Source organism: Gorilla gorilla, chromosome 11 (assembly GCF_029281585.2).
Source record: "Gorilla gorilla gorilla isolate KB3781 chromosome 11, NHGRI_mGorGor1-v2.1_pri, whole genome shotgun sequence".
Classification (NCBI taxonomy): domain Eukaryota; kingdom Metazoa; phylum Chordata; class Mammalia; order Primates; family Hominidae; genus Gorilla; species Gorilla gorilla.
This window is the reverse complement of record NC_073235.2, coordinates 101,548,138-101,620,226: the sequence shown is the minus strand read 5'-3', so window position 1 is coordinate 101,620,226 and position 72,089 is coordinate 101,548,138.

Sequence of the window (72,089 nt, the reverse complement as noted above, 5' to 3'; positions counted from 1 at the left end):
CATGCAGCTGTCATCTCCTGTGATAGCAATGATTTCTTCTGGAATGCCTCCTGAAAGACCTTCCTGAGGCTGTTTCACAGTTAACTTTTTTAAAAAAGTATTAGACGTATAATTGTTTTTAAAAAAATTATTTTTATTTCAATAGCTTTGGGGTACAGGTGGTTTTGGTTACATGGATAAGTTCTTTAGTGGCGATTTCTGAGATTTTGGTGCAAACATTCACCTGAGCAGTATACATGCAATATGTAGTCTTTTATCCCTCACTCCCCTCTGACTGTTATTCTCCTCAGTTCCCAAAGTCCATATCATTCTTATGTCTTTGCATCCTCATAATTTAGCTCCCGCTTTTAAGTGAGAACATAGGGTATTTGGTTTTCCATTCCTGAGTTACTTAGAATAATGGCTTGAGCTCCATTCAAGTTGCTGCAAAAGACATTTCATTCCTTTTTATGGCCAAATAGTATTCCATAGTGAATATGTACTACATTTTCTTTATCCACTCCTTGGTTGATGGGCACTTAGGCTGGTTCCATATCCTTACAACTGTGAATTGTGATGCTATAAACGTGTGTGCGTATCTCTTTTTCATATAATGACTTTTCCTTTGGGTAGGTGCCCAGTGGGATTGCTGAATGGAATGGTAATTCTACTTGTAGTTGTTTAAGGAATTTCCATACTGTTTTCCAAAGTGGTTGTACTAGTGGAGTGTACTCTAAAATAAGGATTAATAGTATAGTAAATACATAAACTAGTAGCATAGTCATTTATTACCATTATCAAGTATTATGTACTATACATAATTGTATGTGCTATACTTTAATATGACTGGCAGCACAGTAGGTTTGTTTACACCAGCATCACCACAAACATGCGAGTAATGCACTGGGCTACAAGGTTACCATGGCTAAGAAATCATTAGGTGACAGAAATTTTTCAGCTCCATAATAACTTTACAGGGACCACCATAGTATGTGTGGTCCATTGTTGACTGAAATGTCATTATGTGGGACATGATAGTGTTTATGTTTATATTTAACTATATGTCATTTAATAATTTCCAGGGTATATGAATGAACTCTTTATCATGACACCATAAAGAGGAGTTCCTCATTTGTCCTTGCAGATTTGGATTTATTAAGATTGTGATAAAATGTCTCTCTTGGTTTTATCTAAAGCTGAGTTTATTATTTCTTTCCAAAACATGGTTTTTCTCTCATGTTTCTTATTTCAGTAATTAGTACCCAGTCACTTAACCCAGAAACCAGAGATTCATCCTTATATTTTCTCCTTTCTTTAATCCTAACATCCGAGAGGCAGTAAGAGCAAGAACTTAGAGCATAGGCTATGCCTGGCTTTCATCCCTGCTCTTTCTAGTACCAGTTGCATGGTCTTGTATTAACTCACATAAAATGCTTAGAATAATTCCTGGTATGTAACAAGTGCTAAATAAATGTCCTATTTATTACCACAAATAAAAAATAAATCAATAAGTCAATCATAAATCAATCATTACTTATCAGCATTTGAATCTTTCAATTTCTTTGCCACCTTCCAGTCTAAATTCCTACTCCCACCTAAATTGCTGTAACAAGCATCTAATTATTCTTCTCCATTTCTACTCCTCAACTTCAGTTCATTTCCCATCCTACTGCCAGACTGAGCTTTTCAAAATGAACTTATCATGTTACTCTGCTATGTAATACCCTTTAGTGGCTTCCATTTGCTTTCAGTATAAATTCCTATGTAAATCCTTACCGTATAATCCTTACCATATATAACAGTGTCGTATAGCCTCTGTTTTCCTACCAGGCCTCGTATTGCAACAGTCTCCTCTCTTGTTTCCACACTCCACCCACATTGTTGTTGTTGTTGCTTTCTTTCTTTTTTTAAATAATTGTTCCTAGAACTCCCTGATTTCTTATTCATTTTAGGACACTTGCACTCATTGCCTCTCTCAAGTTTCAGCTTCATTGTTCCCTCATCAGAGTAAGCTATTTCTAACCCTCCCTTTGAATACAACCTGGTTCAACTAATCTAAAACTTTGGTTTTTGAGAAGGTTAATAAAATTGATGCCTTTAACCAGACTGACCAAAGAAAAAGAGAAAAGATGGCAAACCACCAATATAGAAATGAAAGAGAGAACTGCAGACCATGAAGTCAGTAAAAAGATAATAAATAAATTTTATAAGAAACTTTATGGCAATACATTTGACAAATTGGATGAAATGAACAAATTTCTTTACAAATTTCTTTTTAAATTAATCTTCTTTAAAAAAAATTTTTTTTTAATTTCGATAGGTTTTTGGGGAATAGGCAGTATTTAGCGATTTGTGAGATTTTGGTGCACCCATCACCCGAGTAGTGCAGGCTGAACCCAATTTGTAGTCTGTTATCCCTCACCCACTTCTCACCCTTTCCCCTGTCCTCAGAGTCCATTGTGTACAGATACAAATTCTGAAGGCTTAAGAATTTTCTCAAGAAAAACAACATGAATAGTCCGACATCTATTTTTAAAATCAAGTTCATAGTAAAACTTTTTCAACAAAGAATTCTCCCATTCCAGACAGTGTCACTGTCAAGTATTTAAAGAAGTAATATTATTCTTCTACCAACTTTTCCATAAAATACAAGAGCTGAGAATACTTTCCAACTCATCCTATGAGGTTTGCATAGTTTCAGAAAGGAAATATGCTGTAATTATTATCTTCATTCTTCCTCATGTAATACGTGTTTTTTTCTGACTGCCTTCAAGATTTTCACTTTATCTTTGTTTTTCAGTGGTTTGAATATGATGTGTCCAAGTGAAGAGTTTTTAAGTGGTGGTAGGATGGTGATTTGTAGTGTTCTCTGAGTTTCTTGAATCTGTAGTCTGATTTCTTTTATTATTTTTGGAAAATGTTGGCCATTATTTCTTCAAATATTTCTCATTCCCTATTCTTTCTTGTGTACACTGGGATTCCAATTACACATGTGTTAGACCTCTTGATATTGTTTCATAGCTCTTAGATGTTCTGCTCTGTATTTTTAATTATTTTTTCCTTTAATATTTCAGATAGGGTGACTTGTATTTACTCATCTTTAAGTTCATTAATTTTTTTTTCCTCCATGGGCTTGGCAATGTTGAATCTACTGAGGAACCTGTCAAAAAAATTCTTCATCACTTATGATTTTTCGTTGTTGCATTTCTATTTGGGTCTTTCTATTAGTTTTCATCACTCTGCTAAAATTTCCCATTTATCCATGCATGTTGTCCACATTTTCCACTAGAACTTTTAATACAATAATTTATTTTAAATTCTTTGTCTGACTGTTTCAACAATTGGGTCATATCTCCTTTGCTTCTTAACAGTGGGTTTTTTTTTAATAGTCTTATAATTTTTGGTTGATTGAAACCAGGCATTGTGTTTAGGACAATAGAGATGCTGGTAAATTGTATTTATGCCTGAGTAATGGGCATGCCTCTCTATTGTTGTGGTGGGGTACATTAAGTCAGTGTAGGCAGAAGTTGAAATGGGTTTGTTTGTTTTGCTGTGGTTACCTTCATTGTACTACAGTCTTCAAATTTCCTCCAGGGCTATCTTGTAGTTAAGTTGGGGGTTGAATCTTTCGGATATTTCTCAATGATCATGTTCTGCCTCAACTTTTGGTCTTCCCTAGGAGCCCATAACTTTGAGTAGGTTTTCTCTCTGTCCTTGCCCCTCCTTCAGTGGTAGACTACTTTTACTTGATACTTCATGCTAGCTAGCCTGGTGTTGGGGCTGAGGTAAAAGGGCCTTTCCAGTTGTCCTTTTTTTATTCCTAGTCTTAGGCAGGCCCTGTGAACCTGGGTCTCAAGAGTGGAATTTTCCAAATGATTCTGCCCCTCTTTCATATGATATCCATACTCCCTGCTATCCGTATGATAGCCTTATACCTTTGGTAGATCTTGTGGGGAAAAAGTTTTCTGCCTTTCCCTCAGTTGTAAGAGATCTTGAATGGTCAGAGCCCAGGATGGTTCCTTCCTCCTTTCCCAGTGGTACGAGTTTTTGGTTTTGTTTTCCTGTCTGCTTCTCCTAGCTGCAGTTGGGCCCTACCTGTGCCCTGACTTTTCCCCATGCTCTTAAGGCATTTATTCGGTAAGAGAGATAGGGGGAAAGGATCTAGATGGGGCTTTTTGCCTCTCCGGCAGTGGAGGCTACCCCTCCCCTCTCCCAAGCACATAGGCCAAGGGAAGTTTTCTGTGATCTCTCGCCCTACCCCTTTGGCATTATACTCTCTCATTAGTTAGTACGTGGTGATGGTGGTGGAGAAGAGCCTGTGAAGTGGTACAAACACTCTATGTCTGTGGCTCCCAGGGACTCCTATACTTTCAGGTAAGTTCACACTGAGCTGTTAGCAATTCATCATAAACTTTAAGCTAAAATCTTTTTATCCCTTTGTGTGGCATCCTATTTTCCTCCCATACTCTACTCCACCTGGCCAGGGCTTATGTTTGACTCTCCTCAGAGGCATTTGTCTTTTTTAAACTTTGAGGCTGGTTTGTTACCTTGAGAACTTAGCTCTCTTATGTTCAAGAAAAGTTAAATGATTTTTCTGAAAGATTTAAAGGGCAGCTATAGTCCTCCTCATCAGTCTGTTTTTTAGGTATTATGCAATGAAAAGAACATGTTTTTATGTCCATGGAACTTTCAAGTTTTCATATTTTCCCCAATTTTTTCCATTTCCTTTCTTATTTTCCCCTTTGATTCTTTTTCATTATTTTCCACATTTCTTCCCCCACCAAATGTCCTTGACTTGTCCTTTTATTTCCTAGCCATTTCATCTGTGTAGTTTTCTTAATACCAGTGGCTCTTTTCTTTGAGTCTATGCCTTTGTCATTATTCTTTTTCAATTTTCTTTAAATACTCTTCCTGTCTTTTTTTTTTTTTCTCATATGTTGTGTCTTTCCTATTGTGGGGAAAGAATTTATAAAAGGGAACTTAGAATTTACCTGGTAGATATTTAAAATTGCATTTTAATCTTTAATGTAAAATATCTCTAATTATTGAGTGCCTGATATGACTTCATGAACTTTAAGTGTCTCCAAATACCCTCCATCTGTTTTGAGCCCTGCTGCATTTGTTGGGTTGTATTTCCAGAAGGCTGCTAGGCTTTTGAACTTGGAATTTCAAGTACCTCAAGTCTCATATGTCCAAAACGACGTTGATCTCATTCTCTCTAAGTTTGTTCTATCATTCTAGTCACCACGTTAGAATCTGCAAGGTCATTATCATCTCTTCACTCAAATTCCTTATCATAGCAATTCTTATCTTTTAAATTTCCTTTGCATCTGCCTATACTGCTATTACCTCACTCCCCAAATGTATTAGTCCATTTTCACACTGCTGATAAAGACACACCTGAGACTGGGTAATTTATAAAGAAAAAGAGGTTGAATGGACTCACAGTTCCATGCAGCTGGGGAGGCCTCACAATCACGGTGGAAGACAAAGGCACATCTTACGTGGCAGCAGACAAGAGAGAATGAGAACCAAGCAAAAGGGGCTTCCTCTTATAAAACCATCAGATCTCGTGAGACTTAGTCACTACCACGAGAATAGCATGGGAGAAACTGCCCCTGTGATTCAATTATCTCCCACCAGGTCCCTCCAACAACTCGTGGGAATTATGGGAGCTACAATTCAAGATGAGATTTGGGTGGGGACATAGCCAAACCATATCACCAAATTAATCATTTCTTGTTAATATTATTCATATCTCCCTACTGAGATTTCTGTAACAGAATTAAGGTCACTGGAGTTTCTGCATTGCCAGATCTACTGGTTCACAGTCTTCATTCACTTTAAGCATTGGTCAGCGTTTGGCATTATTCTTCATGACAAGCACTTGAACAGTCAAATAATATTATGTAAAAAATATTTACTGTGACTTACACCATTGTCTCCCCCAGCTACAAGATCTTACCATGTACTGTCCCCTGTGTTTACAATATTCTTCCCACTCCCCACCTTTGCCCCTCCCCACTATTCTCCCTTTCTGAATTCCCAGTAATTAGTAGAGTTCTTTGCATATAGTTGGTGTTTAATAATGCTTATTAAATAAATGGATAACTAATATTCCAGTCAAACTGCAGTAGTTTTAAAATTTTGTATGTAGAAGCAAAAACATCTTTATGAAAGAAATCTTACTTGGAACCCTAACACATAAATAAGAAAAAGCAGATCATTCTAGTTACAGCTTGCAGAGAGGGTTTTGGGGACAGGGTTAGCACACGAGTGGGGAGTGGCGGGCACACAGGAAGCTTGAGTCTCAGAAGCCTGCTGAATCCTTGGTTAAGCTCCAAGGTTTCTCCTTTCCCTGGACCCCAAGACAGCTTGGAAGAATCAGGGAGCTCCCTAGAATGCAGCTGGAACACCTCTGCTTCAGGCAATTATTCTGAAAAAAATAGAGGTGGGAGATTGTGTGTGTGTGTGTCTGTGTGTGTGTGTGTGTGTGTGTGTGAGATATATCCCTGTTGACCCAATAGTGAATTCAGGAAGCTTTAATCAAAGTGAGGGCAGTCACCATTCTCAGGCATATTTCTATGTTGGCTCTTAAATACATAAATTGCTTATCTAGTCAATAGAGAAAATCCTTTCCCTTTTGCCAGCTCTTGTTTTATACCTCCTTGGTCAGAAGCACTTAAAGAGCAAATGCATAAATGATTATTGAGAGTAATGTGCTATTCTGCATGCAAAACAAAGCAAATACCTTGTGAAATGGCATTGTTTTGGGGCAGTAATATATATATAGTAGCATTTCATTAATTCCTTTTCATTTATGCGCTTCACTCTGTGCAGGTTACTGACAGTTGATTTAAAATATGTATTGCTTTAGCTGGTAAGCGTACATAAAATCACTAAATCAAATTTGCCGTGAACATCAACTCAGAAAAATTAAACATGTGGACAGTCACCAAGGACAAAAGGCCAGCACACTTCCATATATTTTATCTTCTTGAGTTTTTGCTAAGCTATGAATTCTTCCAACTTTAAACACAACTGTGAAGTTTCTGTTGGAATCAGCTCTCATTTTTAGTGGCTGCTTCTTTGTGCATCAGAGGAACCAAAGTAAATTTTTATAGGAAAAGAAGTGTTTAAAAATCTCTTTTAAAAAGGTACACGGAAATCAACAGTGTATTTTATAGCAAAAATAATCAATAGGCTTCTTGTGTTTTTTTGTGTATCTTGCCTGAGCCACCACATTTTACTTCTGACAAGACTCTTTGGCAGGACTTTGTTCTGTCAAAAAGGGAGTGCCAGTATTCACATATTAACAAATTGTGAAATGTCCTTTTCATCCCTAGTTTTCTTGCAATGTCACTGCCTCTCTTTTTTACCTTTGTAAAGTTACAACTTCTGAAACTTCGTTGCATAGAATGTGAAGTTAGGTGAATAAACGTGTTTGTAAAAATCAGCAAAAAGAAAAGATGATTTATCCTCTCTACTTCTTAGCTATACTTTGTGGTAGCCCAGGTCTGAATAAGATTCTAAGTACACTAGGGCTTGCAAACCTGTTCTTAGCGAATGAACCAGTGGGGATGAGAATGTTAATTTAATTTGAGTTACTGTGGATCAACATCACTCTGTTAAACAAGTACTGGACATACTGATTTTGCAGTAAAGCACAAGCTCTATTTAACTTCCCATGCTCTAGACACTGTGCTAGGTTCTGGAGTTATAGAAATGAAAGAACAGCCACTGCCTTTCGAGCACTCATAATTCACTGCTGGGAGAGAGGGGTGGGCAGATAAGCTTTTACAGGGCAGCGTGGCAGGTACTATGCCAGAGATCATGCACAGGATACTACTGGTTAGGATCATTCCAGGATGTGCAGGCCTCCAGGGATATATTTGTTTAGAGACCAGTCTACATAAGCAATTTGATTTAAAAGTATATTATAAAATCTCAGGCCCAGATAAGGTATATTGACTTACTGATGAAAACTTAGAATATTGGGTAGAGAAGTACTTAGATATTTGTTTTTGGTCTAATCAGTATACTTGAGGATTCTTTGTAGTGGCCAGGCACCATTGCTTCATGTTCTCTATTGTCTAATGTACCATTTCTGGAGAATTTGATATTCTCACCATGAAGAAAAGATTGCTACATTGTTATTGCTCACAGTGCCATGGCTCTTAGGGACCTTTTCATATTAAAATAAAATAAAATAAAGTAGATCTTTTGTCCTCTGTAGGTCCCTAATATCAATTATTTAATGACACCTTCAGTAGGACTCAGGATGCTGTATCAACTTTCAGGCCACTTGTGAAGACTGACTTCCCAAAAGTTATTATTGTGATTCACAGATGATGATCACAAATTTAAGTCTTACCCACAATTTGCAGGAAAATGTGAATGATAATTCATCTTCTGATCATGTAAATTTTACTGCTCTGAATGTCATAGTATAAACAGAACAACACATCTTCCAAACATATGTTCTCTTTAGGCTACAATCACTGCATTTTTAGAATATGCTCTCTCTTCAATGTTGATTACATCTATGCCCTCTGTACATCTTTATTAGTGAGGCAAAGAGGAGCAACAGCCCACTGGCGGAATGAGAAGAGTGATCCTGTTAGGGCAAGGGATGCCCATTCCTCATGTTCCTTATTCAGCATGCTTAAGAGGACTCAAAAGACCGTGATATCAACACATTGATCGGAAGCAAGAGAGGATGTCAATGAGAAGAACTTGTTAACTTTCTTCTGCAAAATGATGAAAGCCCTCAGAGGAGATAGGTTCAGCCACTCTTGCAGAAGTATCTGACACAGGTTATGAAAATTTGGAGATGGAGTGACCTCCTTCGGTCCAGGAGTTGGGGGAGGAGGGCACATTGAATAAAGGATTCCTGCTGCCATCTCTACCACCTTCAGGTGGTATGGACTATAGGCAGCACCACGGTTAGAAGAGAGATGAGTGAGAACAGAAACAAGAGTCCACACAGAGGGCTCTAGTGCAAGGGTTGGTGGTGGACAGTCAGAATCTCAGAGACCTGAACTTGTCCTGGGTCCTGAGTGACAGTCATCTCCAATCAGCATGTCAGTAACATCTGGTTGTGAGAGCTCATGCTATCCTGTGGAAAAAAATATTGCACTGGTGAGTAAAAACAATTTGTTCAGTAGGCCACCCTCCTGCAAACAGAACTCAGCCATGGGGTCCCACAGAATTCCTCAGGGCATGTGGTCTATCCTCTCCATGGGATAGTGGATGAGACAGTGCCCTTAAGAAAAACAGTGGGGACCAGGGCACACCCACATTCAACTTCCTGCTTGAGACTTTGCACCCAAAGGGTATTGCTGGCCCTAGCTCATCCCAGGTCCTGGAAGGTAATTTAGAAAATCTCAAAGAAGGCAGACTTACTTTTACAAAGCACAGGATCCCCTGAGGCATAGGGCCTGGAATGTAACTCTGATTGCCTAAATTTAGTGTCATGTTGATTGATACAAAGACAAAGAGGTAGGCATTCAATCATCCTGGAGAAAAAGGAGACAACCTTTCTGAAGAGGTCCTCTTTTAGTTGTCTCTTGAAGGGTGGTATTGCATTAGGTAGCTAGACAAGGGAGAAAAAGTATTGCAAGCAAAGAGGACAAGAGGTATAAAGCATAGAGACTGTGAAGCCACATGCTACATTTGGGAAGCTGTAAGTAAATCATTGTAGCTGTAGTGAAGAGGTCATGTAGGGCTTTGTTATTCCAGGTGTGATCTGCAGTAGCTCACCAGTAGCATCAATATCATTTGGGAGCTTACTGAAATGCAGAATTTCGGGTCCCACCCTAGGCTTATGAGCCAGATCCAGGATTTGCATTTTAACAAGATCCTACTCCCCTTCATTCATATGAAATTTGATGCTTGAGAAGCTTTGCAGTTCCCTAAAATGGAAATGCAATAGTGAACTGGAGCCAGATGCTAGAGTTTGGATTTTACTCTGTAGCTAAGAACAGCTCATTGTATTTCAAGCAAAGCATTAAGATGATCATATTCTGCTTTTAGAAGAGTTGAGTAGCAACAGTGTGAAGAGAACTGCAGAAGGGTAGGCTGTGGGAGTGAGATGATGGAGAAAACTACTGCCATGGCCTAGGCAAGGCAAGAGGAGAGGATGAATTACGGCAGTGAGATGGAAAGTGGGAATGCTATTTAGCAAATAGAATTGCAAAACACGCTGGCATGTGGGTGAGGTAGATTGAAGAGACTAGGATGATATGCAAGAATCTTAGTAACTGGGCAGATAACCATGAGAAAGTGTATGTAAGATGAACAGATTTTTGTGGAAGAAGATGAAGACCTTGAGGTGTGTGAGGTACATTTAAGAAGAAATGTTCAGAAGACATTATGTGTATGGGGACAGGGCTCAGAGAAGAGTGTAGGCTGAAGGTTCAAATTCGGGAGTCATCAGCATACAGGTAATAATTAATATCAAGGCAGAGGATGAGGTCACCAGAAAGAAGAGAATGGTAGTTTAGAGCGAAGCATCAGACAATACTAAGATTTAGTGATAAATAAAAAACAAATCTGCCGGAAAGAGTTCAGAAAACTAGGAGGAAAACTAGAAAAGACTGGACACAGGAACTAGGGGAAAGTTTTCAAAGAGGTTTCAATATAATCAAACACTGCAGCAAGGTCAATAAGTAAGAACTAAAGGGGTCTTGAAATTGGTTCATGGAGACACTGGAGAGCATCGTTCCAGTGTCGTACTAGGAATGGAAAGTGGTATGTATGGATTAAGAGAAATGAGAAGGCTGTGAGAGCCAATATAGATTAACTCGAAAACAGTGGCCTTCAAAATGTGGTTCCTCAATCAGTAGCATCAGCATCCTCATGTTCCAGGAAATGCAAACTGCAGAATGGCAAAGAAAAAACCTTTAGAATTGCAAAATTTTTGTATTTTTAAAAGGAAAGATTTTTATTCACAGAAGCCTGGACTTCTTTTAGCATATAATTTTGTTGAAATATAAATAAAATTATATTTTATTTATATTTTCATATGTATATATGAATATATGAATATATAATATGAAAACATACAAATCAAAAGTTTACAGCTGCATGAATTTTCATGAAGAAAGCACACCTCCGTAAGTGCACCAGGATCAAGAAGGAGAATATTATTGGCACCTGCAGAAGCAACCTTCATCTCTCTCATTCTCGAGGATACAGTACAATGACTTCTAATACCATGGATTAGTTTTGCCTGTAGAATAGGCAACATGTAGAACATACTTGTTTGTTACTAGTTCAATATTACATTTGTTAGAGTTATTCTTGTTGTATTTGGTTTTAGTTTGTTCATTTTCTTTGGTGTATAGTATGCCATCATATGCATATACTATAACATTTGAATGGACATTTGAATGCTGTCCAGTTTGGAGCTATTACAAATATTAGGTTGGTGCAAAATTAATTGTGGTTTTTGCCATTAAAAGTAATTTGCACCAATCTAATAGTGCTGCTATTAACATTCCTCTGAAGGTCTTTTGCTAAATATATGTCTATATTCTAGAGAGATAAATAGAATTCTGGAATTCTAGGTCATAGGGTAATGTATATCTGCTCAGCTTAGTAGATACTATCAATTTTCAAAGTGGTTGTATCAATTTACACTACTACCAGCAGAATATAGGACTTCTAGTTTCTGTATATCCTCACAAACACTTAGAACTGTTTATTTTTCTTAAATGGCCCTGCTGGTTAGAATGCAGTGGCATTGGATTTCCCCAATGACTTGTGAAGTTGATCCTGCTTTTCTATTTTAATTGACCATTTGTATATCTTCTTTGAAGTTTCTGTTTAAAGTGTTTGCCCACTGTTCTATTGGATTGTCTGCCTCTTTTCTTACAGGGCCTGGGTTTTTGAATTTCTAAAATCTTAACTTTCTATACCTTAGAGCATGTACTTTATTGCTAAGCAAAATGTGTCAACAAATAGCACACAAGATAAGCTACCTGACTGAGGTTTAGTCCCCTTAAGCAAAGGCTAACTGATAATCTAAAATACAGCAGCAGCAACAACAGTGACAACAGCAGCAACAACAACAATAATGCTAATAAATGGTGGAAGCTACAATTTAATATATTCTTACACTATATGAAACACTGCTATTTTCTGAGAGAAACATCCTAATATGATAAGAAAAAAATGTAGGGGGAACGTTGACGGTTAGAAGAGACAAAAACAACCACATTTATTCCTAGAAAAACTGAAAACCACATATGGACACACACAGAAAGAATATGGGATTATTTAAATCTCAATGTCAATTTTTAAAATGTCATTATTATAGGAAATCAGATAAACAGCATTATTTAAGTTTTCAAGTAATGAATGAAACCATGTTGTCCCCAATTTACTAATTATCTTCTTGCATCATAGCTTAATTGTTCCCTAATGAATGCCTTGCCATTTTCAAATATTGATTAATTACATTTAAAAATTCATAATTTTCTGACTTCTTTGTGTAGATTGGTTTAGATACACAGACTCCAGTTACACATTCTGGGTGGGGCACCCCCAAATCTAATAAGGACATTGTTAATAAAACTATTACACAACCCATGCTAATTCTGGAAAGAGATGCAGGAAAGAATTACAAACTCAGTGAATGAAAAACAATCTCCTACATTTACATGTTTATCCTTGTATTTTTTATGTTAAAGGCCAACAAAAAAGAGACAAAAAATCTGGCTTGGTAATTGCTTTCAGCTCCCCTAATACCAATATGTTTAACTCCTTGCACTGGGGTGTCATCAACTTCTGAAGGGCCATACTATTTTAGATTTGCAGCTCTATTTTCTCCTAGTTGTGTAAAGGCATTGTTTTTAATTTAAAAAAAAAAACATTTCATTTTAGGGACTTAGATTCCTGTCCTTTAATCTGTCTGAGTTGTCTAGGTCTAGTTTGCATGGAACCCACTTACACTTGCTTATTTTTAGGCCATTAGTGGGTACCATTTTCTATATTAGATTACCAGCACTCTGAAGGGTAAAGACCATCCAATCCACGTTCTCCATGATTTCGAAACGGGCTGAGCACATCTGCCTCTGTGGGTTAAGCACACATTCTGAACTTGGCCTTGACCTCATTAGCACATAGTCCAGATCACTGAATTCCCATTAATGACTGACCAGTTGATTCATTGATGACTAATTTATCCAGTATTTCCTTCTTTGCTGGCCTCAGGTTGGAATTCATAAGCCCTCTGGAGAGAAAAAACAATTATTGAAACTAGATTCTCTCTTTCTTTCTTTTCAACATCATTATCAATTCTTCCCAGAGAGCATTCCTGAGTACCACTTTTGAGTTCAGCAGACACTGATTTGAATCCTTCCTTTGCCATACATTTAGCAGCAGTGTGACCTGGGATAGGTTAGTCAAAGAAATTGAGCCTGAAGAAGGCTCTGCATATGGGGGAAGAGTGTAAATTTGTTAATATGTACAGAACACTTGGTGCAATGTCTTTCACGTGGTAAACACTAAAAAAAGGTGGATAGCAATGCTGTTATTATGATTATACTCACAATAACCTTGGAATAAAATTACAGCCCTTTAAAAATGGAAGAGAGTAGAAAGATAATGTGAAGAAAGGATCTGAGGTCCAGAGACATAAAGTGACTTTTTCAAGGTTACATAGTTTATGAATAGCAGAACTGAGACTGAAACCAAAATTTTCTGATTCCTGGACCAAAGCCCTTCCCATCTCGGCAGATGGCTTTCCTACGTAATACGACTGAGGTCTCCCATAGTTAGAAGCAACACCCAAAGCTTATGCTATTAAATAAAGAAGATATAACAGACAAGTTGAATGCTATGTTAAAATACAGCTTCCTGCAAGGGATCTGAGAGACAAGGCTAGATTACACGAAAGGTCAAAGAGATGCCTGTTTTGTGGGGCCTCAAGCACAAGAGAGCCTAATAATAGAGACAGGGTGATTTAAAACCCTGCTTATGGAAGTAATTAATTAATTTCAGGAAAATGTCCATATCACTGCCAATGGCCACCATCTGATCACAACTAATTATCTTTCATAAAATATAGATATTCTTTCTGTGGGTTTTTGTTTGTTTGTTTTCAAAAATTTTGCTGGAGACATGCCACTGTACTCATTTCTACTTTGGTTTGCTCCCTGGGAACAACTGAGTTGAATCTCCAATCCCTGGTAAAACAAAATTGACATTTTTCTTCCAGTTTCTAATTTCCCACCACAATAGTAGACGCAAATATATGCATTTAGCCTGGAATTAAACCCTGAGAGACTCTAACTAGCACCCTAACTTGGGAAATTGTCTCATGGATGCTGAGTGGCAAAGGGTCAGAGATAGAGTATAAGACTGTGGATGGGTTTATTATGTAATAGCAATGTGATGCACAGTTAATACTTTACTGGTATTTCTTAGATCATCAGTATACATATTTTAGATAGTTGATGTTTGTGGAAATGTATACTTGCTGAGTATACTGAATTATTTTATTGGCACACACATTCTTTAATAGGTGGTTGCATATGAAATTTAAAGTAGTTTTTTCTAATTCTGTGAAGAAAGTCAATGGTAGTTTGATGGGAATAACATTGAATTTGTAAATTACTTTGGGCAGTATGGCAATTTTCACGATTTTGATTATTCCTATCCATGAGGATGGAATGTTTCTACATTTGTTTGTGTCCTCTCTTATTTCTTTGAGTAGCGGTTTGTAGTTCTCCTTGAAAATGTCTTTCACATCCCTTGTTAGCTGTATTCCTAGGTATTTTATTCTCTTTGTAGCAATTGTGCATGAGAGTTCATTCATGATTTGGCTCTCTGCTTGCCTATTGTTGGTGTAAAGGAATGCTTCTGATTTTTACACATTGATTTTGTATCCTGAGACTTTGTTGAAGTTGCTTCTCAGTTCAAGAAGTTTTCTGGCTGAGATGATGGGGTTTTCTAAATATAAAATCATGTCATCTGCAAACAGAGACAACTTGACTTCCTCTCTTCTTATTTGAATACCATTTATTTCTTTCTCTTGCCTGATTGCCCTGACCAGAACTTCTAATACCATGTTCAATACGAGTGGTGAGAGAGGGCAGCCTTGTCTTGTAACAGTTTTGAAAGGGAATGCTTCCAGCTCTTGCCCATTCAATATGATATTGGCTGTGGGTTTGTCATAAATAGCTCTTATTATTTTGAGATATGTTTCATCAATACCTATTTTACTGAGAGTTTTTAACATAAAGGGATGTTAAATTTTTTCTGCATCTATTGAAATAATCATGTGGTTTTTGTCTTTGATTCTGTTCATGTGATGGATTACATTTATTGATCTGTGTATGTTGAACCAGCCTTGTATCCCAGGGATGAAGCCAACTTGATCATGGTGGATAGGTTTTTTGATGTGCTGCTGGATTAAGTTTGCCAGTATTTTATTGAGGATTTTTGCATCGATGTTCATCAGGGATATTGGCCTGAAGTCTTCCTTTTTTTGTTGTGTCTCTTCCTGGTTTTGGTATCAGGATGATGCTGGCTTCATAAAATTAGTTAGGGAGGAGTCCCTACTTTTCAATTGTTTGGAATAGTTTCAGAAGGAATGGTACCAGCTCCTTTTAGTATTTCTGGTAGAATTCAGCTGTGAATCCATCTGGTCCTGGGCTTTTTTTGGTTGGTAGGCTATTAATTACTGCCTTAATTTTAGAGTTTGTTATTGATCTATTCAAGGATTCAACTTCTTCCTGGTTTAGTCTCGGTAGGCTGTATATGTCCAGAAATTTATTCGTTTCTTCTAGATTTTCTAGTTTATCTGTGTAGAGGTGTTTATAGTATTCTCTGATGGTAGTTTGTATTTCCATGGGGTCTGTGGTGCTATCCCCTTTATCATTTTGTATTGTGTCTATTTGATTCTTCTCTCTCTTCTTCTTTAATTAGTCTAGCTAGTGGTCTATTTTGTTATTTTTTTCAAAAAAACAGCTCCTGGATTCATTGATTTTTTGGAGGGTTTTTCCTGTCTCTATCTCCTTCAATTCTTCTCTGATCTTAGTTATTTCTTGTCTTCTGCTAGCTTTTGTATTAGTTTGCTCTTGCCTCTCTAGCTCTTTTTATTGTGATGATAGGGTGTTGATTTGAGATCTTTCTAGCTTTCTGATGTGGACAATTATTGCTATAAATTTCCCTCTTAACACTGCTTTAGTTATGCTCCAGAGATTCTGGTACACTGTCTCTTTATTTTCGTTGGTTTCAAAGAACTTCTTGATTCTGCTTTAATTTGATTTTTTAACCAGGAGTCATTCAGGGGCAGGTTGTTTAATTTCCATAAAAGTGTGTAGTTTTGAGTGAATTCTTAATCCTGAGTTCTAATTTGATTGCACTGTGATCGGAGAGACTGTTTGTTATGATTTCAGTTCTTTTGCATTTGCTGAGGAGTGTTTTACTTCCAATTATGTGGTCAGTTTTAGAATAAGTGTCATGTGGCACTGAGAAGATTGTATATTCTTTGATTTGGGATAGAGAGTTCTGTAGATGTCTGCTAGGTCCACTTGACCCAGAGCTGAGTTCAAGTCCTGAATATCCTTGTTAATTTTCTGTCTTGTTGATCTAATACTGACAGTGGGGTGTTAAAGTCTCCCACTATTATTGTGTGGGAGTCTAAGTCTCTTTGTAAGTCTCTAAGAACTTGTTTCATGCATCTGGGTGCTCCTGTATTGGGTGCATATATATTTATAATAGTTAGCTCTTCTTGTTGAATTGTTCCCTTTACCATTAGGTAATGACCTTCTTTATCTGTTTTGATCTTTGTTGGTTTAAAGTCTATTTTGTCAGAAACTAGGATTGCAACCCCTGCTCTTTTTTTGCTTTCTATTTGCTTGGTAAATTTTCCTCCATCCCTTTATTTTAAGCCTAAGTGTGTCTTTGCATGTAAGATGGGTCTCCTGAATACAGCACACCAATGGGTCTTGACTCCTTATCCAATTTGCCAGTCTGTGTCTTTTAATTGGAGAATTTAGCCCATTTACATTTAGGGTTAGTATTGTTATGTGTGAATTTGATCCTGTCATCATGATGCTATTTGGTTATTTTGCACAGCAGTTGATGCAGTTTGTTCATAGTGTCACTGGTCTTTATATTTTGGTGTGTTTTTGCCGTGACTAGTACTGGTTTTACCTTTCCAAATTTACTGTTTCTTTCAGGAGCTCTTGCAGGGCACATCTGGTGGTAATGAAATCACTCAACATTTGCTCGTCTGGAAAAGATTTTATTTCTCCTAAACTTATGAAGCTTAGTTTGACTGGATATAACATTCTGGGTTGAAAATTCTTTTCTTTAAGAATGTTGAATATTGGCTTCTGATCTCTTCTGGCTTGTAGAGTTTCTGCTGAGAGATCCACAGTTAGTCTGATGGGCTTCCCTTTGTAGGTGACCTGACCTTTCTCTCTGGCTGCCCTTAACAGTTTTTCCTTTATTTTGATCTTGGAGAATCTGATGGTTATGTATCTTGGGGTTGCTCTTCTCCTAGAGTATCTTAATGGTGTTCTCTGTATTTCCTGAATTTGTATGTTGGCCTGTTTTCCTAGGTTGTGGAAGTTCTTCTGGATAATATCTTTAAGTGTGTTTTCCAGCTTTTTTCCATTCTGCTCATCTCTTTCTGGTACTCCAATCAATCATACATCAGGTCTTTTTATGAAGTCCCATATTTCTTGGAGGCTTTGTTCATTTATTTTCATTCTTTTTTCTTATTCTTGTCTCATGTTTCATTTCAGTAAGGTGGTCTTCAAACTCTGATATCCTTTTTTCTGCTTGGTCGATTTGGCTGTTAATACTTGAGTATGCTTCACAAAATTCTCATGCTGTTTTTCAGCTCCATCACATCATGTATGTTCCTCTCTAAACTGGTTATTCTAGTCAGCAATTCCTCTAGCCTTTTATCAAGGTTCTTAGCTTCTTTGCATTGGGTTAGAACATGCTCCTTTAGCTCATCGTAGTTTTTTATTACCCGTCTTCTGAAGCCTACTTCTGTCAACTTGTCCATCTGATCCTCCTTCCATTTGTGTACCCTTGATGATGAAAAGACATTGTGATCATTTGGAGGAGAAGAGGCACTCTGGCCTTTTGGGTTTTCATCATTTTTTGTTGATTCTTCCTTATCTTTGTGAGTTTGTCTAGTTTCCGTCTTTGAGACTGCTGACCCTTGGTTGAGGTTTTTGTGGGGGCCCTATTTTTGTTGTTGTTGTTGTTGCTTCCTGCTTGTTTGTTTTTCTTTCATAGTCAGGTCCTTCTTCTGTAGGGCTGCTGCCATTTGCTGGGGGTTCACTTCAGGCCTTATTCATCTGATTTGCTCCTGTGCCTGGAGATGTCACTCAAGGAGGCTGGAGAACAGCAAAGATGAGTGCCTGTTCCCTCTTCTGGGACCTCTGATCTTGAGGGGCACCAACCTGATGCCAGTAGGATTGCTCCTGTATAGGGTGTCTGACAACCCCTATTGGAGGGTCTCAGTTGTGTGGCATGGGGAGCAGGATCCATTTAATGAAGCACTTTGTCCCTTGGTGGAGAGGGTGTGCTTCGCTCTGGGGAAACCCACTTGTCTGGGCTGCCTGGATTCCTCAGAACTACCAGGAAGAGAGGCTAGGTCTGCTGGTCTGCAGAGACTGCAACCACCCCTGCCCGTAGAGGCTCAGGCCCAGAGAGATCCAAATTCTGTCCCTGAGCCTCTGGCTGGAGTTATTGGAGATCCTGCAGGGAAGCCCTGCCCAATGAGGAAGGATGGGTCAGGGTTAGCCCTGAAGAGGCACTCCAGCTGCAGACTGCCACAGCCAATGTGTTCAGTTGTGGGGACAAGTCTTGGGACGAAGCCATCCAGCTTCCTTGGTTCCAGCAGGGGAAGAGTTCAGCCTAGAGCTATAGAAATTGGTGCCTCCCTTCCCCAAACCAGGGAGCTTAGCATGCCAGGTAGTTGTGAGTCCCAGTGCTGGCCTCCCCTCCCTCCTGCAGTTCAGCAGGCTTAAGCAGATTCCAGCTGAGAGGCTGTAAGAGTCTGCACATTCCAGGGTTAGGATGCTATGCCCTGGTAGTGTGGGTTTGCGAGTGGTCTCTTCCAATCTGTGTGTTTCACACTTCCATGGAAAAAGTACAATTTCTCCAGCTGGGTAGCATGCTCACTCACTGCCTCCCTTGGTTGCGGGGAGGAGGTTCCCCTTCCCCATGTGGCTGTTGCAGCACACTGTCCTTCCTTCTCTCAATGGGTCATGCCAGCCTTCTAGTCAATTTTGATGAGAGAACCTGGATACCTTGGTTGCCGGTGAAGGATTCATGCTTATGTTTTTTTTCCAATGGGAGCCTCTGAACGCCCCTTCTTCTAGTCGGCCATCTTGGCCCTGCCCCCTTCTTTTCTTAATAGATTCCAAATTAACTCAAATGTTCCTTGTTCCTTTCTGCCCACACAAGCTAGTGGTCTAATTATTTTCCAGATATGTACACTGGGGCTGAAATAGTAACAACATGAGCTATCTATGTTACTTATGTATCCATCACTTTAAACAGCACTTTCTATGTACCTGGCACTGTTTTAAATACAAAGATAAACTCATGTAGACCTCAGCACAACTTTATAAGACAGGGACTGCTATGATCTCTGTTGTACAGATGAGGAATCAGAGGTGCAGAGAGGATAAATAACGTCCAGAGGTCGCACAGCTCATACATGGGAGAAGCAATGTTCAAATTCAGCGGTCTGGCTTCAGAGTCTCTGCTTTTAAAGATGAGTGAACTGAGACAGAAAGGAGTGAAGCAGATTGGTTGAGAGCCAGCGCTTCCTTCTAGTGTCGGTATGATTGACCACCACCATGCACTTTGGCCACTTGATCACTATAATCTCATAAGCAGTATGATTCTGCAAAACAAAACAAGTTATGTTCCTCATTCAACCAATATTTATTGATTGCTCCCTTCATCTTAGGGTCTGTGTTAGGCTCCAAGAATTCAAAGATAAATAAGGTTTGTCCTGCCTTCTGAGAGTTCCCAGTCTATAGAGGAGAAAGTAACAAATAAGTTCTACACAAGACATGATAGTTAAGTCTAGGTAGGTCTTTCACAAAAGAAGTGAAATAAAGACACAGGGATAATTTTGATTGGAAGGGGAAAAGGAAGGAAGCTTCAGTGATGGCGCTTTCTCTGCTTGACTTTAAAGGATAAGAAATAATGTTTGTGCAATATTAACTAATGATTCTTCTTGATAGTTCCTAACCCAATTTCTCACTCCTCACCCTTAATCTAGGTCGCTCTCTGCTTATGCCTCAAGAAAAGGATGTATTTACAGAAAAAAAAAGAGGAATACAGGAATTTCCTCCTGCTTTCTCATTTTCAGAATCTTGGCTGTTACAAAGAATGGGGAGAAAACTCCAAGCATGAGAAGTCTCCTAGATTACATTGTTTTCCTAACCCTAATGTCTCTCTATCATCCCAAACATACTTACCACAAAAATTTCATGAAGTTTGTTAAGGGAGAAGTGGAGAGAAAGAAAGAGAGAAAGTTGAGAGGTTTGGGAGGGAGAGAGAAAAAAAAGGAGGGAAAGAGGGGAATGAGAGAGAGTGAGAGAGAGAAATATAGACATGCACTCTGCTCTTGATCTGGGAAGGCCAAACATTTCTTTAGAGTCTTGGAGCAGAGGAATCATCTTCTGTTTCCTAGTTCAAGCTCTTTGATGGTCAAAGGCTCAAGGATAACATGGCTACAGGGTATATGGCAGATAGGGCTTAACATAACCTCATGAAGAGAGTCTCCTGACTTCAGTGTAGCACAAGAAAGTGCTGCCATTTCCCCACTCCAAAGAAAGGCCTGGGAGTGGTGGTGAATCCCACCAGAGGAGAGGAGTATGGTGGAGCAGATTTAAGGATTGAGCACAAGGACAGCATGGAACGAGGAATATCCTCAGCAAATGCTGCTTTGAATTGTCAGGTGGCATTGAACACCATCGCTTTCTCCTCTCTTCTCATCAATGCATTGGTACTATTTTAGATTCTTGGAAATTAGCATGACTTTAGGAAGATGGGAGGACTCTAGATTAAAATGCCATTGAGTTTCCAAAAATCTAGTGGACGGTGGTGGGGTGGAGTTTGAAACAGAAATTAAGATGTTTGGACAGATAAGGACAGTTACATTTCTTGTACAGCCAAGGTCATGGACTAACATCCTTGCTATAGACAGATTATTTTCTCTTTATTCCTGTTACATAACTTATTCATTTATTGAACAGTAGCTTATGAAGGATCTCTGGAAGCCAGACCCTGGTACAAGGTTGATATGAGAACACAATCTTGGATGTAACACATTCTTGAGAGTCAGATTTTAGTATGGAAATTATAATAAAAAAAACAACAACAGTAGGCCACCTTTTGTAGGAAGAGAACAAAATTACCGTGATGTTTAGACTCTCATACTTTAAAGGTAAACCTTTGGCATTTTTGAGCCTTCTGGGAAAAAACAGAAGTTAATAGGACTTGTTAAAAGAAAGCAAAGTTTTCTTCCTTGTACCACTTCACTGTTATTCATTAATCTCTTCTTATTAAGTGTTAACTTGCAAAATTAACAATCCAGTGCTTTAATGGGGAAAGGAACAAAGAAGTTGAAAATGGAGCATTTAAATTGCTAGTGGAAATTTTAAAATTGGAATCATTGACTGGATTGCATTTAAAATTGATATTATAATAGCCACCTTAACTTCTACACAATTTACTTTGACACATTTTTGTTATGGAACTATTTTGGAAAATTCTGATTTGGGCCAAATGTAGATTCTGTGAACTCTAAGCAATATTTATTCAGGCTCCCTCTTCATGGACTTCAATTTCTGTATCCATAGAGAGACTCACCCTCTCCTGCCACCCACTATGCCACCACCCTGAAATCTTATCCATCTCCAGACGCAGAAGCCATTTCCTGGGCTCTATTTTTTCTATGCATGTTTGTTGTTCGAGCAACAAAATTGAAGTTCAGAAAGTGAATGTCTCCAGTTGTATTCCTTGTAAGCAGACCCTGAGATGAGGGCTTGTGCAAAAGTGATTTTTTTAGGAAGCACCCCAGGAAAACCAGGCAGGATGGGTGGGGAAGTGAAACCAATAAGGGACGGAGGGTCAGGGAGGGTATGCTGCGTAGACAGGTGGCATTGAGCACAACCTCTCTCTCCCCTCTCCTCATCAATGCATTGGTACTATCTTAGGTTCCTGGAAATTGGCATGACCTCAGGAAGAGGGAAGAACCCCAGATTAAAATGCCATTGAGTTTCCAAAAGCCTAGTGGATGCGGGTGAGGTGGAGTTTGAAGCAGAAATTAAGATGGGTGGACAGGTAAGGACAGTTACATTTCTTGCACAGCCTATTCATGTAGTCCCTCCGGAATAACGTTGGCTCAGTTACTCAGGGGAGATCTGGAGATGGTGTAGGTCACACCTCAGACAACATTTCTTAATAATTTTAAAGAATTAAGTCCTAATTTCCGAGGCCATTCACTGTGGGCAGTGAATTAATTTCTCTTCTATGCATCCAGAATGGTATCAGTCCTGTCCCATCCTTGGGGGAATTGAGAAAATCATCACTGAAATCATGTTGTGTCTTCTGTGATTCAGATGAGGAACACTGATTGAGAAAAGCAGCGAGGGCATCCGAATCTGGGTGGTGGAGGAGCTGTACTCCCATTTCTATCAGTCTTGGTTAAAGGCTGCCACTCAGGGATGACACAAATTCCTAGGTCCTTCAGGCTTTTTCTGCCAGCAGACTAAGTGGGCTTTCACAGCCTAAGGGCAGCTGTTGGATGAAGACATGGGTATAGGCTGTGTGGGTGAAAGCACAGTGGGAGCCATCGTACACGAACATGATGATTGAATCCAAAGACATTTGGATGGAACACTGACGGTGTCTGCTCCAGTCTAACCCTCTGCCACACAGATCTACTCATGCATTATGTTAACTTTATTCCATTGTTTCTTCAGGATAGAGCTGGTCATAATTTCTAAAAAAAGAAAAACTCAAAACCTTTAAGAAGAAGGTCTGTGCAATGAGCTACAACCCCTCCTGTTGCAGATAGATATTGATCACTTATTTCCCATCCCACTCATCCTAGATTTTGTTTACCCTTGGCCAGCACTTATGCAGATCTGGTGGCTTGCCTAGTGGGTGATCCAGATATTCATACCTGTAGGGGCTGGGATGTGATTACTATGCTTTTGCTGTAATTGCTGGTTTGTAGTTGAAACTGGGCAAAAGACCCGGAGATGTCTGAGTGGGTTCTGAGTTCCAGATGGTCTTCTTCTTGGCACATTATGTAGCAGCAATTCTACCCTCTCATTATAATCAGGATTATTGCCCCTGGCAGTTCAGCAACTTTTTGCTGTATCTGTCTACTGGCACTAGTGGTGTTATGCCCAGACCGTTAGTTCCCCAAAGAAGACCACCAGAGTCCAGAGTCAAAGCCAAGCGGCAAGGATCTTTACTACAAGTTCGAACCTGGTCCCTCCATCCCACAGCATACAAGAGGGCCCTGAACAATGCGAGTGTTTGCTTTTTATAGCCTGAAAGTTACAGGGGAACAAAGGAATTCTTTTGGTTCCCGCTCTTTCAGTAAAACTTTGAACGGCTGTCTCCTTATCGGAGACTTTCCTGGTGGTGTTTGTACTGGGCTCAGGAAGTTTGAGAGATATATGGCGATATGTGGTGGGATGGGAGGATGGGATGTGTTTGTACTGGGCTTGTTTGTTTTGAGCCCGGGGCTGAGGAATGTGCCTGGCTCCTTTCATTCCCCCCCTTTCTTTTCAGGTATTTTTAGAGCCAATCTTGGGTCTTAAAAGTCTGATTCTGTTTCAGCGTTTACAGGTTGGTATTGGGCTCTGAGGACCATGAGTTGTACAGTGTCAAACCTTTCTCTAACGAACCGCAAAATTCTGTTAACAACACAAGGTCCTACGGTAAGCAGAAATAGTAGACTTAGCAGGGGTCCAAGGAAGGGGGCTAACAGAGAAAACATAGATGAGTTCCACCATTGGTCTGCAGCTGAAGCAAACTGCTGTGTTCTTACTTCTGTGCTTAACTTGCGTAACTGTTGGACCTGGTCTTCCACAAGCCCTGATTCATTTATGTGGAAACAACAGTCTTCCTTTAGAAACATACACATACCCGCTTTTTCAGCAGTGAGTAGGTCTAAGGCCCTCTGGTTCTGCAAGGTTACCTGTGCTAGGGACGTGAGCTGCCGCTGGAGGGAGGCAAGGGACTCAGCTGACTCCTCCATAGCAACGGCAAATTGTTGGTACAGCTTGTTACTTTCTATGAGGGTGTGACCTAGGGCTCCCCCAGCCAGTCCGGCCGCCATGAAGGATGCAGTGAGGGAGATTCCTGCAATGAGGGGGAGAAATATGGCTCGTGCAGGTCTCGGTCTAGGGTCTGGGTGAATAACAGCACTAGTCCAGTTACCGGTATACCCTAGGAACTCGCCGGCAGTAAGTAGAGTTAACCGAGGAACTAAGGTGACAGGAAGACACAGTAGGTTGGTAACAGAGGGGCTTGATAGGTTTTTAGATAATGTTCCATTACACCAGAAGAATATGCCTGACGGAGCCCTTAAGGTGATGTTAGGGGGCGTTGCAGTGATGTTGCAGAGGCTGGAATTAGTTCCTGAGAAACAGTAGGGAAACTTTTCTTGACTGGGGTTTAGGTATAGTGGCACGTTAGGGATAGGGGCATATGAGAGGTTTCGGTGGTTGTTAGCTTGGGCAGAGGTGGAGGATCCCCATGGCAGGGGGACAGCGGTTAGCGGTGGACACCCTAGAGTGGCAAACAGAAAGCAGCCAGACAGGCTGTGAAGTCCTGTAAGGTTAGCAAGTTCTAATCCTTCTTGCAATAATTTTAACCAGGAAAAAGGACGTAAATCTTGTGTCAGGCGGTTTTCTTGTCGCTGGATATTTCCATGGACCAGGGGCCGTACCTGCACTAGACCCCGCCACAGATAGAGGTGACTGCTAGGCCATGTGGAGGTGGAGGAGTAGTATACAGCCCCGTGTTGAGGCGTGGTCCAGCGGGAGTTCCAGGGGTCTCTAACTATCCATGTATATGAAAGGTCTCTATCTCGTCTGCGATGGAAGTGCCATCTGGGATCTATCTGTTCTTTTCCACCCCACCATTGGTATTTATGGATGTTACAATAGTTATAAGGGCAGCCGGCACTTTGGTGCCACCAATAGTGCTTACAATTGTATTTAGTCTGATCATACTCGAAGCATATTATTGGTGTCACTGGTTTGGCTATTGGGAAATCGGTAAAATTTAGTAAAATTGGGCTATTGCACCCTGAGGAGGGGCAATCTGCACTGGCCACTAATTTCCCGGGCTTATGAGGTTGCCCAGGGTGGGTTTGGTTTTCATAAAGCCAGAATCTCCAGACAAAGGGATTAGGAGCTGGCTTTATGTTTTCCCCAGCAGCCACTAGGGCGACTAATGTTAGAGTTAGACTACCTAACAGCATGTTTGCAGTGAGCTATGCTGCTGGCGCAGGGTGAGTTTTAAGGGGTTGTTCTTAGCTCTGTCCACAGTCCATGTGTCTGGTGCTTCAGCCGCCGCCGTGATTGGCCCCAGAAGGTCGGAAGTTGGGTCCACTGGCTTGATGTGGGTGTAGTGGATCCACGACGCAATGCCTTCTACCTTCAGGGCGGTGCGTGTGGTCAGGAGTACTTGGAGTGGTCCTTTCCACCTGGGCTCTAGGGTCTCTTGTCGGTGTCACTTAACCAGGACCCAGTCTCCTGGCTGGTACGGATGGGGTGTCGGTGGGGGACTGGTCTCATATAGCTCTTTCAGCTTGGGCCAGATTTCTTGGTGAATTTTCTGTAAGGCTTGTGGGGAAAATAAGAATTCAGAGACATTTTCTGTTTCAGACTTAAGCAGGTCATCTTTTAAGCTAGGAACCAGAGGTGGAGGTCTGCCATACATGATTTCGTAAGGGGTAAGGCCCAGTTTGTAAGGGGTATTACGGGCCCGGAACAGAGCATAGGGGAGAAGGACTACCCAATTAGCGCCAGTCTCTAGTCAATTTAGTTAAGGTCTCTTTTAAGGTCCGATTCATCCTTTCTACCTGTCCTGAACTCTGGGGCCTGTAAGCGCAATGTAGTTTCCAATTTGCCCCAAGGATGGAAGCCAAGTCCTGACTTACCTTAGCGATGAAAGCGGGCCCATTATCTGACCCTATCTGGATGGGGAAGCCATACCTGGGAAGGATATCTTCCAGAATTTTCTTTGCTACGACCTGAGCAGTTTCTTTTTTGGTTGGGAATGCTTCAGTCCACCCCGAAAAAGTATCTACAAAGACAAGTAAGTACCGGTACCCCTTACTTTCCTGGCTTTATTTCAGTAAAACCTACTTCCCAGTAGATACCGGGCCTGGTTCCCCTGAGCCTTGTTCCTGTTGCAGCTTGAGATTGGGGGTATGCGTTGTTAAGCTGGCAGACTTTGCAACTTGTCACGATACTGCTGGCCGTCTCAGCTATATGTCTGATTTTGAGCTTGGAGCATCTGATCAGGTCTATCATCTGCTGGGCCCCCAGGTGGGTGGTTCGGTGGATGTGTTCTAACACTTGTTGTCCTAATTTTTCTGGTAGGATGGTTTGGTCATTAGTATCAGTCCACCACCCATTCTGGATTTGTTTCAGGGGAAGTTTGTCAATCCACTGGAGATCTTGTTCTGAATATTCAGGGAAATATGGCAAGTCCCGGGGGCCCGGGTCAGGGAGCTGGAGTGCAAGGAGTTGGCTGGGAGCCTTCGCCACATTCCTTGCAGTTTGGTCTGCCAGAAAGTTGCCTTGAGCAGTTGGAGTAGTTAGTTTCTGATGCCCTGGGCAATGTACAATGGCTAATTTTTCTGGCCTCCATAGGGCTGTTAGCAGGGCTAGGATCTCTTGCTTGTTTTTTATCTCTTTTCCTTCAGCCGTCAGTAACCCTCGCTCCCTGTAAATGGCCCCATGTATATGCGCCGTTGCAAAAGCATATCGGCTGTCTGTATATACTGTCAGCTTTTTCCCCGCCCCTAAGGTAAGAGCTTGGGTGAGCACTATCAGTTCGGCCTTCTGGGCCGATGTCCCCGGGGGCAGGGGTTCCACCCAGATTACCTCAGTCTCTGAAGTTACTGCCACTCCAGCGTACCTCTGGCCTTGATGCATGAAGCTGCTCCCATCAGTGAACCAGACGAGGTCGGCGTCAGGAAGTGGGCGGTCCTGCAGGTCTTTGCTCAGATTATCATGCTGGGGGGGCCGCCTAGGTTGGGTGTACTCTGGCTGTAGATGCTCTTTCTGTACCACTGCTGCCAGGACCTTGGTCATTTTTTCAGTGGCCTTAAATTGCTTTTCCTCTGGAGTATCTCTGTTATTGTAAACCCACTGGGCTATCTGAAGGAGGTCCTGAATCCACTTTCCCTGCAAGTCTTCTAATTTCTGGAGTTTTCTCTTAATATCTGGGGCTGCCTGATTTATGAAAGACATTACAACTGCTGCCTGACTTCCTGGAGCCTCTGGATCTATGGGGGTGTACTGTCTAAAAGCTTCCATTAATCTTTCTAAGTAGGTAGCTGGGCTCTCTGTCTTCCCCTGCAGAATAGAATGTACTTTAGCCAAATTAGTGGGCTTGCGAGCAGCTGCCCGGAGACCTGCCATTAGAGTCTGGCGATAAAGGTGTAGCCGTCCCCTACCTTCTGCCGTGTTGTAGTCCCACGCCGGCCTGGTCAGAGGAAAGGTTGTGTTTATGAGGTCGGGGTTGGCAGTCGGTTGACCGTCGTCCCCCGGGACCAGCTTTCTAGCTTCTATCTGTATTCTCTCTTGCTCCTCCGTGGTGAACAAGATTCGGAGGAGCTGCTGACAATCATCCCAAGTGGGCTGGTGGGTGAACATGACACTATCCAGTAAAGCCAGTTAAACTTTGGGGTTGTCTGAAAACCGAGCACTCTGAGTCTTCCAGTTATACAGATCACTGGTAGAGAATGGCCAGTACTGGAGCCTGGGGATTCCTGTGTCATCTGGGGGTCCTATTTCCCGAAGGGGTAAAGCCACCATGGAGTCAGGCGGCTGAGGGGGGCTAGTCCACGAAGTGCACCCTCGCGTCCACCCCGCCGGCCCTTCAAAGTTACTTTCCCTTTCAGCGGGCCCGTGTGTGCCGGCCGCCTCCCATCCGCCTGCTCCCACCTGCAGCTCAGCCAGGGGGGCTGGGGCCTGGGGCCCGGAGGGGTACGGAGGGGGTTCTGTGAACAGTGGGTCCCCGCTGTCAGGTAGAACAGGATGGGGGGGGCAGTTGGTTGCTTGGATTTTAGTGGTCGAGCAACCAGTGCCTTACAGGGTTCAGAGGCTAATTGGAAAGGGGACAGCCAAGGAGGCGGGTTCTCAACAAGGTCCTGCCATATGAGGATATATGGGATTTGATCTAAGTGGCCCGCACGCCCAGGTAGGAAAATCTTGGACTTTACCCTAGTGATGACAGCAAGTCGGAAGGTCCCTTCGGGCGGCCACCCCACATCAAAGGCAGGCCACTCGGAGCGACACAGAGTAATTAGCTCTCCTTTCCTGATCTCTATACCAAGATCATGGCCCCTTGCTCCAACTTCCCCGAAATTACTCGTAAGGGGAGATAGAGGAGCGCTCCGGGTATTACCCATCCTGTAACAATCTGTAGTCTCTTCCTGTAAAGGAATGTGGGTTTGAATCCCTGTAAAGGAAATCTGATCTGACTTATTAATGACATCTAATCGCAGGTGCACTTTGGCAGCCCTGGTCAGAGTTAGCTGCCTGGATCGCAGTCACGCTGGGGCAGCCCAGATCAGAGACAGCTGCTGCCCGCCAAACCGGGGCAGTTCAGATCGCAAGCACGCACTGGAAGCCTGGGTCAGAGTTAGCTGCCTGGACCACGATCGCGCTGGGGCAGCCCAGATCAGAGACAGCTGCTGCCCGCCAAACCGGGGCAGTTCAGATCGTAAGCGCGCACCGGAAGCCCAGGTCAGAGTTAGCTGCCTGGATCGCGGTCGTGCTGGGGCAGCCCAGATCAGAGACAGCTGCTGCCCGCCAAACCGGGGCAGTTCAGATCGCAAGCGCGCACCGGAAGCCCGGGTCAGAGTTAGCTGCCTGGATCGCGGTAGCGCTGGGGCAGCCCAGATCAGAGACAGCTGCTGCCCGCCAAACTGGGGCAGTTCAGATTGCAATTTAGATCAGATGAGAGCCAGGGGACGTCTCCCACCGGTCTTCGCTGGCCGTCCTATAGCGCGTCCGCCAGGACTGTGCCAGCTCCAGTTTCAGACCTCGCGAGTCACAGATTCAGATTCAGAACAGACACAGACAGACAAACGGAGACGAGCCAGCTCACCTATCAGTAGATTGATCCAGCAGATCCGTTGGCCAGGGGTCTGGTGGGCTTGGGGAATCCCGGGCGAGCCCCCAGATGTTATGCCCAGACCGTTAGTTCCCCAAAGAAGACCACCGGAGTCCAGAGTCAAAGCCAAGCGGCAAGGATCTTTACTACAAGTTCGAACCTGGTCCCTCCATTCCACAGCATACAAGAGGGCCCTGAACAATGTGAGTGTTTGCTTTTTATAGCCTGAAAGTTACAGGGGAACAAAGGAATTCTTTTGGTTCCCGCTCTTTCAGTAAAACTTTGAACGGCTGTCTCCTTATCGGAGACTTTCCTGGTGGTGTTTGTACTGGGCTCAGGAAGTTTGAGAGATATATGGCGATATGTGGTGGGATGGGAGGATGGGATGTGTTTGTACTGGGCTTGTTTGTTTTGAGCCCGGGGCTGAGGAATGTGCCCGGCTCCTTTCAGTGGTTCAAAAGGACCTAAAATTTGTAGCATTAGGTTTAGTGGGGCCCTTGTTTCCTCTGGCGGAATTGTTTTCCTCCTCACCCCTAGGCAAGAACCATGGCCTCTAGACACACCAAAACTAACATTGCAGGAATGGAAGCCTAAATTCTCCCAAGCAGGCACTGGATATGATGGTGAGAGGAGACACTTCTACTTTACTACTTGGTTCCTGGACCCATATGCTCTACTTATTGGAGACAACATACAATGATTACTGGCTCAACTTGAATAATGAAGCTGTAATCCCACAGGTTATCATTTCTAAGATAGTGTCTTAATCGCATCCATAAGAAGCCATTCTAAAATTCTATATAAAAAGCAGCTTTGAAATGATATAGTATATGACAGGATCAGTGGATCTTGTGATATGGTGCCCACTTTTGCATCTTCTTTGATGTAAAGTGGGTCAATTGGTTTGAAATGATGTCACGTAGTTTCAGTCAAATGAGACCCCAGGTGTGTAAATCAGACACTCTGGGATCCCTCAGATAGTGGTGCTGGCCAAAGTTCTTCTGTTAGGAAATGCAAATCCATCTCCAGAATATGTGCTTATCCTAGTCAGGACAAAATACTGTAATTTTATTCTTTCTATAGTAGAAGGGATTGGATGTAATAAATTTTTCACCAAGAGGCTGGTTTGTCTCCTCGAGGTATGGTGTCATATCAAGGGCTCAGCTTTTGTCTCTGCTGTTGACAGGGTGGACAGTTAGCAGTAACTAGCTGGATCAGCCTTGGAGCATAGGAGTTCATGCTATTGGATTGATGCAGAGTCTCCATCTCTGCAACTATTCCATTCCATTCTATTCTATTCTATTCTATTCTATTCTATTCTATTCTATTCTATTCTATTCTATTCTATTCTATTCTATTCTATTCTATTCTTCTCTATTCTATTCTATTCTACTCCTATTCCTATTTTATCCATGGTTCATTTTTGGGGGTCATTGCTGAAGTACTAGAATGACTCTGGACAGAGACTAGCTGGCATCTTTCAGATGACTGTCTACTTCATTGTTGTATTCATCCATTTTCATACTGCTGGGAAGAAATACCTGAGACTGGGTAATTTATAGAGAAAAAGAGGTTTAATGGACTTACAGTTCCACATGGCTGGGGAGGCCTCATAACCATGGTGGAAGGCAAAGGAGGAAAAAAGGCACACCTTACATGGCAGCAGGCAAGATAGCATGTGCAGGGAACTGCTCTTTATAAAACCATCAGATCTCACGGGACTTATTCACTCTCACAAGGACAGCATGAGAAAAACCCACCCCCATGACTCAATTACCTCCCACTGGGTCCCTTCCACAACACATGGAGATTATGGGAGCTACAATTCAAGATGAGATTTGGGTGGAGACACAGTCAAACCATATCAATTGTGTAGTGCCTACCCTACACTGGATTCTGTGGTGAACACTTAGATGTAAAGCAAAGATTGTTACACTTAGTAACCTACAGGTATATGGTTATATCTACATGACTTTCACCCAGCTTTTTCTTTCCCTATCCTCCAATCTTTTTCCTTCTAGTTTCTGATCAACCAGTCAATTTATTTGCTACACTAAGGAACTCATTTATATTTTTACCTTTGGCCACGTCTTTCTCTACACAAAGTAGATGACCGAGTGTACTGCTTAAAGTTCTGCCCAAATGAGAAGTATTTTCCCTACCACAAGGCCACCCATTAGTGGGAAGAAAGTTAGCATAGTCCTGCGATAGGATAAAAAATGTGTACTGTTGTTTATTCCAAGTGAATGAGAACTGCTTCTAACATTTCGTGTGGAGAAGTGTTAGAAATAATTTATTAGCCAGATGCATAACTACATACCAAATACCAGAGTTAGTATTAACCTGTTGTAGTAAACATATCATGGTCATTGCAGCTTGGTTAAACTTTCAGTGATCCACTGTCATCTGCCATGATTCGTTGATTTTTGTGTATGTCAAATTGGTGACTTAAGAGGAAATGTGTTGGGAAATCTTTGTTAAATCTTTGAGAGTGGCATTAATCCCTGCCATTTCATTTGAATATAATGTAGTTTCTGATCTTCAATCTTGGCCAAGTTGAAGGGTAGGGAGTAGTCTTAGGGGATTTCATTCGGTCTTTTCTCCCATCATGATCTTTACACCACAGGTTAATGAGCCAAGGTAAGTGTTCTTCAAACTGCTGAATATATAAGCTCATTCTGAGATTTCTCTCTCATTTAATGTGAGACATCATTTATTCCAGACTTCCAGGAACCACTCTATCAGTGTGTTAGGATTGACTCCAGATGCTTTTGCCAGAATATTGAATCATGAACATTAAGTCATGGAAAAATGTCCCTATATCACTAAACGCTCCCTTACAATGCCTTATGTTCTTTCTACCCAGCACCTCTTATTGAGTCTAGTACCCTCAAAATCCTCTCTGAACCATGTTTATTTGGTTTCTACCAATACATATTAGCTAGGTACTGAAGCAATTTTGGTGAATAATTCATTCTCTTCTGTTTCAGTCTGTTTAGGGTACTATACTAAAATACTGTAGATGGGGTAGCCAATAAACAACAGAAATTTATTTGTCTCTGTTCTGGAGGCTGGGAAGACCAAGATTAAGGTGCCAACAGATTCGATGTCTGGTGAGGGCTCATTTCCTGGTTCATAGATGGCACCTTCTCACTGTGTCCTCACATGGTAGAAGGGGAAGGCAGCTCTCTGGGACTTCTTTTATTTAAAAAAGTGGGCTTAGAAAAGGTTAGAAAACCCCGTTTCTCCTCATGGTGTAATCACCTTACAAAGTCCCCACCTTCTAATACCATCACACAGGTGATTAGGTCTCAACATTTAAATTTTAGAGGGACATAAACATTCAGACCATAGCATGTCTTGTATTTTTCCAGTTGATCCATGTTGAGACTTGACCCTAGTCATGGGTTTAGTGGTCTGCAGGGAGGTGGGAGTGGATATTGAGGAGACCAAGGATCCAGTCCTAATTCACAGATAAAGTTCTTATCAATTACCATATTATAGCATGCTAAGGGTTATCCTCACCTGATTTACCTCCAACAATGGAATTAATTCCTGTTGCCATCTGGTCAGCAACTGATCCAACTCAAGAATCCTTTCCTGAGAGTCCACTTCCTATGACCACATCTAGTACCAGCTGTCTTAGATTAGATTCTCCAGAAGTAGAATCTGAGGCAGAGCCATATGGAAGTGATTTGTTAGGAAATGTTTCTAGGAAAAATTGGGAAGGGAGTGGGGATGTGTGACCAGGAAGGGAGAGAGGCCATGCCAGGGTGTTTTAAAGAGGGTAACTAGCTCAGTCTCCTGTAGGATCTCAGAAAACAGTACGGATCACACTTCAAAATGTCCTGATTAGGGGGAAGGGAGTTGGAGTATTACCCTGCCACAATCGGTCAATGTTTAAGAGCGCACCCGAGGTGACATGAATTCTGGCACTTCTGGCTGTCTGTGCATGCAGACAAAGAGAATTCTGGCAGCCAGGACAGCCCTCCGACAAGGAGATGCAAGTTCTGGCTGTGAGCAGTAAAACACATTTAGAGCTGTTGTGCATGAGCGTTTTAAGGAGATCAGAGCAGGTATGGGGAGAGCACTGACAGTATCTGCCACTGTCATCTGTGTATAAGCAATGAGGAAAAAAAGATTCATGTGCAACTAGATAGCAGTCCTGTAGAAGAGAGAGTACATTTATCTTCCCATACTATTTATATTTTGACTATCTTTACAATGAACATAGGCATGTATTGACTTTATTCTTAGTAGTCAAATTTTGTTTCAATGAGTAGGAGACATGAATCCGTAGTCCTAATCTGGTAGACTGATTAAGAAAAGAACTGACCCTTATCTATTCCCTGGTGAATCGTTGAGTGGAAATAATCCTCCAGTAAGACTAAGGGGGAAACAGTCACTTCTTTAAATCCACTTCTCTTGTCTAGATACATTGATTTTTGGTAAAGAGTTCGATAATTGAGCTATAGCATTTCTACATTTGGGCTGATAAATTGTTATGTTGTAAATACAGCTTTCAGATGATCTCTTTTGTAATATGAAAACTGTAACATGAAGAAAAATCTCTTATATTTTTAGACAGTTTTAATTTAAATAACATGTTTTCTTAAAACAGAGACACATCAATATTCTTCTGAAAATGTGAAAGAAAGAGATTTCAGCCTATCAGTTTGAATGAGACTTTGGGTGTAAATGAGTCATTATAGCTAATGAGAAGTGTGCTTACACTATGCATTGTCATTGCTCTTGAGATATCTGACCATTTCATTGTTTCTGGCCTGGGGTGAGCACAAATGAATGAACCATGGTTGGGATGTCGATGATGTCAATTTGTGCCAGTCCACCTCTCCCGTTCTCTTCTATTTTGATATTTAAATAAGTATTAGGGCAGGAATTCCAAATATCATATCTTCATGTTGGATAAAAGAGGTTTTCATTCTGAGTTGGCTCAGTGAGTGGTCTCTTGGGTTGAAGCAGAACCATCTGCTACTTCTGTTTTGATTTTCACAGTCGAATGTACACCTTACTACATAAACATAATCTATGTATTCTTAATAAAATGACACCCTATTTATTTAATGAAAATTCGGAAGGTGACAGATAAATGGCCAGTCATATGATCAAAAGGGGGTTTTTCATTTGGTTTAAAGCTCATATTCTTGTTGAGAACTTAGCTTTTAAATTTATTTATAAAGAAATGTAATTAAATTGATTTTTTCCTGCTAATCCAGAAACATAAAATGGAAGATATCAATGATTACTTTTTTAAATATGTCATCACCTCATGCTATTCCACCCTCTTCTGCTTTCTGCTTATGTATTTAAGAACTCCACAAAGATGTTCTCTTATCAATGAACTGTGTTAGGAAAAACATATGTAAATTATGTCTTGCTGGAAAACACATACCTTTCTGTATTGTACTAAAAGTTTTGCCAGTGTTTTGCAGGTGGTAAACATATTGCTTGCAAAAGTACATTTATAAAGTAATAACATAATTTTTCATTTGAGACAACTATTTGAAATTGCAATGTTTCTCTGTGTGGTAATTTGAAAAAGTGTTTTAATGTATGATTTTACTTAGGTATATGAAATTATATGCTTAACTAATTAATACATTCTCATAAGTTCTCTTAGGCTATTTTTACATCGGATGACCAAATTTTGATCACTTACATAAATGACCAAGACATTCAGTTTGAGCTTTTATTTTCTCACTCTCCAAGTTTTCTAGTTTTGGCATTATTTGTAGTTTAACTCTACATGGGAAAACAAACCCTTTCAAAATAGTTTCTTTTCACTCTATTCTTGGATTTTTTTCCCTTCCCAGTGAGTCTTTCTGATAGTTTTCAGAAATTCCCATGTGCCCAAATAGACAGGAGGTTATTCTTAGTATATTAATAGTTATTATCATGGGAGAAGAATAATCTTAATATTAATAAAAATAATTTCCACTCACTGTTGAAATAAATTTGTTTGTTTTTAAAAGTTGATTCAATGATTGATATTTATAGAATGTTAATTTTTTAAAAAGGGCAACTCTGTGTGGAGTTCAAAAGCTTTTGGCATCCTTGCCTGCCCTACACAATAAGAACCCAGAAACCATTCTGCACATCAAATGGAAACCCAATCTTATAAACCTAAATAATAACTCCTAGTACTGATGCTCTATTATTAAGCTTTGCTGAGTCAAAGCACTTAAATAGAATTAACAAATAAAATTTTCAAAGACTCCCATGAGGTAGGTAAATGTTTTCTTGCTTATTTCTTCAGAGACCACAGTTCAGGGTACTTGCCAAAGCTAAAAGGTCATTGTTGCTGAGCTCAAGAGTGCCAAGAATTTTCTGGTTGCTAATCCAGTTCTTAGATGATTATAATTAGAGCTTGATATAAACTATGCCTAGTTTTGCATTTGGTTCAAATTAACATTAAAATTTCTTGACCCATTTAAATTATTTTACACTTAATGGAATTGTAGAGTTGGAAATGTTTTGAAAATGATCTAGTCCAAACTCTTCATTTTATAGATGTTGAAAAACTAAAGCTTGGGAATGCAAAACCCTGCTCAGGCTCCCAGTCTTCTCACCAATGGGCTGCTGTGCAAAGATTTGATGACCACATCTTGATATGGAAACCTCCCAGAGTTTCCAGGAGATGGCATTAGATCTGTAAAGTAGTGGGTAACAAAGAAAAGGAGGAGAAAAAGTGTTCTAGAGGAAGAGGTGGTGGGAGGTTGTTTTGTTCTGTTTTGTGTCTGATCAAGCTTCTTTCTGTGCTGAGTGACACCATGCCCAAGGACGCACATGTTCTGTTTCTTGGAAAAATTCCTTGGCTCAGAGCCATCACCACAGACCTTCTTAGACACCCAAAATGGGCAAAGAATACTTGCTTGAAAGAATATTTGTAATTCTTCCCTTGAAAAGTCAAGGGTGGTAGAAGGTGAAGAAAAAGGGAGGGGTTGTAAGGGGGAAAATATGAGTGCAGATGTAGCAAATAAGGGGCAGATGAGACATGAAGATGAGTTCTGGCTTCCCAAATATGGCATGCCCTGTATGGTTTGAGAGAGACACACACTCTCTCCAAACTCAAGAAGTACTCTGAGAAGTCTTTGTATTTTTTTGTAATAATATTTTAAGTAACTTTTAAGCATTTTCTTAATGCCATTGCTCATATCAAATTGCCTATTTGAAAGATCTAGCTTGATGTTTATTAGGTATCTCAAAAGCAACATGTCCAAAACTAAACTTCCAATCCCCCTGAAACCTACTTCTCTCAATGTCCTTCCTAACCTAGGAAATAGCAACTCCATTCTTCTAGCTGCTTAGGCCAGAAGTCTTGCAGTCATCTTTAAATCTTCTCTCACAGCTCACATCCAATTGTTCACTGAGTCATCTGACTCATCTCCTCATCCCTGTGTTACATAGAGCCCGTGATTACCTTGCCCTTCCCAGACCATGACTGCTGTCTTTGTTTACTATGAAAATTGGGAAGAGGCATATCAAGAGTGGTCCCAGTGAATTACGTGTTTTTCAAGCCAATTTCTCCCTGCCTTCATTGCATAAGGAGCAACCTTACCTCCTCCTGATGATCATGATCAGCTACTACCATGAGGATGATATTGACTTTTCTTAAATGCTGGTCTCTTCATGCAAGGAGCTCAAAGTAACAGAGTGGGAGCCATAGCTTAGAATTTTGTAGGATTTTTGCAATGTATCCTGGTAGAAATGTTCAACATCTCTAAACCTCCAAGCCTAGAGTTGTGGACGTGAATAGCAAAATTCTCCAAATGGGTCACCAAGAATTACATTAAGCCGAGGCACTCTAACTTCTATCTTTCTATCTTTTTGTTCCCAGATCCATTTATTGTATCTATTGATATGTTATGAAATATGATAGTTATTGATTTAGCAGGTAACATAGATGGAATAACAAGGACCATATTAACCTTCTCTCCTGAAACAAACATACCAGACGAATACATCAGACAGTTTTTAAGACACTGATGTCAAAAACAAAGGAAAGTGATCCCTGAGAGGCAGAAAATTAACATGATGGGTTATGTGATTTCCCCTGCTTACTGCCTTGAGACAGTTTTCAGTTGGCACAGGGAAGGGGAACAGATAGACAGCCATGCAAACTCCCTGAGTTGAAGCAATAAAGCCAAGAATCTAGATAGATCAAGGCAGCTAGAATTTATGAGACAGAAGATCCAAGAGGAGAGAGCTTCATAGAAAGAACATGCTGGAGGTCTGCAGAGGGTCTCCTTTCAGTATCCAGTGGAGTATTAAGCAGTGCAGGTATATGTTGGGAAAAGAACCATCTGAAAAGGTTGGAGATAATAATGTCTGGTGCTCACATGGGGCTGGAAATAGTACTTGCTCACACCAGACAGACTGGAAAAACTCATAATTAACAGGACATTATGTAGACTTTTCAGGAAGGTCTTGCCTTTAGTAGTGGAAAATAATAAGTCCTATACTGAGCATTGTTGTGGACATCCTAACAAGTCATAAAAGTAAGACCTGAAATAATCAAGTTGTTTCCAAGTCACTTAGCTGCTGCCCAGATCAAAGTTCAAGATTTACAGAAATTGAAAATTATCCAGCACCTAACTAGGTAAAATTCACATCTGACATCCAAACAAAGATTGCAAGGCATAAAAAGAGGTAAGAAAACACAACCCATAATGGGGGGAAAATCAATCAAATGAACATAGACATTAAAATTAGCAGAGGAGGACCCTGAAACAGTCATTATAATTGTATCCCATACAGATATGAAATATATTTTAAAATACAAATACAATTTCTAGAGGTGAAAACAATGAGAAGAAAAATAACCTGGATGAGACTGACAGAAGATTAAACATTGCAGAAAAAATGATTAGTGAACCTAAAGACACAGCAGCTGAAACTGTCCAAAAAATTTTTAAAATGAAGAGAACATCAGTGAGCTGTGGAACTGTTATGGGATCTATAGGGTGTTGATTTTCTGGCCAGAAACTTCTGTGGCTGGTGGCACCTTTGCCTAAGTTCTTGACCTGTGAGTTCTCATCCTGTGTCCAGGAAGAATGAGATATGCAGAAAAGTGGAAGGTGAACAAGATGAAGAGGAGCTTTACTGAGTGTTAGAACAGCTCAAAGGAGACCCATGGTGGGTAGCTCCTCTCTGCAAGTAGGTAATCTTATGGAGTATTCAGCTTTCAGCAGAGAGGAGGCCCTGGAGAGGGTGGCTCCTCTCTACTGGCAGGTCATCTGGCTGTCTGCAGCTCTCAGTGGAGAGGGTAGCTCCTTACTGCAGCTGATTGTCCCAACTTCTCTCCACCCTCTCCATCCTCTGCCTGCTCTGGCTGAGCCTAGGGCCTCAGCAGGGAGGAAATGTGTACAGATTGATCCAGGGGTGGCCATGTGTGCCTTGGAAAAGGCACCATAAGTCCCCACCGTAGTCCACAGGGCTGGCAGCTGGGCCCCCAGCCTTCAAGCTTTCCCTGGCCTGAAGGTGGGGCCTTACTGGGGACCACTCCCTTCTGCCCAGGAACCTATCTGCCTCTTGCTGCCTTTGGTGACACCCAGGTTCTGCCGGACTTCTCCAAGGTTAGGGTGGGGAGGGCACCAATAGCAGGGAGAAGCCAGGCAGCAGAAGCAGGCACTTTCAAGCCTGCAAAAGTAGGGAGACTTCTTGGGCCCCCATGAGGGCAGGGATGCCTGAGTCTGCATCTATGGTTTGTAGGGTTGTGTGGGGCCCCTGCCTGCTCCATGGAGTGGGAGGCTCTGGCCTGCAGTGGAAGTTTAGGCGGCTGCAGTGGCACCCAGGGAGCTCCTGCCACACCTCTGAAGGGCCACTGCCATCAGAACAACTTCAAGTGACCTAATATATGAGTGATTGGAGCCCCCAAATAAAGAGGATGGAGAAGAAAAATATTTGAATAAATAATGGTCAAAAACTATCCAAACTTAATTAGGATTATGAAACCACATATCTAAGAAATTCAGTAAATTCCAAGCAAAATAAACATAAGGAAAGCAACATCAAAGCAGGTCATAATCAAATTGGTCAAAACCAGTGATAATGAGAACATCTTAAAAAGGAGCTAGAAAAAAAGACATGTTGCATGCAGAGGAAGATAAGTAAAGATTACATCGGATTTCTTGTTGGAGGCTACAAAAGCAAGACAGTGAAGCAACATGTTTACATTACAGAAAGAAAATAATAATTGTCAACCTAGAATTCTCTACCTGGCAAAAATATTTCTCAAGAAAAGGGTAATAAGATGCTTATGCACATACAAAGGCTAAAAGAATTCATCACCAGCAGACCTACACTACAAGAAATGTTAAATGAAGTCTTTCATCTGGAAGGAAAATTAGGCCAGATAAAAATTCAGATCTATACAAAGGAAGAACGAGAACCCGAAATGGTAATTACATGGTATGTAAGTGGTATTCCAATTTTTATTTAAATCTTTTTAAAGATCATAGGCTAATAAAAATAGTAGTCTATCGTGGGGTTTATAACATATGTAAAAAATAAAATGCATGACAACTATAGCATAAAGTCCAGAAATCGATGTACATTATTGCAGGGCTCTCATGATGAACATATCGATGTACATTATTGCAGGGCTCTCATGATGAACATGAAGTGGCACAATATCTCTTGAAGGTAGGCTGTGATAAGTGACAGGTGTAGGTGATAAACTCTAAAGTAACCACTACAATAACAAAATAAAGCATTATAGTTAATACACCAACAAAATGAAAGCATAAAAATATTGATCCAAAAGAGGTAGACAAAAAGGAAAAAGGCAACTAAGAACAGATAGGATAAATAAAAGACAACAAGACAAACTCAAACCTAAACATATCAGTAAATACATTAAATGTAAATACCAGGTTTAGGCCCAGGTAGGGCCAAGGATTTCAAGAATGTTGCATGACCAGGTGGACCAGAATCACATGTCATCCACCATTGTTGCACCAGTGACTCTTCTTTGGCTCAAACCAATGGTAAAATGTGCATGTCCCTCTAAGCAACTGAAAGTGGAAGAAAAAAGGTTAACTTTGGTATTGTTGGGTGCAAGCCCAATATGTACAAACCTCTACTCAGGGGTGGCCTTGAAGTACATAATTAAGGGAAATCCCCTCAATTGGCAGAACTTCATATGATGCATTTGATTATCCACTTTGTGTGAAAGAAAAGTAGCTCAAGAGTATTTGTGTGTACAAGCAAATGGCTTGGCTTATATATGAGGGTCAGGAAGGCAAGATATTAGGAAGATCAGAGATCAGGACAACTGGGTAAGAGATATATGGATAGGCCTAAGGGATTGGGCACGAGTTATGAAAATGATCTAAATGATGAAGAAGACAAAATAACTCAGTAGATTGACTTCAAACAGCTTCTGTCATTGGCCACACAAAAGCTGGTATAATGGGTATATGAATGGAGTTGCCAGGAAGGCAGAGGCAGAAACTATGCATACAATCAACAGCATGAGCTCCCACTCACCAAGGCCATCCAAGTTACTACCACTGCCAAATGCCCAACCTGACAACAACAGAAACCAATGCTAAGTCTCTGGTATACAACAACTTCTCCAGGAGACTAACTAGGTACTTGGTGATAATTTGATTACATTGGTCCCTCCTACTCTACAAAGGAGAGTGATTTATCTTCACCAGATTAACACACATTTCAGTTATGAATTTGACTTTCTTGCTTGACTCAGCCAGTGCTACTTTCTAATGTCTTTCAGAGTGCCTTAACAACAAACACAGGATCCTGAGTAATATTCTTAGACTCAGGGTTCCACTTTACAGCAAAGGAGGTGCAATGTTGGGCATATGACCAAGGGATTCACTGTCCCTCTCACATACACATTATCAGGAAACTGCCACCTATTAGAGCTGTAGAATGGCCTTTATTTTTAATAGTCTTGTTGAGATATAATTGACATGCAGTAAACTGTACATGTTTAAAGTATACAATTTTATAAGTTTAGACGTATGTATACAATCAGGAAAACATCATCACAATTATGATTGTGATGATTATAAATAATAAATTATAAATAAATAATAAAGATAATCATAAATAAAGATAATAAACAGACAATAACATCCAAAAATTTTCTTCTGCCACTTTGCAATCTCTCCCTCCTACCCTTCCTGCCCTCCAAACAACCACTGATCTGCATCTTGTCACTATATGTTAGTTTGTATTATCTAGAGTTTTATGTAAATGGAATCATGCAGTATATATCCTTTTCCGTCTGTCTTCTTACACATAGAATAATTTGAGATTTATCCATGTTGTTCCTTCCATCAACAGTTCGTTCTTTTTATCACTAATAAGTTGTGTTTTCATTTTAATTCAGTTAAAATATTTTATAATTTCTTTTTTTGATTTCTTCTTTGATCCATTAGTTATTTAGAAATATATTATTTAATTTTCAAATATCTGGAGACTATAATTTCTTTTGATTGTAGAGGGTGACTAAGTCTCTTGTTTGCTATTCACGTATTTTGCCACCAGCATTCTTTTAACCGACTTCACACCTTTTTTTTCAGGACCTTATGGCTGCTACTCCAACTTTGCTGTTCTTTATGATAATGGGGCCCATCTTGCTTGCGGTGTCATGTGTCATCACCTGGCCTCTCTTATTTCAGGATCCTTTTATTTCCATTGCTATCAGTGAGCCAAGTTCTGTAACATTATCTTTCATTTTTAGTGCTAGACTGCAGAGAAGAACCATCTCTGAGCTTCTCAATGATGCCATGGCCCCACGAAGCAGTGCATTCTTTATCCTTTTGATAAAGGTTTTCCCATGGAACATAGTGGACTTGGGTTAGCTAACCTTCACTAGTTTTTCATCTCTGGGATTTTCTCTTCTCTGAGTCTTTCAATTCCTTCACTTACTATGGGTCACCTATTTCTTCAAACTTACATAAGCCATCCTAAAAGCCTGTTGGCATTGTCTTCCAGAATGTTTGGCCACTCCATATTGATAAGCCCTTTCTTATCCCATTTCATCTACCGTATCTGTTAGTTCACATCCTCAGGATCAAGTTCTGTGATCTCCTGTATCTTACTGATATATGTTGGCACCTCCTTTGGGAAACAGTCCATTTCTTCTTCAGCAGGTTCAGCACATTTCCAATCTGGTTATATTGTGACTTAGTCCTAGTTTTTGGACTGGGGCCAGGAAGGTAAGTAGGGGTAAGTCATGGTGGGAAAGGTGCATGCAAAAAAGCCTTTGCGATGCCTTTAATTAGGAAGGGAACAGTGGCTTTGTAACATGGAGCAGTGGTCTACTTTGCAAGTCCAGAGAGCTCAGAGGAATATGGGGATTGAATATTTGAAAGCATCAACCCTGATGTCCTTATCAAGTCTCAAGATCCTACTCTTTCTTAACTAGGCTTTTGATCTTGGTATAGGTGATTTTCCAGGATTGAGAAGTCAACTTTCTCTGTAGCTCTGCTGACCTTATGATTAAGTCTCTTGAGCCTGAATCCTCAGCTTTTTCTGTCCTCCTGCTTCAAGAGATGGAAGTATGTTTGTGTACTGCCACAAAGGTTTTCTGGCTTTCATACTGTACTTTTAATTCATTGTAAATCTCTCTGTCTTTCAACATCTTTCTTTAATGCCCCTATAGCTCTCATTAATAACTATCAGATTTCATACCTTTTATATTTACTATTTCCTCCAGTCTTTCAAATGCCTGACATACTCCACCACCAGTGTATTTCCATCCTCTGGTATCCAATTCCAGCTGGTCACTGGTGAAAGTTTTAGTAATTGCGTAGCTACACCATGCTGAGGGCTTTAAGTACTCAACCTACTGCCAGTGGCAGGTCTTTATGACCACCTGATTAGCAAGAGATCTGTCTCTAAAATCCTATTGTAGAATCTGCTTTCTAGGACCATTGCTCACGCCAACTTTTGTAGGTTTGATTCCCTAGAAAATAAATGATGATTTACAGATTTGCACGTAGACGGTTATGGGAGACTGCTCTTGAGAAATAAATGTATAAGAGAATGAGGGAAGCAGGAGAGAGAAGAGAAAAAGCTGAACTGAAATGCAGTTGCAAGAGAGGCCTCAGTGAATCACACAGAAGTCTAAAGCTAAAATGGTGTCACCTATGATTTGATGCAGGCTCTGCCTAAGGAGGGAGCAGACCTGGAGCATTGCCAGCAGTACTATCTGGGGTGAGTCACATTCCTTCAGCCTAGGGAAATTTGTGTTGGGGAAATTTGTGTTGGGGAAATTTGTGTTGGGGAGTGTGTTGGCACCACTCCAGGCCAGCTGAGGGAATAAGACCCTTGGTTCTGCAGTGTGGTATCTGGATGGTGTGTCCACACCACCCACTATAAAATTTTAGGGCTTTCTGGCCCTTGCTTAATATTAACATTTACCAGAACATTCATGTTCTTCATGAAGTTTTAACCAGAAAAAAATTCAGACGTCACTCACCCAATCTATCTTACACTCAAGGATATCATAAAAGACTTAAACGTTTAAATTTGGAGGCCAAATTCCTCAGGGAAATAAAGACAGAGTTTGTCTGCCATTTCTCCATTTTTTTCTGTGTAGAATTTATACTGAGCAATTAAATGACATTGAGTCAACGTAACTCACTGAGCAATGAATATGCATCGAGTTACCATGACTCAAATATTCCTAACTGCATCATGAATTGTTTATTGAACAACTTATTCTAGAAGCTTGGTTTTGCCAGGGATAAACCTCATGCTTGCTGGTTTTCAGTTTCTAGAATCCTGTCTCATTCTGGGTCTAGGAATAAGTAGAGTGTTAGTTCAGTTCAGTTCAGTTCAGTTTAGGCCTTTCGCTTTTTTTTCTCTTCTCTAAAATTCCTCATAGATCATTGGTGGTAATCATATTTTTGATGTCTTAATAACAGTGCCAAGACTTTTTCTGCCGCTACCTCCTTCTCATCAGCTCAGCTAAGTGTATTCTATACAAAGAACTTCCCACTATCCTCTGCTTAGGCCCAAGACAATTTTCAGTAGTGTGATTTTTATCTTGTCATCCTTATGTCATACAAAAGAAAAGAGGTTGAGGCTATCACTTATTAGAAGACTGAAAAGTGATGCATCCTAACTCTGATAGTAAATAAGCAAGTTTTTGTCAGATTAGTATAAACACAATCAATAAAACATTAATTATTCCCATGGTATCCAAAAATACCAATAATAAGCCTGGAATTCATAAGAAAACCCAAAGGCTATAGAAAGTCACAAACATGCAACGAAGGAGTGCTCACGAGAAATTATTCAAAATGAGCACACCAAGAGTTTATTTGTTTGTATTTTTGTTTAGACACAGAAATCATTATTAGCTCTTATTGATCCTTGATTTATGGCACAAATGTGAGAGTGACTACATTTCTGGAAGGTTTAAATAATAATTTATGAGAATTATGAGCCACTTAATTATTTAATATTAAAAAGCTCAGAAGGCCAGGCATGGTGGCTCATGCCTGTAATCCCAGCACTTTGGGAGGTTGAGGCAGGCGGGTCACTTGAGGGTCAGGAGTTCAAGACCAGCCTGGCCAACATAGTGAAACCCTGTATCTACTAAAATTACAAAAATAGCTGGGTGTGGTGGTGTGTGCCTGTAGTTCTAGCTACTCTGGAGGCTGAGGCAGGAGAATCACTTGAATCTGGTAGGTGGAGGTTGCAGTGAGCCAAGATCACACCACTGCACTCCAGCCAGGGTGACAGAGCAAGACTCTGTCTCAAAAAAAAAAAAAAAAAATCAGCAGGTTATAAAGTGGCACTACTTTACTACTTTAAAAAATCGGAATTATAAGTGTGAGTGTTGTACTACTATAGTTATTTTTTTCCATCTTTAAGTTTTGTCTTTGGCAGGGGCTCACAGACATCTAAATTACCTGTCTTTTGACCTTCAGCCAGTAAGACTACAAAGTTCACAGTCTTGTTCTCACAGAGCAGGAAAAACTGGGTTTCTTTATTCTTTATTGAATTCCTTATTCTGACTTTAGTCGTCAGGGGCAAAAAGCTCTTCAGTTCCATGAATGTCTCTTGCATACAGCTGTGAAAATTTTCACACATCAGGAGAAATCAGCAACATGTACTGCTGAAAGACGGGGAAAAAATGGTGACTGCTCAGCTTAAAGGAAACACACCCCAATGTTTGTGTAGGCAAATGAATGAACACAGACCCTGGGGTCCCAAATACACCATTTTTGTGGATTACTATGCACAATTTGTCCACACTGACAAGATGATTAACCATTTTGCATCTGTGAATTCATGACCCCAAACAGATGAAAGGTAAACATGGCTGTGTTGACAAATGAAATGGCTTGGTTGTAAAATTCTGGTGCAAATGAAGGCGTTATAAAAAAAAAAGAAAGAAGGAAAAAGAAAAATCTGCAGGGATCATATTTGTTCTCTTGTCAGTCACCAGGACAACCTTATTCTCTCAAAGAGCGATGGTTATGACATTCATTAATATGGAGATAAGTGGGAGAGATATTCAGGGGTAGAATTTTAGGGTGAAATTCTATCCCTGAATCGTAAGTAGTAAAGAAGTAAAGAGGATAGTAAGAAGTAAGGAGGGGCTCAATATAGGAAAGAAAAACTTTAAATAAGGCCCAACCCTCACCTACAAAGTAGGTGAGCAGTGAAATGACCCTTGATTCAATATTTAAGACAACTTTAAAATATATTCTGTTATGCCCAGACCATTAGTTCCCCAAAGAAGACCACCAGAGTCCAGAGTCAAAGCCAAGCGGCAAGGATCTTTACTACAAGTTTGAACCTGGTCCCTCCATTCCACAGCATACAAGAGGGCCCTGAACAATGCGAGTGTTTGCTTTTTATAGCCTGAGAGTTACAGGGGAACAAAGGAATTCTTTTGGTTCCCGCTTTTTCAGTAAAACTTTGAACAGCTGTCCCCTTATCAGAGACTTTCTTGGTGGTGTTTGTACTGGGCTCAGGAAGTTTGAGAGATATATGGCGATATGTGGTGAGATGGGAAGATGGGATGTGTTTGTACTCGGCTCAGGAAGTTTGAGAGATATATGGCGATATGTGGTGAGATGGGAAGATGGGATGTGTTTGTACTGGGCTCGGGAAGTTTGAGAGATATATGGCGATATGTGGTGAGATGGGAAGATGGGATGTGTTTGTACTGGGCTTGTTTGTTTTGAGCCCGGGGCTGAGGAATGTGCCCGGCTCCTTTCATTCCCCCCTTTTCTTTTCAGGTATTTTTAGAGCCAATCTTGGGTCTTATAAGTCTGATTCTGCTTCAGCGTTTACAGGTTGGTATTGGGCTCTGAGGACCATGAGTTGTACAGTGTCAAACCTTTCTCTAACGAACCGCAAAATTCTGTTAACAACACAAGGTCCTACGGTAAGCAGAAATAGTAGACTCAGTAGGGGTCCAAGGAAGGGGGCTAACAGAGAAAACATAGATGAGTTCCACCATTGGTCTGCAGCTGAAGCAAACTGCCGTGTTCTTACTTCTGTGCTTAACTTGTGTAACTGTTGGACCCGGTCTTCCACGAGCCCTGATTCATTTATGTAGAAACAACAGTCTTCCTTTAGAAACATACACGTTCCCCCTTTTTCAGCAGTGAGTAGGTCTAAGGCCCTCCGGTTCTGCAAGGTTACCTGTGCTAGGGACGTGAGCTGCCGCTGGAGGGAGGCAAGGGACTCTGCTGACTCCTCCATAGCAACGGCAAATTGTTGGTACAGCTTGTTACTTTCTATAAGGGTGTGACCTAGGGCTCCCCCAGCCAGTCCGGCCGCCATGAAGGATGCGGTGAGGGAGATTCCTGCAATGAGGGGGAGAAATATGGCTTGTGCAGGTCTCGGTCTAGGGTCTGGGTGAATAACAGCACTAGTCCAGTTACCGGTATACCCTAGGAACTCGCCGGCAGTAAGCAGAGTTAACCGGGGAACTAATGTGACAGGAAGACACAGTAGGTTGGTAACAGAGGGGCTTGATAGGTTTTTAGATAATGTTCCATTACACCAGAAGAATATGCCTGACGGAGCCCTTAAGGTGATGTTAGGGGGCGTTGCAGTGATGTTGCAGAGGCTGGAATTAGTTCCTGAGAAACAGTAGGGAAACTTTTCTTGACTGGGGTTTAGGTATAGTGGCACGTTAGGGATAGGGGCATATGAGAGGTTTCGGTGGTTGTTAGCTTGGGCTGAGGTGGAGGATCCTCATGGCAGGGGGACAGCGGTTAGCGGTGGACGCCCTAGAGTGGCACACAGAAAGCAGCCAGACAGGCTGTGAAGTCCTGTAAGGTTGGCAAGTTCTAATCCTTCTTGCAATAATTTTAACCAGGAAAAAGGATGTAAGTCTTGTGTCAGGCGGTTTTCTTGTCGCTGGATATTTCCATGGACCAGGGGCCGTACCTGCACTAGACCCTGCCACAGATAGAGGTGACTGCTAGGCCATGTGGAGGTGGAGGAGTAGTATACAGCCCCGTGTTGAGGCGTGGTCCAGCGGGAGTTCCAGGGGTCTCTAACTATCCATGTATATGAAAGGTCTCTATCTCGTCTGCGATGGGAGGGCCATCTGGGATCTATCTGTTCTTTTCCACCCCACCATTGGTATTTATGGATGTTACAATAGTTATAAGGGCAGCCGGCACTTTGGTGCCACCAATAGTGTTTACAATTGTATTCAGTCTGATCATACTCGAAGCATATTATTGGTGCCACTGGTTTGGCTACTGGGAAATCAGTAAAATTTAGTAAAATTGGGCTATTGCACCCTGAGGAGGGGCAATCTGCACTGGCCACTAATTTCCCGGGCTTATGAGGTTGCCCAGGGTGGGTTTGGTTTTCATAAAGCCAGAATCTCCAGACAAAGGGATTAGGAGCTGGCTTTATGTTTTCCCCAGCAGCCACTAGGGCGACTAATGTTAGAGTTAGACTACCTAACAGCATGTTTGCAGTGAGCTATGCTGCCGGCGCAGGGTGAGTTTTAAGGGGTTGTTCTTAGCTCTGTCCACAGTCCACGTGTCTGGTGCTTCAGCCGCCGCCGTGATTGGCCCCAGAAGGTCGGAGGTTGGGTCCACTGGCTTAACGTGGGTGTAGTGGATCCACGACGCAATGCCTTCTACCTTCAGGGTGGTGGGTGTGGTCAGGAGTACTTGGAGTGGTCCTTTCCACCTGGGCTCTAGGGTCTCTTGTCGGTGTCGCTTAACCTGGACCCAGTCTCCCGGCTGGTACGGATGGGGTGTCGGTGGGGGACTGGTCTCATATAGCTCTTTCAGCTTGGGCCAGATTTCTTGGTGAATTTTCTGTAAGGCTTGTAAGGAAAATAATAATTTAGAGACATTTTCTGTTTCAGACTTAAGCAGGTCATCTTTTAAGCTAGGAACCAGAGGTGGAGGTCTGCCATACATGATTTCGTAAGGGGTAAGGCCCAGTTTGTAAGGGGTATTACGGGCCCAGAACAGAGCATAGGGGAGAAGGACTACCCAATTAGCGCCAGTCTCTATAGTCAATTTAGTTAAGGTCTCTTTTAAGGTCCAATTCATCCTTTCTACCTGTCCTGAACTCTGGGGCCTGTAAGCGCAATGTAGTTTCCAATTTGCCCCAAGGATGGAAGCCAAGTCCTGACTTACCTTAGCGACGAAAGTGGGCCCATTATCTGACCCTATCTGGATGGGGAACCCATACCTGGGAAGGATATCTTCCAGAATTTTCTTTGCTATGACCTGAGCAGTTTCTCTTTTGATTGGGAATGCTTCAGTCCACCCTGAAAAAGTATCTACAAAGACAAGTAAGTACCGGTACCTGTACTTTCCTGGCTTTATTTCAGTAAAATCTACTTCCCAGTAGATACCGGGCCTGGTTCCCCTGAGCCTTGTTCCTGTTGCAGCTTGAGATTGGGGGTATGCGTTGTTAAGCTGGCAGACTTTGCAACTTGTCACGATACTGCTGGCCGTCTCAGCTATATGTCTGATTTTGAGCTTGGAGCGTCTGATCAGGTCTATCATCCGCCGGGCCCCCAGGTGGGTGGTTCGGTGGATGTGTTCTAACACCTGTTGTCCTAATTTTTCTGGTAGGATGGTTTGGTCATTAGTATCAGTCCACCACCCATTCTGGATTTGTTTCAGGGGAAGTTTGTCAATCCACTGGAGATCTTGTTCTGAATATTCAGGGAAATATGGCAAGTCCCGGGGGCCCAGGTCGGGGAGCTGGAGTGCAAGGAGTTGGCTGGGAGCCTTTGCCACATTCCTTGCAGTTTGGTCTGCCAGAAAGTTGCCTTGAGCAGTTGGAGTAGTTAGTTTCTGATGCCCTGGGCAATGTACAATGGCTAACTTTTCTGGCCTCCATAGGGCTGTTAGCAGGGCTAGGATCTCTTGCTTGTTTTTTATCTCTTTTCCTTCAGCCGTCAGTAACCCTCGCTCCCTGTAAATGGCCCCATGTATATGCGCCGTTGCAAAAGCATATCGGCTGTCTGTATATACTGTCAGCTTTTTCCCCGCCCCTAAGGTAAGAGCTTGGGTGAGCGCTATCAGTTCGGCCTTCTGGGCCGATGTCCCCGGGGGCAGGGGTTCCGCCCAGATTACCTCAGTCTCTGAAGTTACTGCCACTCCAGCGTACCTCTGGCCTTGATGCATGAAGCTGCTCCCATCAGTGAACCAGACGAGGTCGGCATCAGGAAGTGGGCGGTCCTGCAGGTCTTCTCGAACTCCGTGCACCTGAGCTAGTATCTTGGTGCAGTCATGGAGTGGGGCATCCAGGTCCGGGTTAGGCAGCAGCGAGGCAGGGTTTAAGGTCGTTGGGGGCACGAAAATTATCCTGAGAGGATTTAGTAGTAGTCCTTGGTAGTGGGTGAGCCGGGCATTACTCATCCATCGATTAGGTGGCTGTTTGAGTACACCTTCGATGGCATGTGGAGTAACGACCCGCAATTCTTGCCCCATGACAAGTTTATCAGCATCTTGCACCATCAGAGCCGTGGGCGCAATCATTCGGAGATAAGGGGGCCACCCGGCAGCTACTGGGTCTAACTTCTTTGACAGGTAGGCCACTGGCCTCCGCCAGGGGCCTAAGTTCTGAGTTATTACTGCCTTGGCGACACCCTTATTCTCATCCACGTATAAGTGGAAGGGCTTGGTAACATCAAGTAGTCCTAGTGCAGGTGCGGAAAGTAGGGCGGTTTTAATCTGTTGGAAGGCCAACTCGGCTTCGTCTGTCCAATTAAATGGCTGCTGCCCCCGTGTTGCCTGATACAAGGGTTTAGCCAGTTCTGCGAACCCAGGTATCCATAGTCTGCAAAATCCTGCCGACCCCAGGAATTCTCTCACTTGTCGGGTGGATTGTGGCCTGGGGATCTGCAGAACAGTTTGTTTCCGGGCGTCTGTTAGCCAGCGCTGCCCTCCCTTAAGCAGGTACCCTAGACATGTTACCTCTGGCTTACAGATTTGAGCTTTCTTTGCCAAGGCTCGGTAGCCTAGATTCCCCAGAGCTTGTAAGAGACCCTTGGTCCCTTGGATGCAAGCTTCTTGGGTCTCAGCAGCAATTAGGAGGTCATCAACATACCGTAGTAAAATTATTTCAGGGTGTTTACGTCGGTACTCACCCAGGTCTTCATGGAGGGCCTCATCGAACAGGGTAGGAGAGTTTTTGAATCCCTGCGGCAGCCTGGTCCATGTCAGTTGGCCACTTATGCCCCTATCAGGGTCATTCCACTCGAAGGCGAAGAGATTTTGGCTCTGAGGGGCTAAAGGCAAACTGAAGAAAGCATCTTTCAAGTCTAAAACAGTGTACCATTGATGTTTAGGGTTTAAGGTACTTAGGAGGGTATACGGGTTAGGTACAGTTGGATGTATGTCCACAACCCTCTTGTTGATTTCTCTTAAGTCTTGTACAGGTCTGTATTCTCCACTATTAGGTTTTCGTACCGGCAACAATGGAGTATTCCAGGGTGAGTGACATGGGCGAAGGACCCCTTGGTCAAGGAGCTGGCGGATATGCGGGGCAATCCCTTTCTTGGCCTCTAGGGGCATCGGGTATTGGCATACCCGCACGGGGTCTGTCCCAGGCTTTAGTTCAATAAATAAGGCAGGACGGTGTTTTGCTAGGCCTAAGCCCCCCGTCTCTGCCCACGCTTCTGGATATTGCTGGAGCCAGGTTGCTATGTCCTGGTCAGGCGCCGCTTTCTCCTGGTGGAGCCGGTACTCATCTTCTAGGTTTATAGTCAGGACGGACACGGGTCGATTGTGGGAGTTGGTCACGACGGGCCCCTCAGGGAGGAAATGGATCTGTGCTCCCATTTTAGTTAGCAGGTCTCTCCCCAATAGGGGACAGGGGCTCTCAGGGATGACCAGGAAAGAATGGGTTACATTCTTGGCTCCGAGGTTTACTGTTCTTTGTGTTGTCCATGGGTATTTCTTAACTCCTGTGGCCCCTTGTACCCACGAGGATTTGGAGGATAATTTCCCATTAGTTTTAACTAAGACCGAGTGCTGTGCTCTCGTATCGACCAAGAACTGGACTGGGGACCCCTCCACTTGCAAAGTTACCCTAGGTTCGGGGAGGGGGTCCGAACCCCGTCTTCCCTGGTCTTCGTCTTGAGTGACTAGTATGGGTGTAGACCTAGGGGGTCCGGGTCCCTGTCCTCGTGGTTTCTTTTTGGGGCAGTCTCTTACCCAGTGGCCAGCCTCCTTACAATAGGCACATAGGTCTTTGCTCAGATTATCATGCCGGGGGGGCCGCCTAGGTTGGGTGTACTCTGGCTGTAGATGCTCTTTCTGTACCACTGCTGCCAGGACCTTGGTCATTTTTTCAGTGGCCTTAAATTGCTTTTCCTCTGGAGTATCTCTGTTATTGTACACCCGCTGGGCTATCTGAAGGAGGTCCTGAATCCGATTCCCCTCCAAGTCTTCTAATTTCTGGAGTTTTCTCTTAATATCTGGGGCTGCCTGATTTACGAAAGACATTACAACAGCTGCCTGACTTCCTGGAGCCTCCGGATCTATGGGGGTATACTGTCTAAAAGCTTCCATTAATCTTTCTAAGTAGGTAGCTGGGCTCTCTGTCTTCCCCTGCAGAATAGAATATACTTTAGCCAAATTAGTGGGCTTGCGAGCAGCTGCCCGGAGACCTGCCATTAGAGTCTGGAGATAAAGGTGTAGCCGTCCCCTACCTTCTGCCGTATTGTAGTCCCACGCCAGCCTGGTCAGAGGAAAGGTTGCGTTTATGAGGTCGGGGTTGGCAATCGGTTGACCGTCATCACCCGGGACCAGCTTTCTAGCTTCTATCTGTATTCTTTCTCGCTCCTCCGTGGTGAACAAGATTTGGAGGAGCTGCTGACAATCATCCCAAGTGGGCTGGTGGGTGAACATGACACTATCCAGTAAAGCCAGTAAATCTTTGGGGTTGTCTGAAAACCGAGCCCTCTGAGTCTTCCAGTTATACAGATCACTGGTGGAGAATGGCCAGTACTGGAGCCTGGGGATTCCTGTGTCATCTGGGGGTCCTATTTCCCGAAGGGGTAAAGCCACCGTGGAGTCAGGTGGCTGAGGGGGGCTAGTCCGCGAAGTGCGCCCTCGCGTCCACCCCGCCGGCCCTTCAAAGTTACTTTCCCTTTCAGCGGGCCCGTGTGTGCCGGCCGCCTCCCGTCCGCCTGCTCCCTCCCACAGCTCAGCCAGGGGGGCTGGGGCCTGGGGCCCGGAGGGGTACGGAGGGGGTTCTGTGAACAGTGGGTCCCCGCTGTCAGGTAGAACAGGATGGGGGGGGCAGTTGGCTGCTTGGATTTTAGTGGTCGAGCAACCAGTGCCTTACAGGGTTCAGAGGCTAATTGGAAAGGGGACAGCCAAGGAGGCGGGTTCTCAACAAGGTCCTGCCATATGAGGATATATGGGATTTGATCTAAGTGGCCTGCACGCCCAGGTAGGAAAATCTTGGACTTTACTCTAGTGATGACAGCAAGTCGGAAGGTCCCTTCGGGTGGCCACCCCACATCAAAGGCAGGCCATTTGGAGCGACACAGAGTAATTAGCTTTCCTTTCCTGATTTCTATACCAAGATCATGGCCCCTTGCTCTAACTTCTTTGAAATTACTCGTAAGGAGAGATAGGGGAGTGCTCTGGGTATTACCCATCCTGTAATAATTTGTAGTCTCTTCCTATAAAGGAATGTGGGTTTGAATCCCTGTAAAGGAAATCTGATTTGACTTCTTAATGATATCTAATCGCAGGCACACTTTGGCAGCCTTGGTCAGAGTTAGCTGCCTAGATCATAGTCGTGCTGAGGCAGCCCAGATCAGAGGCAGCTACTGCCCGCCAAACTGGGGCAGTTCAGATCGCAAGCGCGCACCGGAAGCCCGGGTCAGAGTTAGCTGCCTGGGTCGCGGTCGCGCTGAGGCAGCCCAGATCAGAGGCAGCTGCTGCCCGCCAAACCGGGGCAGTTCAGATCACAAGCGCGCACCAGAAGCCCGGGTCAGAGTTAGCTGTCTGGGTCGCGGTCGCGCTGAGGCAGCCCAGATCAGAGGCAGCTGCTGCCCGCCAAACCGGGGCAGTTCAGATCGCAAGCGTGCACCGGAAGCCCGGGTCAGAGTTAGCTGCCTGGGTCGTGGTCGCGCTGAGGCAGCCCAGATCAGAGGCAGCTGCTGCCCGCCAAACCGGGGCAGTTCAGATCGCAAGCACGCACCGGAAGCCCGGGTCAGAGTTAGCTGCCTGGGTCGCGGTCACGCTGAGGCAGCCCAGATCAGAGGCAGCTGCTGCCCGCCAAACCGGGGCAGCTCAGATCAGAGACAGCTGCTGCCCGCCAAACTGGGGCAGCTCAGATCAGAGACAGCTGCTGCCCGCCAAGCCGGGGCAGCTCAGATCAGAGACAGCTGCTGCCCGCCAAGCTGGGGCAGCTCAGACCGCAATATAGATCAGATGAGAGCCAGGGGACGTCTCCCACCGGTCTCCGCTGGCCGTCCTATAGCGTGTCCGCCAGGACTGTGCCAGCTCCAGTTTCAGACCTCGCGAGTCACAGATTCGGATTCAGAACAGACACAGACAGACAAACGGAGACGAGCCAGCTCACCTATCAGTAGATCGATCCTAGCAGATCCGTTGACCAGGGGTCTGGTGGGCTTGGGGAATCCCGGACGAGCCCCCAGATGTTATGCCCAGACCATTAGTTCCCCAAAGAAGACCACCAGAGTCCAGAGTCAAAGCCAAGCGGCAAGGATCTTTACTACAAGTTCGAACCTGGTCCCTCCATTCCACAGCATACAAGAGGGCCCTGAACAATGCGAGTGTTTGCTTTTTATAGCCTGAGAGTTACACGGGAACAAAGGAATTCTTTTGGTTCCCGCTTTTTCAGTAAAACTTTGAACGGCTGTCCCCTTATCAGAGACTTTCTTGGTGGTGTTTGTACTGGGCTCAGGAAGTTTGAGAGATATATGGCGATATGTGGTGAGATGGGAAGATGGGATGTGTTTGTACTGGGCTCAGGAAGTTTGAGAGATATATGGCGATATGTGGTGAGATGGGAAGATGGGATGTGTTTGTACTGGGCTTGTTTGTTTTGAGCCCGGGGCTGAGGAATGTGCCCGGCTCCTTTCAATTCTGGCCTTAAAGAAATTGTGTACATTCTTTAGAGTATACCTTTTCCATCTCAGAGAGGAAAAATGTGGAGTACAGAAAGCTGGACTACAATTCCTCAAGCAGAATCTGCTGGAAAAAGTCATAATTTCCTGTTATTTTTCACTACAGGCAATACATCATAATCCTAGGAAATTCATTTAATAAGTGATAATTAGAATAGTGTAATCATGGAAATGGGGTGAGTTATAAACTGTAGAATGCTAGCTAATAGGTAAAACTAAATAATAGGTAAGAACACTTCCAAAGAATGAAGTGGACCTTGCCTCACCAATCTTAGATGTTTAATCCACACAAAACACCATAAACTTTTCCCCTGAATGACAATAGAATGGAAATGTTATGATTTCTACTTTATTCTAAAGTGACTATAGTGTAGTCTATAATTCTAGTTATGTAAATATATAGACCAATGTTTCCCCAAATTTAGTGTGTATACACATCATCAAAGGACTTTGTAAAAATGCAAGTTCTGGCCTGGGAGTTTACATTTCTAACAAGTTTCCAGATGACACAGATGTGAGGAGTCCAGAGGCCCACCCCATTTTTAGGAGCAAAGACTGAGAAAACTCGAAACAATTCCGAAGACAGTCTCAGGGATGCTAATTAACAGCTGAACAATTAGATCTGTGAGGAAAGGTAACAGCTTCTGGGAAAAATGATGAATCTGGAAAGAGAAAAAATAATAAGTTAACAAGAGGATCAAAGAATGAAAAGCGCTTTTAGCACATTTTCTTATTCCACAGGCAGCAGGATTACAAGTGAGTTTCCATGATAACATAAAAGGTCTATGCAATATCTGGAAAAATTTTTTGACAGTGAGAGGTGCTGAATACTAAAACAAATTACTAGAAGCTGAAAAATCTCATACCAAGAGTTTGAAATGATTTGATAATGCTTCTTCCTCAGGAATGAAGGATTTTCATCATCACCTCTTAAAAACCCCTTCCAGGTGAATGTGTATAGGATGTCCACATCAACACAGTAATTTTTATAATATATTTGTATTGAAAATAATTTGGAATCAGTTGTAAATATCAGAGCTGCTAGCAGTCATCATCTACAACATCATTTTTATCTACTTGATTGATTTATTTTATGGTATTGGGAGATCTCTCTTGGAGAAAGACATTTATTAGATTATTTCACTTCTTACGTGAGAGTCCCTACATAGACTTCATGCTTCTTATTTTCCCAGTGGCTAACTAGGGGAAAAGGAAAAGTGTAAAAAAATTACAACTTAAATTTTATCATTTTTAAAAAGCAAAACTTCATAATTCATGGGTAAAAAGTACAAGATATAGTCCCATTTTTAAAATGCATGCACAAAAAAGAAAAATGCTCAGGGTGATAGCTTCGTGTTTTGTCAAATTCTTAGGGTCATTTTCTTCTTCACATCAAACTTTTTGTTTACAAAAGACCTTTGTATTCAAATGGTGCTTTGAGAGTTGTAAAAAGGAGTAAGAGGCCAGGCGCAGTGGCTCACGCCTGTAATCCCAGCACTTTGGGAGGCCAAGGTGGGCAGATCATGAGGTCAGGAGATCGAGACCATCCTGGCTAACACAGTGAAACCCCATCTCTACTAAAAATACAAAAAAATTAGCCGGGCGTGGTGGCGGGCACCTGTAGTCCCAGTTACTTGGGAGGCTGAGGCAGGAGAATGGTGTGAACCCAGGAGGCGGAGCTTGCAGTGAGCCGAGCCGAGATCGCACCACTGCACTCCAGCCTGGGTGACAGAGCGAGACTCCGTCTCAAAAAAAAAAAAAAAAAAAAAGGAGTAAGAAATCATCATATTGTATTTGTTCCCATAATTTATTACTGATACCTCTTATGATCCTTGTCTTGATGACGCAGGGCTTCATGGGCCAATACCACAGAAGAAGGCCACATAAGAAAAAATGAGTAAAAAGAGCTAACGTGTATATAGTGCTTCCTATTTGCCAGACCCTATTCTACATGCAGTTTGCATGTTGTTTAACAGATATAAAGATACAGACAAGCTTCACTAACAAAAGAAAAATAACCAAATAAAACATATTCATGCTTCCAAAAAAGGAGAAAAGAAATAGACAAAAAGAATTTAAGGAGTAGGGATACTTGGGATAGCTATTTTTGGATCTCTGGTGAAAGTCAGTGATATTGACAGCTAGAAGGCAATAGTACACAACGGTGCTATAGAATATTTGAAAGCAAAGTTGTATGGAATGAATACAAATGTTTCTAGCACATTCCAGCAATTAGCATCCCTGACCATGAGTCCCAAAATAAATGCTGACTAGCACATTGAACCTCGCTGTAAATTCACTCAAGTTATTCTGTATGCATTTCTACCTCAACAATTCAACGTAAAGTGTGGACACATTTTTGGAAATGATCTTTTTAAAGAATGGGCTGTGGCCTTCAGAGTAGGAAGTATCTCCCCTCTCTCAACTTCTCTTCTTCCTGAACCCCAATGCTATGTACCACTGTAATTTACTAAAGGTTAAATACTAGTTATAATTCTGCAAATACAAAGGTTTGTCATTAAGTCCTAAACTGTGTATTTATATGTAGTAACAAAGGTCTAATTGGGTAAAAGTCAAACTGATCAGAGAAAAACTCCATTATCCTAGAAAGTAGGAGTAAGAGGGAGTGAGGAAGCACTTTGAACTATCCTGTAAGCAGTCAAGAAGGGAAATCCATAACCTTTTGGGGTTTTTACCTCTCTTTGGACGTAAGGGACTGTAGCACATTTATTTTTTTTCTTCGATGGAGTTAGGGAGATTGAGGAGATTGAGAGAGGCATGGACATCTGCTTTCAAAAAGTACTTGAAAGCTACCCATGCAACAGTGTGAGGGGGGACATCCGTGCCCTGAGAGAGCCAGCACATTGCAGTCAGGCTGATGGAAAGGAGTTAGAGAACTAGAAACAGGTCAAAACCAGCAGCTATGCTGGAGGCCCCCATCTCTGCTCACTGGCTTTCTGCTTTCAGTTAGCTGGGAATCTGATTCAGGATTTGGAGAAAGCCTGAGAGCCATTTCCAAAGTGTCATTAACTAGCTATCTCAGAGTGCACTTGGTGCTTAGAGGAACAGATTTCAATTACAAGGCTCCACCTCTAATTTAGAGCTGCTTAACTTTAACACATAAAGCATGATTTTCTGAACCAAAATAAAAATAGATCCTGCTAAAATAAGTTGTTAGAAAAATTAGCAAAACGCCTCAGAACTCCCACTTTAGGGAGAAAGAAAAAGGTCCTTACAATTAGCATTATTAATAATTCCTTAGTTGTGAGGTCTCAGTGCTTGCTTAATTGCAGAGATTTAGAACCTTTCAAACTCTACATGTTAAAAATAATAGCTAGAGACTCCTTTGCCACCAGCATGTGGGTGGTAGGAGGAAGTGGAAAAAATAAAAACTCACAATGCCTAATGATTTATTAATGAGTTTCATCTCTTTTTTTGGAATTCAGACCATTAATTACATGTGTGTCTAATCACTCACTGGTGGATGGAATGTTTTCCGCCATCAACTCAAGAGACAGACACACTTCATTATTTGCAAAAGAGAAACTTAACAAGTTTAAGTTTCCCTTAAACTCCTTTAGCGATTTTCAAACCTCCACATTTGCAGACAAGCTGGCAAACAAAAGTTGTCCTTGAAGCTTTCCATCTGGGCCCCCTAACTTCGATTAGGAATTAAAAGCAGGGTTTGTTTGTTTTGTTTTTAAGAGCCCTCTGCCAAGCCTGATGGGTCACTGCTTTGCTGGGTAGAAGGACCCAGAAGAGCCCACTGATGTTTTTATCATCCCAGAGGTGAAGAAAAAAACAATTACCCAGGATTTCGTCAGTCATTCAGTACATGTGAAATTAATGAAGTAAGAATTGGATAGATAATTTCAACATGTGAATTGTGTAAGGATCTCCAAGAAGTAATCTATTCTTCAGACAGGCCCATGCTTTACTGTTCTGTGTCTACGGTTAAGGACTTTAAAGGAGGTAATTTTAAAATAACACTTGCTCAGAAAACTTACACCAGGCCTTGTTGATGTTTTAAATAGCATAACAAACTTGATCTTTAGTAAGTCAAAACTCCATCTTGGGTACTTCAAGCCCCTTTGTTTGTATTCCCTATATAATTACCTCATTTTTCATTACTCTCCAGGTGGAATTGTTACTTCTGTTAAGTATATTTATTTGTGTGTTCATTCAACTTTCAGGCTATTCCTCGGGATTTACTTCCACCACCCTTGCTTCCGCCATGCTTAATTGACTTTTACCTGCCAGGCCCAGCTTTAGGTAATGGAGATAAAGCAGTAGAAAACAAGTTCTCTGCCCTGAGGAAGTTAGATTCTGTTGGGTTGAGCATACAACTCCCTGCTCTTCACCAAAATAGCTTATTCCCACTTTTGAAATTCTGGTGGCCTTGTTCTTCAACTCATGAGGTCTTTCCTGACCTCCAAATAATTAACTAACAGATAACAGAAGTAACTTACTTTCGTGTCCCTAGCATAGACAACAATGACTGGCATATGGTAAGTGCTCTATTAATGTTTATATAATGAATGAATGATTCTATCCAACCAAGCTACTTTTCGAGATTATGTATATAGCTATATTAATAACTTAGATTTATTTGGAACTTTCAGCTTGTCAAATGTTCTTACATATCTCCTTTGATCTTCACTATTTTTCTAATGTATTCATAGTAAGCGAAGGAGTTATAACCACTCAGATGAAGAAACTGGAGCTCTTCCTGACTAACTTATTCAGGCTTAAACAGCTATTGGGCAAGAAAGTCAGGATCTGAAAGTACTCCTCTTTCCATCACACCATGTAACTTATTTCTGTAACTTCTTTAATATTATTTGTTTCCTTCCTTCACGCCAATTGTTCTCAAATGTTTTTCATCAGAATCACTTTGTGGGGATGCGTTGTTAAAACACAGATTTTGGACTCCAACCCTAGAGTTTCTGATTCAGAAGGTATAAAGTATAGTCTGATAGTTTGTATTTTTCACAAGTTGCCAGGTGATCCTGATGTTGCTGGTCTGAGGACCACACTGAGAACCAGCATCTTAGACTATAAACTCTTTAAAAGCAAGCATTATTTCCTAAGTCTTCCTTAATGGGTTATCTATGCTGACTTACTGCCACATAACTGCTCTGCTGTGTCACCTTTAACAACTCACTCGCTGTCAAGGAGGTGGTTTTTTTCCCCCTCATTCTGGATCCAAGTTGCTCATGCAGTTTAAATGGATTTCACTTGTTTTGTGGCAGAGATTCAGAACAGCTGTGTGGGTTCCTCTTCTACTTATTTAGTGAGTGTTTCTCAACTTGTTTTTCGACAAGTGTGGTCCGAAAACCACACGCAACAGCATCATCAGGGTGCGTACTAGAAATACCCATTCCTAGGGCCCAATTCAGAACCACTGAGTCAGACTTTCTGGGGCTGTGTGCTGGTAGTAAGTCTGTTTAACAAGTGCCCGCGGAGAGTCATGTATGTTCCAGAGTTGCAAACCTTTGTATTAAAACCATTTTTAAGATACCCTTTTCGTTTGTGTCTCCTGGATGAAGAACTTGAGCTTCAAGTTTCTCTTCTAAAGTTAATTTTCCAGATCTTCTCTGAACCCTCTCCAACTTGTTTGAGTAGCAGGGGATGAATTTTTGGGCATATTCTCAAAGAATGCTGCATGCTGTTCCCATGTGTGGGTTTCTGCCCAGTATTTACAGAGAAGTTTTTTAATAGGCAGTGTTTTGGAAAGTGACTACTGAAGATGTGAAATGGACTAGGCAAGGAAAATAAAGTTGCTTTAACTTTTTTGAATTTCATATTTCATCTTCAGCCTGAAACTTGGCTCTTTATAATTATTATCTTAAATGAAACTGACATGCCACAAGCACTACTTAAATATTTTTAAATTCATTTTTAGATTTTGGTCCTTAACTTGCCCCAATCCCCTTCATCATTGACTATGCCTTCATGAATTTTAGTTGGGAAGAATAACATTGTTTCAGGGAAATTTTTCCATTTTAGAGTAGACCATTACTCATTAGGCTAAATCCATGAGTTGATATTTTTCAAGTCAGTGTTTTCAAGAGTGGGAAATGTCTTCTTGGTTTAGGAACCTGTCTAAGGTGGCCTAATAATTCTGGAGCAAATACAAGTTTTAAATTGGTCTGAAGTAGCTAATCTGAGGAATTGCTTCCCAGGTCTTAAAGCCTTGAAAGTAAAACTTTTTGTCTTGGCTTGTGTCACAAATATTACCTTATTCTCAGCTGACTCAAGCATTCAGAAGACGGCATCACTGGCTGTAGCAAGGCCTTGGAGGATGGCAACAGTAGAGGCAGTGGCATTTTCTAGAGACTTGGAACCAGAGTTTGAGACATGGAAAGAGTCTTCCTGGACATTGAGTTCCACAGCTTCATTTTATAGATGAGAAATCTGAGACCAGATAAGATGATTTGTCCAGGTCACCAGGATTCATATTCAGACTACTTGATTTGACCAGTGTCTTTCTATCCCACAGTACCTTCTTACTGGGAGAAAAAAGACTACCTCAAATCAGATAACACCAGTTTTGGGTTTTTTATTTATTTATTTATTTATTTTTTCCCCACAAGATTTTCTTTGTGCAGTGCTTCATCCTAATGTCATCCGTGGGGTCCTGTATTAAGTGCAGTAACAAATTGCCACAAGTTTAATGTCTTAAAACAACACGAGTTTATCTTATAGTTCTGGATATCAGAAACTCACAATGAACCTCACTGGGCTAAAATTAAGATTCCAGCAGAGCTATGTTTCTTCGGGAGTCTCAACAAGATAATCTGTTTCCTTACTTTTTCCAGCTCCTAGATGCTGCCCACATTCCTTGGCTGGTGGTTCTCTTTCAGTTTCAGAGCCAGCAATGGCTAGTGGAGTCCTCACATCCTATCTCACACTGATCCTCCTGCTGCTCTCTTCCACACTTAATGACCCTTGTGATTACATCGGACATCTTTGGATAATCCAGTATACACCCCTGCCCACCCCCACTCTTACCCCCTCCCCCATTTTCTGTTCAGCTGATTAGCAGTTTTAATTCCTTTTGCAACCTTAATTGACCTTTGTCTTGTAACATATATTCACAGGCTCCAGGGATTAGGATGTGAACATCTTGGGGAGTGGGGGTTGGTGGAGAGCATTATTATGCCTGCGGTAGGTCCCACTGAAGAAACAGCTAATTATAATTTAAATTCTTAAAGTGTAGTCTTTGAACTAGCAGCATCAACATCACCGGGAAACTTGTTAGATATGCAAATCTTAGGTTCTACCCAGATCTGAATCAGAAACCCTGGGGCTGGGACCCAGCAATCTGTCGTTTAACAAGCCCTCTGGGTGATTCTAATGCATGATAATGTTTGAGAATCCGTTGTTTTAAGTAACATAAGAACCCAGAATAAAAACTTAAGTGAGTTCTTTATGTTGACTTAATACTGTTCATTGGTGAAAAACTTTATATTTTACTTGCATTTTTACTTAGAATTTAAGGTTCTAGGAGCCTTAAGTATTCTGGATGTGCTTTAGAGCTTCTGAAGGTGCTTGGAGACCAAACAATGCATGCTATTGCCGTCTTTTTCTCAAGTCCACATTGATCTGGGCAGCTTGATTTTTATTATTTATTATTTGCTTTGTTTTGGAGGTGGCAAAGTTATATAAAATTTCATTTGGAAAAAGTTAACCACTGCTAAAAATATTTCCGAAGACAACTAAATATGTCGAATATCATTTACGGCTTCATGAGTTAGGTTCAGCAGAGTTACTCCCCACATTTTCATTTGTTGACTTCTGCTGCAGGTCTAGCCGAGTAAGACAAAATGCATAGCAACGCCTTGGACCTAAAGCCTTGGTAACCCTTTGTTAACATACTTAGATAAGAGAAATTTTCGAGACTGTCTATTCACCTTTAAAACAAACAGAAGACTCTGTCTTTGCTTTGTTGCATGCAGACTAAAGCTCTGAGGTAGTGATTGACTTCCCCAAGCCCCACATCTAGAAAGAGGAGTTAATATGACATTATATATCTTATGGAGGAGCCATCAGCAGATCATCTGTGGCAGATTGTGGAATTTGAGTGAAAAGATGAACCACTATAAAAGCCAAAAAGCAAAAAACAACACAAAACCCCAATAAACAAAAGGTTGGTCCAATTGCTGTTTGCCTGAAGCTGGCATCTGAGAAGAACTTTCCCAGAAACAAGCAACACCTGAAATTACCATGTGTAAATATGATGGGAAGGAATAACTATGACAGAAACTTGAAAAATCCATGGTCTTACTGTTTGCTTCTTGCAGCTTTGCATGAGGGTAGTTTCTTCTCTAATATGCAGAACTCTTTAAAGTAAAAGCATCAAGGGAACTTCTCTAGGACTCTCATTCCCTTCTTGGATTTCTGCCTGTCCGCCATGATTTCTCCTGTCCACACCATATCTGCAAGGTGGGCCATCCTGAATTCATCATGTTGTCTTTATTCTATCATTTTAAGACTTTGTAGATTTACATTAAACCCTTCAAAGATTTTCCTAATTGAGAATTCAAAATCTAGAAATATTAATTGAAATATTACATGACAGGCACTGCACTCAATCCTGGGATTACAGGATTGAGCCAAACAGATATAATTCCTCGCTTTGCTAAGCTTAAAAAAGGCCATATACGTATTTCCCTATTTCCCTGAACTCCTATATTGGATTATTCAAATACTTCTTTTTTTTTTTTTTTTTTTTTTTGCTTTCTACGGGGCCAATTACTCTAATCACCTTGTGACATTACCTATTGACTGTTTTCACATTTATCTCTGATACGCGCAAACTTTCAAAGCTAACAATATATTGTTCTGAAATCATATGCTATTTTAAGGAACATTATTTACATTATATTTCCAAGTGCCTTCAGGCTGTTTCTATTTTTATGTGGGCTGCTTCCTCTCCTTTGTTTTCTGAGTCTAATTAAGCTTGAGAGGTATCATGAAATAGGTCAGACATATTTGGATTTGAATTTTTGCTTCTCTGTCTCTGTCCCTCTTTCTTTCCCTATATATATGCATAAATTTGGAAATTTTAATGTACTATCTCTGAGCCTCAGTACTCTCAGTTAAAATGGGGATGATATTACCATATAAGGTGGTGATGAAGATTAAAATATGTGTGTATATGAGTGTACTTATGTATGTGTATAAATATATACATATTATACTTTTAAATGGAGAGATATTTATTTAAAACCATGACTGGCATATAATGGGTTCTCATTAAGTATCATTTGCAACTCCTCCTAGTCAATTATTCTTATTAAATGAGGACTCTTTTGGTTCCCTTTCTCCTCAGGCCTACCACTGGAGTCTGTGTAAAGGTCCTTGCATTAGCTTCCTATAGTTTTTTCTCTTTAATCCTGCACTTGTAATTCCCCAGGTGCTTTCACCATGTTACTCCCCTGCCTAGGTGCATACTCAAACATGAGAGGACTTCCGAAAGTTCATGGAAAATGCATATTATGAAAAACTATGCATGGATTAAAAAAAATTTTTGCACCAAAATAAACTCATACTAACTTGTTATAACATGTCTGAACAAAATGTAGTTTGAGGCACTAAGAAGAAGACATCTGTTTGAAAAGAGCCCCATCAGAACAACATGAATTCTGCTAAAATTAAAGCAAGAACGAATATCAAATTTATGGTGAAGCTTGGGTGGAAGAATGTAAAATTATTGGTGCTTTATGAAAAGTTTTTGGGGACAATGCCCTCAGGAAATTAGCAGTTTAAAAATGGATAACTCGTTTTAAGAAGGGATGAGATGATCTTGAAGATGAAATCTGCAGTGACAGACCAACTACATCAATTTGAGAGTGAAAATTCATTTTGTTTAAGCCGTAGTTGAGAAGGACTATTGATTAACAGCAGAAACAATAACCAGCATCAAAGACATCTCAACTGGTTCAGTTAACACAATTCTAGCTGAAAAATTAAAGTTGAACAAACTTCCCATTCAATGGGTGTCAAAACCATTGTGCTCAGATGAGTTGCAGGCAAGAACAGAGCTTTCAATGGAAATTTTAAATAAATGGGATCAAGATCCTGAAGCATTTCTTTTTTATTTTTATTAATTTTTTTTTTAAGAGACAGATTCTCTGTCACCCAGCTGGAGTAGCTGGAACTGCAGGCATGTGCCAGCATGCTCAGCTAATGAGATCCTGAAGCATTTCTTCAAAAAATTGCAGCAGGAGATGAAACATAGCTTTTACCAGTATGATCCTGAAGACAAAGCCTAATCAAAGCAATGACTACCAAGACATGGACGTGGTCCAATCAAAGCAAAAGCAGACCAGCCAAGAGCAATGGTTGTGGCAACAGTTTTTTGAGATGCTCAAGGCATTGTGCTTGTTGACAGGAGGGCCAAATAATAATAGCATCTGCCTATCATGAAAGCATTTTGTGAAAGTTAACCAAAGCATTAGCAGAAAAATGTCCAGGAGAGATTCACCAGAGAGTCCTCCACCATGACAATGCTTCTGCTCATGCCTCTCATCAAATAAAGGCAATTTTGTGAGAGTTTTGAGGAATCATTAGGTATCCACCTTACAGTCTTGATTTGGCTCCATCTGACTTCTTTTTGTTTCCTCCTCAAAAAATCTGTGAAAGGTACCCATTTTTCTTTAGTTACTAGTATAAAAAAGACTGCATTGACGTGGTTAAATTCCCAGGACCCCCAGTTCTTTAGGGATGGACTAAATGGCTGGTCCATTTTGTAAGCTAAATAGCTTACAAAAGTGTCTTGAACTTGATGAAGTTTATGTTGAGAAATAAAGCTTATATTCTAAATTTTTATCTTTTAGTTAAATTTTTCCATGAATATTTTGAAGTCCCCTCATTCTTATCATCCCGTGTAGTACATCGTTTGGTGGTGTTGGTGCTTTACTTTGATCTTACCCATGATGAGACTGTTTCACTCACTTTTTTCTCACAAAACCCGTGTATTCTGGTGATACTTGCTGCTTTTCTTTCCCTCTATGTGCCATGCACAGTTTTACTCAAGCCTTTGTTTACATTGAGGTAAGATTTTAAGTTGTATATGAGTCAACTTTAATTTTAAAAGAAGATGCTTAAGAGTTCACTTATATGGTGCCTATACTTAATATAGTTTATTCAGTCTCTTTGGTTATAAGCTACAGAAATCAAACTAGCTTAGGCCAAAAAAGTAAATTATTATTTCATAGACTCCAAATTCAATTTTCACAACTAAATTGCAGGAGGTCAGGGATTTGCAGAGTCTTTAGAACAGCTAGAACCAGAGAAAAGGCATGCCTCTGAGCTCCCTCCATCTCTCATCCCTGCTTCTCATGGCCTTCTGCTTTCATGCTCTTTCCCCATAGACTTGTTTCTTCCACATTTTTAGCCTCTCATCAAAGGCCCCTCTGAAGAGAGGAGGCTGATTCTCTTTCAAGGAAAAGAACTGACTGGTGTAGATTAGGTCAGATGTCCACTTCTGGCTGCAGGGTCATGTAAAACTATGGAAGTTCCCACTGTAGTTCTCTCCCTCTCTCTCTCTCTCTCTCTCTCTGTGTGTGTGTGTGTGTGGTGGGGTATGGCTGGGAGCAGTTCCCAGGTGAAGAGAGGGAAGAATGCTTGGTGTCAGTACTGTAGAAGTATTATTATTAACACCACCTTTGGAAGCTTTAGGATGGATTTGCACTTTTCCAAGTCTGTTTTAGAGGTAATCCTATTTTCACACATCTCCTTTAATATTAATGAAAGAAGTATTATACTGATATTGATGGCCCACTACCATGCCTAAAAAAGACTTGTGTTATGCTACCATAATTCTACTTGCAAGGGCTTTATGAAAGTGAGCTTGTGATTATAATTATTGTTATTTATCTTTTGGATGTACCACTGGCTACATAATATGCATAGTGGTGTCACACAGTTTAAACTTAAAGTATCGCCTGTTTTGAAATATATACTTCTTTATCAAAAGTAACTCATGAAATCATCTTCTATATTTACCACTACCTATACCTAGTTCACTGCTTAACACCAACCAGCCCGGCAATAATACTTCCTGACAGTTTTTATAACTACTTCAGCCTTTATTTTAGATGGCACTTTTTGGTAGATTGAACATTTCGAAGAACAAGAATGGTAAATATAGAACCATCCAAATATTTGTTCTCCAAAATTGAATCACATTTATTAGGTAAGGAAAGTTGTTTCTAGTCACATACTGAACTTCCGTTTAGCTTTACAATGCCTTTTTCATCTTGATAAAGTTCTTGAAATTTAAGAAAATCTTTATCAAGTTGACATCTGTCACAATTAAAAAGTAAAGAAAAGAAATTCAGGCATCTTCTTCAGACTTCTACTGACCCCGAGGGTTTCTCTGTAAGTTTAATAACTGAAATGAAATGTTAGTACTTAACAGTTGGAATCCTCTTCGATTTTGGTTACCATACTAAATAAGCTGCTGACACAGCATGAGAGCTTGTAAAGGATAAAAAAGATCGTCTCTGGTCTGAGCTAAGACACCCTCTCCTACTGCTTTGCCCTACATATGTCTGTGTGGGGCTAAACATCTGGTAGACCACTTATTATTTGTGAATGAGGGCAATTATCCGTGGCACAGGTGTGTTATCCTCTGAAAGATCTTATTTCATTCTAATATGGACATGTCTGCAAATAATTTATGAGGTGCACTTACTTTATAGTCATCTTTCCCATGGAGAATAATTGCTAACCTGCCTTTCTCCATTTTTCCTTTTCTTTCTTTTTAAATGAAGAGTTGGACTGTGACATCTTTTAGCTAGGATGGTAATTGTAGCACCTTTGGTGAAAACACGAATACTACATAAAGTACTGGTTTTTCCCTGTAAACATTAGAGGAGAAGCTATAATTTCCAGCATAATCTATTTTCAAGATCACATTATTCTTATAGGGAAAAGACCCTTGGTAGCAATTTCCTTCAGTTTTTTGGTCCCTCTCTCTCTCTCTCTCATCAGTATATTAGAAGTCTGGTGGTCAGCATCATACTCATTCACTTTTTTTCACATTAAAAAATGCGCAGATTCTATTAACTTCTTTCTTGTTCTTCCTTTTTTCGTTGTGCATCATTTGGATCTGTGAGCAATTCCTTAAAAGTCAAGGAGCTTTTAATTTTTTTAAAATAAAAAATTATCATTTGCATTTGCATGTTAGCAAATAATTAATATAGTTCATTTACAGACATGGCAGGACTTTGGACTCATTCCCTAACAGGAGGCATCCTTCTTAAAGTCCATTTGAGTTATTTGAAATTCAAAACAATGGAATCTTTTCTCTCTACACAGGCTGTGTTGTTCTATATAAAGTACCTCCAACAGATATTTATATATTGAGATATTTATAATGTAAAAGGAAACAGAATGTATGGGTTAAAATCAGTGCCTAGTAGTCAGATTATTTTGGGCAAATCATTTAACCTCCCTGAATGCAGCAAACTGGTTAAACATACGGACTCTGGAAGTACAGACCTGGGTTTGAGTGCTGGCTCTGTCCCATCATCCACTATGTGACCTCTCTTAAGCTTCAGTTTTCTAACTATATCATGGGGATTAATACCATGTCAAAGGAAGATAAATTTGTGTAAAATGCTTAGCACAGTGCCTTATAGAAGAAAGCATTAAATATGTTAGGTTATTATTACTATTATTAAGTGTTCAGTGCATATTAACCATTACCACAAATAAGTATAAAATGAAAATAATACTTGCCCTGCCTATCTCAGAGGTTATTATAAGTATCAAATGGTGGCATATGTATAAAGCAGTACATAAATGTAAGATACTATTTTGATATTTTATAAGCTATAACTACCCTGTGTAAAAGAATCCTTGCTTTTAGTAGTGCCAAAATTTTGGAAATTTTTTCTTGTTCACTGTTGTATCCATAGCACTTAGCATGGTGCCAGGCACATGGTAAGAGTTCCAGAAATTCTTATTGAATGAAGTTATTATGTTGCTTACTTTGCCACTTTTTGAAGCTTGAAACAAATTCTAATCCTTTCTTTTACCAGTGAGGATTTTTCATCTTACTTGGTTGGAAATCACTGGGAAAAAATTGAGGTTAAATTCTGGGTTTTTCTGTTTGAGGATCCAGAGAAGGATTCAAATGGAATGTAATACGTTATCTTTAAAGGCGAAACAAAAGCGAATTGAAAGGCAGCTTCACCCTCACTCTCTCCCATCTCAATAAGTATTGAGTGGAATTGATTAGGGAGGGAAATAAAAGTGGAGCATGATCTGGGCTGAATCATCTGGTAGAGGATCTGGCTGAGTCAGAGGCAGGGTAAAGAGTAAGGCTGTTTTGATTAAAAAAAAAATTAAGAAAAATGCAACTGATTGTAAGGATGACTTTTTCTCTTACCCTCATTTCTTTTTCTCAAAAGAGTAATAAATGGATCATTAAAATAAAATTATAACAAAGGAAAGGAGGTGGAAGAGAAAAAGAGAGAAACAATTTTCTACTAGCCAAAGAATAATACAATCTTTAATTTCTTGCAGTGAATGTAAATGCCTTGGGTATTTGTTATCTCACAGACCTAGAATATTCTGAAAACTTTGGTCCCTCATCCTCTCCATAACTTTTTGCCTACCAAGCCCTTCTCCTGCCTCCTAGAAGTTTATCTGAAGAGCTGAATAGAAAGGATATGGTGTCCATTTTGATTTGTATTCCAGGCAGTGTTTCTGTCCTTGAATGAAGAGATCAGTGAAAGCCTACAGCTTGCTTAACTTAGATTAAATCGCAGTATTCATTAAGTAGTCTAGTGGTTCTTAACCTGGACTGGGCATCATATTTACTTAGGAAACTTTTTAATAATATAGATTCATCACAAACTCTCTTATTCAGTAAATTGGGGGAATATGTGGTGAAAAGATTTGGGGGTTTGTATTTTTAAAAGATTGTGATGCAGGTGATTTTGTTTATGAAAACCACTGATTTGGTTAAACCTAGCTATTTTACAAGAAAGGAATTTTGAATCAAGAGAAGGCAAGTGACTTCGTTAAGAGTGTGCTGTCCTGGTATTAAATAAGATGCCAATGTCCCAAGATAAGGGTTAGAAATATGCATAGCACAAAAATCTGTATTTATAAGGACAATTGAGATTCTGCATCTGACCAAAGGCCAGAGCCCCTAGCAGATAATCAGTAAGTCCTCAAATTGAACTTTTCCTCTCTGTTCTTCACTCAGATCTCCCAGTCATTTGCTCCCACACAGCATGTGGCAGCATTGCTGGAATAAGTAGGAGCTCAAGCATAGTGAAAAAGAAATTAATGCCTCACCTGCTGGAAACACATGTAAGAAATGGTGAGGCTCTCATGTCTCCTTACATAACCTGTATTCTTATTAGTTGGGGCTTTGACTGCAAACGTAAATATTAGTTATCTTTCTCCCATTAATTATTGTCACACAGATTTAAAGGGTCAGAGATTTGGAAGTTAATGCCTCATTCAGTGTGGGAAAAGTAACACTGTGCACTTTGGCTGCTGTTTTTCTTTCTGGCTGACTGCAGACCAATTGTTTCTGCCCCATCTCAGCTGGCTGGCAAAATGCTTATTTGCATAGGGCAGCTATTTTCATGGTGGGAAGGGGCGGCATCAAACTCACTTTTGATTTCCAGAGAGGCTGTGGATCTTAGAACTTATATCCATTACATCCATCATGTTTTATGCCTGTTCTTTTTCTGTGATTAGGACATTTTCGTGTGTTCTTTCAGTATGACCATCTGGCTTTCTCTGTGGCAAGAGATATTATTTCCTGCAAACTAACCAAGGAAAGCCCAAAGTTTTTGTGTTGCTTTGTTGAGAGGCAAATGATGCAGCATGAGGTAGTGAGGTAAGAAACCTGGGTTCTATTCTCAGTGAGCCATGAGGCTTGGGCATGCCGATTAAACTTCCAGAGCCTTGGATTCATCATAAAATGAGAATAGTCATAGGCATGTGGCCTATCATCTAGACAGGTGGACATAGTAAAGAAAACAATTATAATTTGTAGTAATTAAGAAAACTATATTGAGTCTTGATCATTCCCATTGATTGCTATTTCAATGGAAATTGAATTTTGTCATTGGACTCTTTGGGGAAATGGTCTTCTTGTATAGGGCCTTTATTAAAAATCAAGTCCAAAGTAAATTATAGACTTGAAAGTATTGAGGAGCTAGGTCCTAACAGGTGGTGAGATCGTATGAAGATACCACCAAGCACGAGGACAGATCAGCAGGAAAGCATCATCTGGCAGTCAGACAGGGAACAGTGGCTGGATATGCTCACCTGGCAGTGGACAGGTGGAAAGGCAGCAGGAGAGCAACACCATTGGCTCCGACGCTTGACATTAATCACATTCCTATGGAAATGCTGCAATTTTTACAGCACACCCATGGAAGGGAACTGTCAGATTCTATTGGATGTTCACTTACACTTTACTTAAGAATAAAACAAACAAGCTAAACCAACAAACAGTTTTGTCTCAGCAACATCCCAAAACAGAATGGAAATAATATTACGTTTATTGTGGTGGTTCAAACCTTGAGAATACAGTAATGTTTTAAAGCACAGGCCTCTCTTTTGTGGTAAGAAAAATTATTGCTGAAAAAATATCAGCTAGTATATGGCCTGTTTACTTCTTGAAGGGCTACTCTTGGTTGTAGACATGAGTTTAGTCTCCTTCTGGGTGCATCTGGGGTGTTGCTTCTAACAAAGGGATTTTGCTTCTTGGTCGCAGAAGTAGAGTGGTAGCTATGAGTAGAAGGATAGAATGTTATAATTCGCTCAGGCAATGCAACTCTATGGACTGCTCCTAAACTCTGGTTCATACCTCCTTTCCAAGGAGGAAGGGTAGATTCACTTGAAGAGCTATGGAAATTAGCTGGATAAGTATTTAATAAAAGTTTATTAATGAATGAAGTAATGAGTGGCATTTCTACTTCTTCCTAGAGTACCTACTGTCTTCAGGCTTCTATCCCAATATCCATTATACTTGTTAGTGAATGACAAGTCCATTAGCAGATGGTCCCAAGTTTGCTTTGTAGTTCAACATCACCAAGGAAATGGGCTCCTTTGATTC